This window comes from Juglans microcarpa x Juglans regia, chromosome 2D, assembly GCF_004785595.1.
Source record: "Juglans microcarpa x Juglans regia isolate MS1-56 chromosome 2D, Jm3101_v1.0, whole genome shotgun sequence".
In the NCBI taxonomy this organism is placed as follows: Eukaryota; Viridiplantae; Streptophyta; class Magnoliopsida; order Fagales; family Juglandaceae; genus Juglans; species Juglans microcarpa x Juglans regia.
In genome coordinates, this window is record NC_054596.1 from 35,669,801 (window position 1) to 35,740,246 (window position 70,446).

Below are 70,446 nucleotides of genomic sequence, written 5' to 3' on the forward strand. Positions count from 1 at the left end.
TTTAATGGGGGTGTGAGAGTTGGCAATTTTCTTGACTATAAGAAAGTGGATAAATTTTCAATAAAATAATGTGAGCAATACAATTTTATCTCAACTAACATATTCAGCCAAATATCATATTCAAGACCACATGATAATAGGAAAATCACAAATATACCAAAAAGATATCATGCCGCGATGGCATCAATATACCTCAAAGATATCATGTCATGAGGAGCATCAAACATGTCACAAAGTCATTCATATAAGCACAAGAATAAATAGCATTCTCACATTTAACTTTAAAATTTAATAAGCCACATAGCATTTCTCAAACATTTCAACCATTGTAAAATTTACACAAATCCCACAAGCAGAGCCAAAATAGCATAAGAATGTGCACAAATTCAAAGTTTACACAAGTTTGAAATATAATACCCAATTGCACCATTCCAAATAAAACCAACAGTTCTTTTATTAAAAACATATTAAAGAGTCAGTTACCTCGATTTCTAGTCAAAATAGTCACACGATATTCCTATGCCAACGGTCACTCGGAACCTATTCCAAGGCCATTATAGTCCGTCAACTTGTACACTAAAAAATAATCTCACTTAACTATAAAATTTCACACAATCTTTAATAATATGAATTTAAATTTGTTCTAAAAGATTATCCTCCAATAGTTGATAAACTCCAAATTTCTAGATTTCAAACATGTTATTGGACAGCACATATACCAGTCTATTTCCTTATTAATTCAACGTAAATAATGTCTACAGTCAATCAAATAACAGTGACATAAACATGGATTAATATTAGCAAATACCCACCACTAACACTTGAATATTAAATTCATCTTCAGTACACCCTAACATCATAATCAATTAAGTATATTCTTTACAGTTTACAACACCAAATCTTAACAAATTTCATATTCAAAATTCATTAAATATATTTTTTATGAGGGATGAGAATTTATCTAATATTGTCGTTGGTGGTGATAAAATAGCAAGATGGTTGTGGGTGGAGGTTATTACGTTGCAAGGACAATGATTGAGAGGGAAACATAATATGGATAGAAATAAATTATTAAATACACAGAGAGATAATATATAGGTACGTGAGATTAAGAGAGAGAACATATATATGTACGGAGGGTTTAGAGAGACAGAGTAAAAGCATAATATATATACTTAGGGTTAGAGATAGAGAGAGATGATGGGGTTGAGAGAGAGAATCTCGTAAAGAGAGGAGTGTGAGAGAGTGGGTCCTGGGGGGGTGGGATAAAATTTGATATATTATCTATAGAAAATAAGTTAGGGTATTTCACTTGCATTTCATCCTCTCATTCCCTGATGCTTATTGTAAAACTTGATTTCTCCAAAAAGATTTTATAAATCTTATTATTTTGGAGCGTAACACTTGCTTTTTAGAACTCACAATTTAAATCTTCTTGTAGGTAAAATTGCATCTTATCCCTTATTTGACCTCGAGAACCCTGACCCAAAATCCATTAAGTATATTATTAACAATTCACTATACCAAATCTTAACAAATCACATATTCAAAATTCATTAAATATACTATTCATGAGGGATAAAAATTTATTTAATATTGTCATTGGTGATGATAAAACAGCAAGGAGCAGTAGATGTAAGTGGAGGTTATTATGTTGCAATGACAAGAATTGAGAGGAAAACAAGAAAGTGGATAGAAATAAATTACTAAATACACAAAGAGAGAGAATATATAGGTAGAGGGTTAAGAGAGAGAGAATATCTGTGTACAAATAATAATATATATACATATATATAGTGAGGGAGTGAGAGAGAGATGATGGGAGAACTTGAGAGAGATAATCGGGGAAAGAGAGAGATGGGTGTGAGAGAGTGGGTCAGGGGGAGAAGGGGAAAGAGAAGGAGGGGGGAATGGGCCCATGGGGTGAGTGTTTATGAATGAGCTGGATTTCTTTTTCTTGGGCTTGGGTTATTACATGTTAGATATACTATTTTTCATAGTATGTTTTGTCGTTTCAATCACGATTACTACGTGACATAGTTTAAATATTGACTGTTATTTAAGTACTTGATACATAAAATCATATAAAATATGTGATTAACAAGTATGATTGAAGATGACAAAATTTAATATGAAGATCGAGTAATATATATATATATATATATATATATATATATATTAAGGATATTCATCATAGTTCACGTTTCAAAGTCATTGGAAATGGGGACCCAGATGCAATCCAGGGTTGAGTAAAAAAGGCATTTAATATAATAATTTATAGTAAATAGTTTTCGAGTCAGTCGAGGATTAAACAAATCCTGGTGAATCTTTTGAGGTTGCCTTCTTTTCCAAGATTTAGGTGGAAAAAGTAGCAGTTGCCTTCTTTTCCAAGATTTAGGTGGAAAAAGTAGCAGTTAACATCTTTTACCTAAACATGAACTGATCTTTTGTCTAACCGAATGCTGAAAAAACAAATACAATCTTTTTGCTTCAGATGTGTTTGGCTATAGATTGGTACTGATCCCATATATCTAAGCTTTTTAGGTTTGTTAGGTTCGAGAGGAATAATAGTAAATGTGTTTTAACCAAGCTGGGGCATCTAACATTGGGCTGATTCCCTGGTCCATACATGCAGTTGCAGGTTAAGACTTGTGCTCATTTGGGGTATTTTATTTTTCTGTGTTAAAAGAGAAATTAAAGATAAAAGGAGTAGGGAAGGCCCCATTACATACCAGAACTTCTTATACTTCAAAACAATTAATCAGTGTTATAATTTCCGTCTCTTAAAATTATTAGACAGGGTAGTAGTAATATAGGATCTTATTCACTATATTCATATACTCTATTAAGGGTATAACGCCTGATTTTCAAGGTTCTTTGGACTAGATAATATATAATCTGGTCTCCAAATGGGAGAATCAGGTTCGAACCCTTCCACCCATGTATCAAAAAAAAAAATTTATCAAGGGTATTATAGAAATGGTAAGGGAGATTGAATTCTTCGAGTTGTAAAGTATCACAACATAAACTATACAAATAAGACTAATGTTATTTGAATACATTTATACCACACACTATTCACATGACATGATTTGATTTGTAAGATTCAAATTTTAAAATTTATCTTTTAAATTAAATTATGTCACGTGAATTGCGTGTAGTGTAAAAACTTTCAAATAGAATTATTCTATAAATTAATTTATCTTTTACCATCAATTTCTGCTTTTTGGATAATTACTAATTTAATGTATTAGACAAGAAACCAATTTAAGCCCAAAATAACTCTGGAAGTGACTCGTGCACACTTGTCAGTATTTGACTAAATTTGGGCTCAATCTTCTCAAACAATGGGCTTTAGCATCGATCTAACCTTTGGGTTTCTTTGTGTGGCCCCTGCCTGCATTCCCAGATCGATGCAGTTCAATGTCCGACTCCTGAAATGTATTACTTTTAGCCTAAGCCCAAGCCCAAGAGATGGGACATTATTTGATCTTAAAACTGCTTGGATTTACATGGAGTTTTGTCGCGTAAGCTTTACTTTTTTATTTTATTTGATTATCCAATTCGGAATTTCGGAGGATATTTTCTGTTTTATTTTTAAAACGATTCTATTATTATATTTGGTAAAAATTGTTGTTGATTCATTTGTGTGGTGATTCAGTTCATGATTATGGTTAGGGCTATACAAGAAATCGAGAAACCGACCTAAACCGACTCAGACTAGTCTCTGGAGGTCAGAATTGGCCAAAACTGGTGGATAACTGGTTGGTGTGCAACAGAAAATAGAGAAAATCGATATCTACCGGTTCGGTGTTGGTTCAAACCTAATTCCAACTGTTGAACCGGCCGATTAAAGAAATAATTTTTCATTTTTATTTTTATTTCATATATATATTCTGTACTCAAAACGACACTGTTCAACTTAAACTTAAGTGGAACGGCATCGTTTTAAGCCTATAGTTATGTTTTAAACACAACTGAAATAACGTCGTGAGCAAAGTGAACTTGAAACGACAGCTAGGGAGAGTAGCAACAGCTCCCATAAGGCAAGTGAAAGTTCTCGTGCACGAGGTGAGCACCATAAGGAGCAACATGCTTGCCCCCTCGAAAAGCAACATTGCTCACCCCCACGATGAGCACTATGAAATCGCATGAAGGGTTTGACTAGGAGCTATGGGTGTTTCCCTAGTGGAGTGGTGAGAAAGAATGTTTGTTGTTGAAGCATCCAGCTTGGCATCCACGGCACAAGGCACACTACAAGGAATCTCCAAGTCAGCAGCCTCTCTAGAACCTTCAGGGATAACATAGGACAAGTGTGAATTTTGTTTTCTTTGTAAATCTGTTGTAACGGCCTTGGCAGAGCACTATAACAAACTCTGCCAAGCACCACCTCTTTGTTTGCACGCCTACTGCTTGTAGTAAGGCCTAGGACAGCTCACAGCAGCTCATTATTTGTGTATATATACAACACTGTTTTACAATCATAAATAATAAAAAATAGAGATAAAATATCTCCTTGTAAAGCATCTCTGTTTTCTAGTTTTCACATGGTACCAGAGCACACATTAGACTAACGTCTTCTTCCCAAATGGCCAACGATACCCTCCCTTTCAGCAAAAACTCCCCTCTTCTCGTTCAGCTCTCAAATAATTTCTCTCATGTAGTATCAGTGAAACTAAGCTCAGAAAATTATCTGCTATGGCGAGCTCAAATCATACCATATCTCCATGGTCAAGAACTCTTCCATTTTGTTGATGGTTCCACTCCACCACCCACTCCTTTCCAATCTGTCCTACCCTCCCCGTCTACCTCTCCTCTTCCAAAAACCAATCCAAAGTATCTCCTGTGGCGTCTGACTGACCAACTACTCTTGAGTACACTTCTTTCTTCTCTCACTGAAACCATCCTAGCCCAAGTCATCTCTTCTCGTACATCTCAGGACCTCTGGGTCACTCTAGAATCCATGTTTACCTCTCAATCTCAAGCAAAAAAATTTGAAATCAGACATCAACTCACTAATCTCAAAAAAGGCTCTCTCTCGGTTACCGATTACTATAAAAAAGTTCGCTTGCTTTCAGATACCATGACAGCAGCTGGAGAACCTCTCCGTGATTCCGAGGTGGTCTCCTACCTTCTCAACGAACTCAACTCTGAGTTCGATTCCTTTGTGATCTCTATCACCACAAGAGCAACTCCTATCAGCTCTGTTGAACTCTTCAATCATCTCCTAACTCTCGAAAGAAGAATCTACACTCTAGTTAGCAAGGCATCCTCCCCAATCCCTCTGTAAATTTCACCACACCTTCCTTCTCTCGTGGTGGACGTAACCCATTTCGTGGTGGAAGAAACAGTGGCCAAAATGGTCGCAACCGTGGGGGTCGATCCTTCAACTCCTACCAAAACACATCTCAGTCTTCTTTTAAGCCTACTTGTCAAGTCTGCAACAAAGTAGGACATGTTGCCTTGCAATGTCTACATCGATTTGATCAAGCATATCAACATGGACCACCTCGTTCTTTCTCAGCGCACTACACCAACTCTCAATCTCCTTCGGATCAGAATTGGTATCCCGACTCTGCGGCAACAAATCACCTCACATCCGACCTCAACAATCTTAACATCAGTGCAGACCATTATCCGGGACCTGAACAAATCAAAGTTGGTGATGGATCTAGCCTACCCATCACTCACATTGGTGATTCTCAACTCTCAACTTCCTCTACAAAATTTTTCTTACGAAATTTGCTCCATGTTCCTCAAATCACCAAAAACTTAATCTCTGTTTATAAGTTTTGCAAAGATAATCATGTCTTCTTCGAATTTCATGACTCTTTTTTTTGTGTGAAGGACAAACAAACGGGGACTCTTCTACTTCAAGGTCCAACACATAATGGGCTCTATCACTTTCCTCCAGCCATTCCCAAAAACTCCTCAGTGGCTCTTGTTGGTGAAAGGACTACGATCGGTCAATGGCATCATCGCCTTGGCCATCCTTCACTTAGGCTAGTCTCAAACATTCTGCACACCAAGTGTTTGCCCTTTGTTCCCACTAAGCCTAGTTTCTTTTGTTCTACTTGCCCACTTGCCAAATGTCGGCAACTTACTTTTTCCCATTCTATTAATCGGTCAACTGGACCATTGGAACTTATTTTTGTAGATGTTTGGGGACCTTCCCCTTATATATCACATGATGGTTTTCGTTTCTATATCTCATTTGTAGATGATTATAGTAGATATACTTGGTTTTATTCTCTATCTTGTAAAGGAGATGCAACATCTACATTTTTAATGTTCCAAAAATTCGTTGAAAGACTAATTGATACAAAAATCAAAACTGTCCAAAGCGATTGGGGGGGTGAATTCCAGCCCCTCACAAATGTTCTTAAAGCTCAAGGAATTACTCACCGACTCTCTTGCCCACATACTCACCAACAAAATAGTGTGGTTGAGCGAAAGCACCGTCATATTGTTGAGACGGGTTTAGCTCTCCTTGCCACAACATCCCTTCCATACAAATTCTGGTCTGATGCTTTTCACACTGCATCACACCTCATTAATTTCCTTCCATCACCATCCCTTCAAAACAAATCACCACATTTTTTAATCTTCAAAAAAGAACCAGATTATACTTTCCTCAAAACCTTTGGCACCGAATGTTGGCCAAATCTCCCACCATATAACAACCACAAAATCCATTTTCGCTCACTTTCATGTTTATTCCTTGGGTACAGTCCAATTCACAAAGGGTACAAATGTCTTCATGTTCAATCCAACATGATGTACATATCAAGAGATGTTATATTCAATGAAAATTCATTTCCTTATTTAAAATCTCTCAAACCGAACTTAAATCACACTCAGCCCACCCACGTCTCACTTCCCATCATCACATCTCTCTCTTTGGACCAAAACCCACCCCAAAACTTATCCAACACAAACCCAACTCTAAGCCCACCATCACATGACCCAATCTCCCCATCGCATAACCCAAGCCTCACCTCGTCTTCTCAAACCGATTCCCCCTCTTCTGCACCAACCAACTCGACAGCTTCAAACCCTAACCCTCTGCAACCTCCCAACCCACCACCGGCACCTCCAAGATCGCCCATTATCACACGCTCTAAAACAAATAACTCACGTCCCAAATCATTTTCCCATGGCCAAATACCCTACCCAACACCACGGCAGTGCCTTCTCTCGACCACTAACATTCTCGAAGACCCCCTTTCCTACACAGTTGCCTCACGCTACCCTGCTTGGTGTGATGCTATGAACAAAGAATTTCAAGCTCTTCTACAAAACAAAACTTGGTCACTTGTCCCCCTTCCCCCCTCATCAAATGTTAATGGTTGCAGGTGGATCTTTCGGACAAAATATCATGCCGACAGAAGCATAGAACGGCGCAAGGCTAGACTCGTTGCCAAGGGGTTCCACCAACAAGATGGAATCGAGTACTCAGAGACGTTCATCCCAGTGGTAAAACCCACCACTATCCGTCTTGTTCTCTCTTTAGCAGTGTCTCACGGATGGCCTCTCAGACAGTTGGACATCGATAATGCTTTTCTTCATGGGTCACTCACCGACACAGTGTACATGTCTCAACCTATTGGCTTCATTCATCCTGAATATCCAGACTATGTCTGTCAATTGCACAAGGCCATTTATGGCCTAAAGCAAGCTCCCCACGCATAGTTTGCGCAACTCAGTTCATCCCTCTGTGAGTATGGCTTCCATCCCTTCCATGCCGATCCTTCATTATTCATCTACCCTCATCAATCTGTTGTGATTTTTGTGTTGATTTTTGTGGATGATATTGTAGTAACCAGCTCACATCAAAGCCAAATTGATCATTTAATCTCATATCTTGCCTCTGTTTTTCCCTTAAAAGATCTAGGCCGATTGTCCTATTTTTTAGGCATTGAAATCACATACTTAGCAAATGGAATCCATCTCTCCCAAAAAAAAATACATCTGTGATATGCTCTCCAAAGCCAATATGCTCTCAGCCAATGGTGTCACTTCACCAATGTCTGCATCCACACGCCTCTCAATCCATGATTCTCCTAATTTCTCTGATCCCACCCTTTACCGTAGCATTGTAGGAAGCCTCCAATACATTTCTCTAACCAGACCTAACATAGATTTTTTAGTGAATAAAATCTGCCAATTCATGCACAATCCCAAACATCCACATTGGCAGGTTGTCAAACGCCTCCTAAGATACCTCAAACAAACCATAAACTTTGGTATTTATCTCCAAAAATCATCTTCACTTCAAATTCAAGCATTTTCAGATGCGGATTGGACTGGTTGCCCAGATAACCGTCGCTCCACGGGGTGCTTTTGCATTTTTCTGGGAAGCAATCTGGTTTCATGGAGTTCTCACAAGCAACGAATAGTTGCTCGCTCAAGCACTGAGGCCGAATACAAGGCCCTTGCAAACACCACAGCCGAAGTACTTTGGCTTTAGTCTCTCCTAAAAGAACTTCATATTTTTCTGCCTAAAGCTCCCATTCTATGGTGCGACAATCTTTGAGCCACATACCTTTCAGTTAACCCAATCCTTCATTCCCGCACCAAACACATGGAAATAGATTTCCACTTTGTTCGTGATAGAGTTGATGCCAAGACCATTCAAGTTGCCTTTCTTCCATCCAAAGATCAGTTAGCTGATATTTTTACTAAGCCTATTGTATCTACTCGGTTTTCATCAATGCGGACGAGCCTCACTGTTGTTGACACCCCGTTAGGCTCGTGGGGGCGTGTTGAAGCATCCAGCTTGGCATCTACGGCACAAGGCACACTGCAAGGAATCTCCAAGTCAGCAGCCTCTCTAGAACCTTTAGGAATAACGTAGGGCAAGTGTGAATTTTGTTTTCTTTGTAAATCCGTTGTAACGGCCTTGGCAGAGCACTATAACAAACTCTGCCAAGCACCACCTCTCTGTTTGCACACCTACTGCTTGTAGTAAGGCCTAGGATAGCTCACGGCAGCTCATTATTTGTGTATATATACATCACTGTTTTACAATCATAAATAATCAAAAATAGAGATAAAATATCTCCTTGCAAAGTATCTCTGTTTTCTAGTTTTCACATTTGTCTTAGGGTCCATTTAAAGTACTTGCTCTGTGTGAGAACCATGATCATCATAAGTGCCCATCACCCACTTGGCTCGAGTACTATGTTGTTATAAAAGTGCTCTCTCCCCCGAGGGCAAGTATTTCTTCCCAAGTCACGATAGCTAGCATTAGCTATTAATTAATAACTAATTCAATTTTGAAGCAAGTATGCACGGTATTCCCGAGCACTTTACGAACTCCAGACTCCAGAGTGACAAAGATCGTTCTACATGCATACACTTATTTCTGCCCGACATCTAGCAAGTTCAGTAATATCGAGTACTTTATACTGATCATCTCATATCGAGCTCATTCATCACCAAATTTTCCCGGCCTAGTCAAAGATCTCCTGATCAAAACCCCTAGTTTTCAAACATGCCAAAAAGTTATGGTTCGTTTTTTAGCAACTTCTACAACTTTCTGCAAGATACTGCTCGCGAATACCGAGCCGGAAGAATATAAGCCCTTGATTGGGAGTGTCATGTAAGGCCAATTTATAACTACGATTACCGAGAAGGAAGAGTTTGAAAGAGCTTGGAATAATTTGGTCGGAAACTATTGAGAGATTCTTGACCAGGCCGGGATAATTTGGTTATAATGGTACTCGGAATTAGATGATCGATATTAAAGTGTTCGGATTTAGAGTGTAAACTTTTTAAAGCTTTTCCAAACATCTAGTTTGACAAATAATAAATTTTTAAAATTCAAGAATCTCGCCATCGAAGTAGCTTGATCAAGTAGGGTTGCTTGGTTTTGAAGCTCTAACCCCGGATCACTTGATCGAAATGAAGTGGTCGAGCATGGAATAACTTTGCCAACATATTGCTCTGCAAAACTTCTATGACACTCTAGTTTCGAACTCCCACCTCCAGAGCTTATCTCATCTAGCAGAGAAACCAATTGGGAACGACATTTGCGCTTAGGAGGTGATTCAGAACACAGGTTTTGGTTCTGGTACTTGTCGTCGTCGTCAGTCGCTAAAGCATCTGCCACAGCTTCCCAATCATCCAAGCATCCATCATCGTCTCCTCCTTCCTCATCTTCTGTAATACACCCAGAACAACACCCACCATTGCTACTACTGCTGCTCCTATTACTGCCGTTGAGTTTGGCTACCAGCACAACGTCGATAATGATAGCAGAGAGAGAAAGAAGAGAGGTAAGAAAGAGTTTTAAGATAAAAGAGTGAGAGTTGTGGGAGCGAGAATATATGTAGAGTGGCTTAATGTTAAGGCAAGAGGCCAACTTGTCAAAATTAGAGTTAATGTGCAAACTACTTTTTAACTTGAGTATCAGTTGGTATGGCGTTAAAGCAAGAGGCCGGCGAGCTATCAAAATGGAGTTAATTTCAGACTTATTCTAAAAATCCATATATTAGTTGGTGTGAACGCTAAAATAAGAAGTACAGTTGGATTTGCTGAGTAATTTCTGACTTGATCTTAAAAGTTGAATAAAAGAAACAGAAAAGCCTACTATGTGGAAAACATTTTCGTGAGTGCACAATTACCAAAGTAACAATCAAATGAGTTGCATCCAGACTTAATTTTGGAGGATATTTTCATCCATGATCAAGTGCCAAGAAAAATGTACATGTACAAACTCTCTCTTTATTTATAGAGAATAGATAATAACACTTCTTTTCCTTTTTTTTGGAAATTACTCAATCATCTAAAATTGTATGTTCCTTATGTATATTTAAATTCGGTAAGGTGCCCCCCACATACTTCCTACTTCTTATAAAAGTTGTGCATTTATACTTTAATTTATACTAACCTAAATTAAATGATTAAGAATATGAGTAATAAACAAAATACCCTTAGGGTTTTTCATGATGGTTAGGAAACCTATATATATTGAAGTAATAAGAGGGTTAAGGATTCTCATCTACAATACAACTGTCCATCTAGTCATCAAGACACTCTTAAGTAAATTTTTTAGGATGTCCTTTTATCATTGTCACGAGATTAATCATCCAATAGATTTTAATGGAGAGACGTACCCTCTAATGTTAATGGAGAGTCTTAAATGTATAAGTCTTGTATAAGCATTTTGTAAAAATGCGGGCTCAATCAAGAAAAAGTGAAGTTTTCACACTTTTCCCTGTTGGGATCCACTTTTTTTTTTAATAAAAGGCTTGTGCAAGACTTGTGCATTTCGGGCTTATATATATATATATATCATTTTTGTTTTATTATATTCAATATAGTGGATTTATATTATGGCTCCTTGACTGTCGATTACTGCCGGCCTGTTCCACATGAAATATTCATTGTACTTTTGCCTTGCTTGGTTGATATGAAACACAATTGGATATTGAACTCATGAATTGTGGATTGGTTTGCCTCATATATATCTTTTGTTTGGAATTGTTTCATGAATTTCATATGTTCCGCCTGTACGTTTGTTTTCTTTGGTATTATCATGAGAATCTCTCATGTGGACTTTCGGCTGATTTTGAGAAGAGGTAGTTATTGCCTTGGTGATAGGCAGATGGTGGCACCGATCGAGGAGGAGATTTTCACATCCCAGCCGGCCTGAAGGGCAACTCAAAATAATAAAAATGGGGTGTTTAGTGGTGGGAGAAGCCCGAATACCCTGTCGTTGACGCATCCTTGTTGGCCGGATGTGCTTTATTAGATCCAAATGAGCTCTCAACCATAGCCTATATATGTGAACCTTACCGTACGCAAGGTTGAAAATGGACAAAATCCTCATGCCATTCATATTTATATTTATATTCAATATTGCATGTGAGCTTATTTGAGATCTAATATATATTATTAAGCTTGATACGACTTAAAATTGGATAAACAATTGTGACATACACATATTCACCCCCTCTAAGTGTGTGTAATTTAAGGCTAATTTTGTAATTTCAAAACTCAAATCTATTTATTCGTGTCATATTTATGTTGACTTCATGGATCGTGTCATATATTTCTGGCCAATCATATAGCTTATATTCACATATATTGATGTCGATGGCCAAAGTACACGAATGAATGATGTTTTATTTGTTATGAACAATAATTGCAGGTAGAAAATCTCAATCTTTCATTTTCTGATCCTGCTTGTCTTTATTCATATGTAAAGGAGATAATTTAAATATATAAGAGGCAATGTCTTATATATCTTTATTTTCTATTTCTGAAATAAATTATACCAAACCCTAGCATGAGAAGTCAATTTTCTTTCTAAAAATTTTACATCCAAGTACGTCATTATCTCTTCATGAATTTATTTCCTAAAAATTTCATATTTCAATGCACCATAAAAAAATGTTTATTTGTGATAAATTATTTATTACGAAAATGATTATTTTTTAACAAAACGAATTTATTATCGTCGCACATAGTTATTGTTATCGCAAATATTATTTTTGTAGTGACGTGACTTACGGTCTTTTTTTTTTTTAATTTTATTTTATGGCAAATAAACTGCATTCATTCATGAAAGTGAAGTTATAGTTGTGACTGATACATACAGAAAAAGTCCAGATTACAAACCAACTACTCATGGTTGAGGCTTCACCAGTACACAAATTCATTTGTGACTGGTATGGTCTTAACTTCTAAAACTCTCTACAGACAAACCGTCTGAAAGATCACACTCTCATAAAGCAGAGATTTCAAACCCTACCCTCCAAAGGAGGAGAGGACTTTCACTCTATGGAAAAAATGTCCAAGAGACTATTTCTTTTTTTATTATTAACCTAAAACAAATGAAATAACAGAAAACGTAAATGACACATGAAAAAATAGTGAAATACAGCTTGTAAAACTATAGATAAGCATTTTCAACCTTAAAGAAAATAAAAAAGGCAAACGCAGGGACTGTGGTGGTGCGTGAGGGACACGCGCCACCCTGAAAGTACAACAGATAGTCAAGCCTGAAGAAATCGATGGTCCTGGTCCCAGAAAAGCTGCGCGTGGCGGCAGTAAAGCTCCCCATGCGGTGGAGTGTGGATGTCATGCATACACTTTGGACCACGCGTGTGGTTCGCCGTTCCTTTCGAAGAGATTCTTTACCCATTTGAAGGATTAGTACCTTGTGAATCTTCAGATGAGGCGCGTGGTGGTCGCCAGGCTCCGAAAAATAATAGATCGGCATTTTGCCCTACTTAAAAATACACAGAACCAGAAAAAATTAAAAAAAAAAACTAGAGAGAAGAGGGAGGAGGGAGGAGCCGAAGCTCCAAACACCCCTCCATCCCCCGGTTTGGGTATTTTTAAGGGCTGTTACAACCCCTTCTCTTACTTTTAAGAATATGTCATCCTCATAATATTGATCATTTTTATTATTATATATATCCATTATTTGAAATCTCAATTCTCCTTATCAGACAAAAAAAAAAAATTATCATATTAGATAATTGAAAGGACCCAACCTAAAAAAATAATGAGCTAAAAATGTGTTTTTGTTTTCAATTTTGTCGGTTAAGACATTATATTATATCAATATAGAAAAGAGAAACTTCAGAGCATCCCCATCCGGATGCGTAAGGTACTGTTATCCCTAAAATTTGGAGATCAAATTTAGGGGAAGTTGAAAATGAGCCTCCCATCCCAATCCCTAAAATTGGGATTTGTTTTAAGGGATTCACAATCGTTCCCCAACCACTGTACATCCCCAATCGACCGAACCCTAAATCTGTTGCCGTTGGTCCCGCGTTCCTCTCTTCCTTTCGATTCACAGCAAAGACCAAAATCGCTCGCACCTACCTTCGTTCATAGGTAAGGATTCCGTCTGTTCATCTTTCAATATGTTATCGCAAGCAACTTTTGTATTTTTGTTTTCGCAAAAGCGGTAGCACATATCGAAGGCGGGCGGTTTTGTCAAAACCCATTGAGCTCAAAAGTTGTGCGAAATCATGAATCATTATCATCTTCAAGTAATAACCTCTTGATGTAGTTTTTCTTGTTTGGCTGAGGATTTTTAATAGGTTGATGAAACATTCTCTGAAACCCATTTCCCCATCTGGCTTTCGGTTTTTACTTTCCTTTATGTTTTTACACTGATTTCTATTTTTACTCGTTGTTTTCATGAAATTTACTTTTTCTTGTGATAAATTTTTGAAGTTTTCCTTTTGCGATTCTCTTCAGATCTGTCACTTCTTTTTGTCACTAGAGACGAGTCTTGGCTGTCTTTCTTATGATAATGCTGCCTTTCTTTTGCCACTAGAGATGAGTCTTGGCTATTCATTTGCATTTTTGGGTTGTTTTAGGTTCATTTGAGTTTGTCTTGCTCGCTTGGTTGTGTTGGGTTTTAGTTTTCAAATGGAATACTCTGTGTGCAGCGTTCTCGTATAGTTGGACGAAGCTGAAATTTTTGGGTCAAAACATCTTTTCTGTGCAACTGAGTGTTGATATCAAGATATGAGGTATTCAGATAAGAGGAAGTTAGGAATAGTATTGATGTTGCGTCTTGAGATTTTTTTTTTTTTTTTTTTTCTAAATGAGAAGTATTTTGATTCGGACTAAGAGGAAAATATGCAGAGCTTGATAAAGTACTTGAATGAAGATTAACGTATGGAGAGCTTAACTTTTCTGAGTTGGTAGATCTATATGTTGAGTTGATGATATAATGTTTATTATGAGGCCTTTTTGGCTTTGAAGCAGTAAAATAATAACGTAAGAACTTATTATCTTTTTCACAAGTGATTCAAGTCAACCAGTTTGGACTTGTTTGTGCCCTGTGTTTGCTGGTTTGAGCCAATGTGGTCTCTTTAATTATTGTTCTCATGGACTGAGCTATATTGGTTTGACAAAGTTAATTTCTGTTTTTATGTTCTTATGCATTTTGCTTACTGCTTAGTATTGGATTTTCCTTCTCTAACCCCTCGGCTGTGAATTGGTCTGTGCTATTGGGACCTTTGCAGTGTTTGGTACTAATGAATGATTATTACTTGTGGGGGAGGGAGGGGGCTACATGTCTACTGTTAGACTATGATGATGGTGTTTAGTGGGGTAATTCATAAGTGTTAGTGGGCCCATTGAGATGGCGGGGTAATCCTCACCCGAATGACCATTTTATAGTTTGTAATATTTTTCACAAAAGGCACATAGGGTTTGGGTAAGGTTTTGCAGCCATTTGATGTTGGGCTCGTGTCTCACACATGATGTAAATTTTGTAAACCATTATGAGCCATATTTAAAACACACAAGTGTTTAGGGAAGTGGATGGGAATGCTCTTATTTTCACGTTTGCAAACTAATTTTATTATTGGATTTGAGTTGTCTTAACCCTTCGGCTGTGATGATGAGAAAATCTGAAAAATGGTGATGGAACACTTTGGCACACACCTCCATGGCATGGTAACCCGGATGACCAATAAATAGTGGCAACCGGTTGTTGCAGCCATGCAAGGGAGGGTGCCAAGTGTGGTCATACATTGCCATAGGATTCCTGAGCTAGCTACCAAAATTACTTGCAAATGTAGTTCTTAATTGTCTAACATGTGTACACATTTCTATGTTTACAAATTTTTAAAGATGGACTCAGAAGAGCATGAAAATATGTTATTCACCAGCCTCTTAACTCAGGAGCCTGAACTTGACCACATTTACGTTGGTCAAGGTGAACAACATCCCGTGACTTTGGATGACTCTCCACCCCCGCCCCAAGTAGAGCCTTCCTCTCAAAGAAAATCAGCTAGGGGTGCAAACTTCACCCCCGAAGAAGACAAGTTACTTGTCTCCGCATGGCTGAATAGTAGTATTGATGTCATCCAAGGAACGGACCAAAAACATGCCCAACTTTGGGAAAAAGTTAGTCAATACTTCAATGATTATAAAGAAAGTACAAATGAGCGGAGTGTTGGGTTCTTAATACGTTGGTGGTCTGCCATTCAAAAGGCGACGAACAAATTTTGTACTAAACTCGCCCAAGTTGAAGGGCTGAATCAAAGTGGCATGACTGAGTAAGATAAGGTATAAACATCCACTTATTTATTATTGACAACACTAATTATCATTTTTATGCATAATGTTTCCTTTATCCTTAATAGGGTGGTTAATTATTTGATTTTCATTTTGAATTGCAAGTTTGACAAAGCGACGGTCATGTATCAATCGCTTGAGAAAATGGCCTTTCAGTTCGAGCATTGTTGGCAGTTATTGAAGGACCAGTTGAAATGGAATCAGCATTGTACAAAGGACGGGACAAAGCAAAGGTCGACTATGTCCCCTACATATTCGCGTACATCAGTAGTGGCAACTAATTCACCCATTGATTCAATGGGTGGTATAAAGGGCGAGAATCTAGAAACTAATGATGCCATCGAATTGGATAGGCCAATAGGGAGAAAAGCTAAGAAAGGAAAACGTAAGGCCCAAGGCAAGGCCTCAGATGAGCTTGTAGAGCTCAGCAAGAAAAAGTATACTCTCCCAGAGGAGTCACGTGCTCAGGAGAAAGAATTTTTCCGACTCAAGGCCGAGAAGATGGCATATGAACTAGAAATGGAGGGAAATAAAAGTAGACAAGAGGACGAGAGACTGAGGTTGGAGGCGGAGAAACTGGAAATCGTCTGGTAGGAGAGAGAGGAGAGCATAATGTTGCTCGATGTGAGTACGTTAAATGAAGTTCAGCAGGTATATTTCCAGCAACTTCAAAGAGAGATATTGGCGCGACGCAATGCATCCTCAGATTGAGGTATTTATTTTTTTTGTAACTAAACCTTTATTCAGTATTAAAGGTGATGTATATTATGTGCCACTCACTTGTGGCACTTTTCTGCGTTTATTGTATTATATAATTTGTACGTTTGCAAAGTTTTATTAAGAAGATAGAAAACATGTTCGTTGAATTTGAGTCTAACATGGATAGATGTTGCTTGATTACAACTCGACATTACAAATCCTTAAACTATTACAGATAATGAAAATATTACAATAACTTTTGAGCATGTTCTTGAACCAAACATGTTTTTTGGAATGGAAATTCTAGAAACTTTCATACACCGTCGTTACTAATGATAAAATAGAGAATCCAACACAACATTTTCTTCTATTATTGGGAATAGAATTGCCAATGATGTTCAATTAAATCTGCTTATAGTTGATGATGTGCCGAGCTATCTCTAATTTCATGATGGCGCTGAATGAAGTTGATAAACTCGTTTGTTGGATTGCGCGACAATTTTGGAAGATTATCATCAAGTTGATCATACTCCATGTTCAAACCTTGACTATCATCACTCTCGTCCTCAATGATCATGTTATGTAAAATAACACATGCTTTCATTATATTTATTAGGTCATTGATTTTGAATAATCGGGAAGGTCCACGAACGATTGCAAATCGTTGTTGAAGTACCCCGAAGGCACCTCGACATCTTTTCTTGCAAATTCTTGTGCTGTGGCAAAATTTTTCTTCTTATTCCCTTGGGGTGATGGAATCATCTTCATAAACGTTGAAAATACCATCGGCAAGGTAGTACCCCATAGTGTAGTCGTTGCCATTGATTGTGTAATTGACTGGTGGAGCACGCCATTGGGCAAGTTCCATGAAAATAAAATATCTCTCTAATACATTAATATCGTTATGTGAACCGGGCATACCAAAAAATACATCCCATATCCAGAGATCATATGAAGCAACTGCTTCTAAAATAATAGTTGGTTCATGAATGTGGCCAGAGTACATACCTTTCCAGGCAGCGGGACAATTTTTCCACTCCAATGCATGCAATTAATGCTTCCTAGCATTCCTAAGAATCCCCGTTGTTCACCAACCACAAGCAATTGAGCAATATCATTGGCATTTGGAAACTGTAAATATTCATATAAAAAAACAGTTACGATTGTCTTGCAAAATTTTTTGAGACTCTCCATTGCAGTGCTTTCTCCAATACATACGTATTCATCTATAAAATCTCCAATAACCCCATAGGTCAGCAGTCTAAGTGTTGCGGTTATCTTTTGTATAGAAGATAAATCGAGTCTTCTGGTATTATCTCTTCTCTGGACGAAGTAGGGCTCGTAAGCCTCTACCTCATTTAGAATACAGAGAAATAGGGGACGACTCATCCGAAATCTCATTCGAAATAGATTGGAAGGATATACTGGATTTTCAGTGAAATAGAGGAGCTCGTGCCCTTGAATATGATCACGCAGAAGAAACTTACGACGTTGGCGATTGCCACGATGTCTCGATAACTCTCCATCAACCTCGGCATTAATAACAACATCCAACTTATCATCAGATGATAAGTATGTAAGTAATTTGCGAAAGAAAAAACGAGCCATTTGATGAATGAAGTTGGAGATGAGACTTGAGTTTTTGAGAATGTGAATGCAAGAAAAATGCGTATTTATAGAGGAAAAAGTTACCGTTAGATATAAGACACAAAATGTTACCGTTTGAGAAAAGATAAAAAAAGTTACCGTTAGAAAAAATACAAAAAGAATTACCTTTGGAGAAGAGACAAAAAAAGTTACTGTTGGATAAATGACAAAGCATATGTACTAATCATGACAAATTCAAAATGTTACCGTTGTACTATTTTGCAAAATATTTTATCATCAATATGCGAAAAATGCACATATTTAAAAAAATTATTATTTTTAATATCGATATTGAATTGAAAAATAATACTATATCTAGAAAAAAAATCGCATAAATATTTATAAAATGTGATCTTTGAAAAAAAGAGAATAATACAAAAGAGTTAATAATTAAAAATGAAAATATAAGTAAGAGAAAAAAGTAGTAAAGAAATAATAAAATAATATTATTTTAATAGAATAGATAAATAATAAAAAAATAAGATGTAGAAGATTTTTTAAAAATAAGTAAAATTTAAAATAAAATTATAAGAAGTGTCATTTTTAATTAAAATTTAAGAAAAAATTTAGAAGATACTCTCAGCTGGCATCCTCCCAGAATAGCAGCCGACCAGCAAATCTTCTGCCAGTAAAAACTAAAAAAAAAATAAATAAATAAATAACCCTCAGATACTTCAACAGATTGATGACGCGGCGCAATAATAGACGTCAATTTCTAATAGCAATTACCCACCAGAAAAGTCAGAATATTAGTTTGGGCAGTGTGACTAGATGCTGTGTCAGTGGGTCCCAAAGTTTCGCTGTATAAATTAAATTGGGATGTGATATCCACGTAACGCTGACTCATACCTTTGATTTGAATCCTTGTATATTTTAGGCAAGTGGGATTTATTTATTTATTTTTTTTAAGAAAAGTTGATCTTTTGTTGCCAACTTTTTTCCTTAAACTGCCCAAATTAGGGCATGAACCTCTTCATTCTATAATTGCTGTTTTCTACCAACCCTATTTAGCAAATACACCAAAGTTTGGTTTGGTTTTGCAGTCAAAAGTTATAAATATAGATTACATTATTGGATAATTTCTGAAGAATTTTCAATACTTATCTTTTCAGTATATGCCAAATTTAAAATAATAAATGTTTGAATTAATTCCATATTAATATTGTGATATAGTTCCTATCTTCGAGTTTAAAAACAACGGTTGGAATTTAAAAAAAAAATTATAAATAAATTATCTAAATTATCTTAATATATCCATCAATCTGAAGAATTTAACTTGAATTAATGATGGTTGAGATTGAAATAAACGTGCACCATTTATGGAATACCCATACTGGGAATTTGTAAGATTTTTATCGGAAAAATTATAAAAATTACATAAAATTATAATTTGAAGAGTACCTCGTTTGTTTTTACAATTCTTCTTAACTCATCTCATCTCATCATTACAACTATCTCAAATTTCTACACAAAATAAAATAAATAATTTATTTTTTTCAAATTTCAAAATAAAAATAATATTAAAAAAATATATTTTTATAATATTTTATTTAACTTTTAATTTTAATTTCAACTCATCAAATATCATCTCATCTTATCTATCAAAACAAACGGGACAACTCATTAGACTATAATTAGCGTGGCAACAGATCATCATGAGATAAGAATTTGAATGGAAGTGAGTTACACGCGCAGGAAGCCATGCCAACATTCACATTTATATATGGATTCTTTTGAACGTTTCTAATTCTGGACTTATTTGGATAAAATAGTGGGCAAACTTCGATTTTTTTCAGTTCAGGACTTCAGTTCAGGACTCGAAGGCTTCGAATTTAGCAGACAAGGACCTTTTTTATTTGACTATAAATACCTCTCCCTTACCAACTTGCCTAGCCACAGCCATTTTTCAGCTTTTCATTGATTAGTATCTTGTCTGATCAATTTCATTTCTTTTTGAGTTTCATTGCTCCAAATTTTGAGGCACAATGACTATTATCATTGAGCAGCCACAGCTTGGTATATACCATTCTTTTCATTTTTTATTTTTTATTTTCCGTGCTTCCTCTTTTCTTGATCTTTGGGTCTCATTGCATTTGCATATGCATACAAACACACATATATAATACATATATATAGGCTCTGAATTTATAATGATCTTGTGTTTCTAATTACCCTTTTATCAGAAATGTCACAAGTGAATCAGGACAAGAAGATTTCTTCTGAAACAAAGGATTTGGTGTTGGATGGTGGATTTGTGGTGCCTAAAACTGTACCAAACAATACTGGATTAGCAGCAGAAGATCTTGTTTCAAACAATGACTTCTTGGCTCCAGAAATCAATTCATTTGGCCGCTCATTCAGGTCCTCTAAAAAAAGGATTTACATATGTTTTATTAACTTTTAGCTCTTTTTAGTTTCTGGGTTGGCCTCCATTGAATGAATTCTGGCATGGAATAGTACTGATGGGTAATGCATGCGTCTATATTACAGAGATTATGATGCAGAAAGTGAAAGGCAAAAGGGTGTGGAGGAATTCTATCGCCTGCAACACATCAACCAAACATATGATTATGTAAGCAAAATTCCATGAAACAAAAGGTCTAAACTTACAAAAACTGTATAGGGTGCCGAAGAAAAAGCCTAGAAACTCAAGCAGATACAGATAATGGCCGGGTGACATATCTTTTGGATGATGGGATTGCAGGTGAAGAGAATGAGAGAGGAGTATGGGAAATTGAACAGAGTGGAGATGACCATATGGGAATGTTGTGAACTCCTGAACGAGGTCGTGGACGACAGTGATCCAGACTTGGATGAACCTCAAATCATGCACTTGCTACAGTCGGCTGAGGCAATCAGAAAAGATTATCCCGATGAAGATTGGTTGCACTTGACTGCCCTCATTCATGGTATATATATTTTTTTTTTAAATTCTTGTCTCTTTTGAATATTATAACGGTGAAAACATAATTTTGGTTACATGTTAACGAGGTTCTGAGGTGACATGTCGTGTAAATCAAGCATTTTTATGATATTATGATTTTATGCTAACTTTGAGGGACCTACTCACTTATTATAAACTAGGAATTGAATAGGCCATGTTTGACCCTTCATGAAGTGCGTGCATGGGCCCCACCAATATAAAAAAAATATATCTTGTGTGGTTTCAGATCTTGGAAAGGTTCTCCTTCTTCCTAGCTTTGGAGGGCTTCCTCAATGGGCTGTTGTTGGTAAGTGACAAGTCAACTCTTTCAATATTATATTAAAATGCTAGTGATTTCGAGCAAATAGAATTGAGGGTTTAATTTCAATATCATTGCAGGAGACACATTTCCTCTTGGTTGCGCTTTTGATGAAGCCAATGTTCATTACAAGGTCTTCATCAAAAACTTAAATCTGTTGTAGGGTGATTTAATCAGATGTTTTTTTTAATCAACTTATTGTTAAGACAAATTTCTTTTATATTGTAGTATTTCAAGGAAAATCCTGATTACAACAATCCTGCTTACACTACCAAGAATGGAATTTACACTGAAGGATGCGGATTCGACAATGTGATGATTTCGTGGGGCCATGATGACTACATGTACTTGGTATGTCTTCAGCTTCATCTTCCAGTTTTCAGAACTTATTTTCTTCTGCAACTGCGAAAATATCAATAAAAAACAATCGTTTTTTGAACCTATATTTGGAAACTTGATGCAGGTGGCCAAGGAAAATGGAACAACCCTTCCTCCAGCTGCATTATTCATTATCCGATACCATTCTTTTTATCGTAAGAATAACCTTCACACTTCACAAATTAAGTATGCAAATTCTCAACAACCCTCCAGTCAATCTGATTAATCTTACCAATTTTTTGATGCATTATTCTGTAGCTTTGCATACTGGGGGAGCGTACAAACACCTAATGAATGAGGAGGACGCTAAGAATTTGAAGTGGCTGAAAGTATTCAAGTAAGCTCTTCATTTCATCACATGTATATACCATTATATACATATATATATATATGTATATATCATGTTCTGTTGATTGTATCAAACCAAACTGATTATGCTTAACTTAATTACAAATGCAGCAAGTATGATCTTTACAGCAAGAGCAAAGAGAAAATAGATGTGGAAAAGGTCAAGCCGTACTATCTTTCTCTCATTGAAAAGGTGAGATTTTCATTCTGCAGTATCTTAGTTGGGACATTAGAAGCTTTTTTACATTGATTTTCTAAACTGGGATGTTTTGTTAATGCAGTATTTTCCAGCAAAGCTCAGGTGGTGAACCTTGGAGTTTTGTTGCTACCGGATGATCATCAATTTAAGGAAATGGCTGCTTGGCGTGATGAGTGATGAGTGATGTTTTACTACAAGAGGAAATTCAAAAAGCTGTCTTTCGGCCTTCTGTTGTTAAAGCTGTATACGTTGCCTGTGATTTTATGCATTCCTTGTCATTTGCTCCAAATTTCTTTCTGCTTCTATCTGATAATCAATTCGTTATGATATTCATCTTGGTTTATCCAACTTCTTCCAAGTTCTAAGCTTTAAATTCATATGAAACATGAAGAACTATCAGATATGATATGGTAATGAGAGGGACTTTAAATGCCAGTGACATGCAAAGCACAAAAAGTGGATTACTAATTTGCAGAAACAACTCACGTGATTCTATGAATATGAATATAATGCAATTAGCTTAACAAAACGGGAGAAAATGAAAACATTAAGCCAAGTTTATAGTCAGACCATGAAAGTACGCGAATAGATAGACATGGCTGGCCTGCACTTGAAAAAGGAAGAACGCGGTACAAAAGTCTGGATTGACCACATGTATATACCTTTTAGCTCAGCAGCGGCTGGTCCAGATCGAGGCTTTTCAGTTTTTGCCAAGTAGTTATAAGTAGATCAGGAAATGGGGATGTGGATTAAGCTGCCGTGTCCATCCTAAAGATGTGCTCTGAGTCTTAAATATATCTGTTTTGAGATAGGCTTAGGAGGAGTTTGCTTGTAAGTTACATCTTTCTCTCCTCTCTGACTTGTAATCATTTATCATTCGGGTTTTCGAAGACATTTGCACGTAACCATCCCCCTAGTTTCTTGTCACCCTGTCTCAGCTCTACAACTTTTCTCTGTAAACCCATCATCCGGCTGCTCCCTCCACTCTACCATTTTCCTTCCCTTCGCAAGGCTTAAGACTCTAAGAGCATCATTTTTGTAGATTTTCTTTTGTATTTTTCCCCATGCATGCATGATGGAAATTATGATAGATCTATAGCCTTTTAGCCATCTCCTAGCAAGCACATGCCACACCGCCAATCATTGGAGAGGGGAAGTTTCATGAAATCAGTTTACTCAATGGATCTAGGCCTTTTAGATAGTTCTCCTTCTATATATAAGAGTTGTTAATAGCACACGATCTCCTATATATATATATATGTGTGTGTGTGTGTGTGTGTGTGTGTAAGGTTGTGAAGAAGGATACCTGATCTCTCAACCGCTACAATTCATACAGAATCGATGCAATCGATATATGATCATCTATTGCAACTCACTCACAGCTGGAGCTAGCTAGTAGATAGCTCGAGCATTCCTTAATATTTAGGATCAAGACTACTTTGTTAGTCTCAACTTTCTTTGATCTTCTATTTCCTTCTCACAATTTTTTTAATTTGTTTGCGTCTGGTTGAGGTAATTGAAGGTGTCTCCAATCCCACCTTTTGTATCTTGAAGCACATGATTATATATATTAAGCTTATTGCGTAGAAAAAAAAAGCTTTACCTACTCAATAAATATATAGTTAAGATTAGAAAGTCTCCATAGATAATGTTAAAGAAAGATGATTGGTCTTTCAAATTTATACATATCTTGAAATAACACGTTAGATCTATTTTATAATTATAATCAACTCCTAACCTAATAAGAAATTCTACAAAATTAGGTGGATTGTGTCATCCATTTCAGCTAATTGGTCTAAAAGTTTATCCAACTACTTAGTGCTAATGTCTTTGACCGTGGGGCTTTTGTGAAGATAATTAAGCGTTGAGGTTGACAATATACATATATAATATTGTACATTGAGGATGGCTGGATAATTTAATAATACATATAGTTGATGTTTTAATTAAGGGTATGTTTGGATAATACCAAATTTTTTAATCATAATTTCATTTACAAACATCACTTAAACACAAAATACTTTTCTATTTCAAATTTTAAATTTTTCATCTACTCATAATTTCCTAATCATTATTCAAACACAAAAATCAATACAACTTTTACAAATTTTAAAACAAAAATAATATTAAAAAGTTATATTCAAGCCATTTTTTAACTTTATTTATTCATTTTCATAAACTACAATACAATGCTTACTTTAAAAAATATTTTTATTCAACTTTTTCTCTTTTATTTCTTAAAACTAATCTCAAATAAATTCTCACAATTCTTGAACATTCTCAAACATTATTGGTATCCAAACATGGCTAAGTCTAGCTGATTTCATCTGATTAACCACCCATTTTATTTAATTATTAATTTTTGTATTGATATATATTAGGGGTGGCAATATGTGATGCAACCCGTTAACCCAACACGAACACGACACGATAATAACGGGTTTGAGTTTAGTTTTAACGGGTTTGGGTCAAAACGGATTGACCAGTTAAAACACGAATGTTTAACAAGTTGATAACGGGTCAACCTATTATGACCCGTTAAGAAAATTAAAGTTACAATTATACCCTTATACCTAAAAGTAAAGTTCAATTAGGATTTTTATTTCGATATTATTATTGTTTGGATTGTAATTTTGGACTTGTAGTTAGTTTTATATATTTTTTTTTATAAATATTGTGATTTTAATATTTATATAAAATTATGCTAAATTTAATCAGGTCAAACGGGTTAATTTCGGGTATGTTCAACCCATTTACATAAACGGGTTGAAACGGATCGGGTCGGGTCGTGTTACCTTATTTTATAGTATTTCACTAACGGGTCAAAACAGGCGAGTGTCATTACAGCAAGTGCCTCTGAAATATCATCAATTGTAAGGCATGGTTAAAACGATGCCAACACTTCAACGCGTTGTGCCCCCTTTTATTGCAAATTTGACACACTTCATGCCGACTAGACTCATGGGGATTAAACTGACAACTTAGAGGTTTTGAGAAGGACCTCCCTAGTAGTGTTGTTGAGACAGACATAGTGGCTAGCTTGTGTAAAGCCACGACCTTTGGACTAGGAGTTGCCATGGATGGAGTGGCGTGTCCCTTTGGTGGAGCTGTCACCTATCTTTTGACCATAAAAGGAAAGCTATGGGTTAGTCATAAAATCATGAAGTTGGGTGTGCATTTCATACCCTTGTAGAAGTGGAACAAGCTAGGCATAGGTTGTTATGGGTGGTTTGAGCATGGAGATTGTGAAGGGCTCATATTTGGAGCCAAGACTATTCAAGAGGGAGAATACCTTCAACTTGTCATTGGTCGAACACCCAATAGCAATAAGGTTGTTGCACAACTCCTTGAATTGACATAGATGGTCTGTGAAAGAGGTTGTTGCTTCCTTCCTCAAGTAATTGATTTGTCATTATAATTAGAATTTTCCATTCTTTGGAATCATGTGTAGAGGCTTCTTGTAGTGCCCGCCAAACATGATGAGAAGACTCAAGACTGACGATAAGGCCAAGAGCTTCTACCAAAAGTGTCCCAATTGTCCACCCACTGAGAAGACGAAGACGATCTGCCTTGTACCAATGTTGGTGATCTTCACATAATTCTATTTTTGTAGTTGTATCAACATTACTCGAGATGGGTGTGTATTATGGTGGTGCCATCGTGTCCCCAATGAGGTGACCAACGAGGTCTTGGCTCTTAGTCAAGGCCATTATATGTTCTCTCCATAATGGACGGTGTCTTGCTTGAGACGGAGAGTGACGAGATTGTTGACATTAAGGGAGATAAAAACCATGGAGGAAGACTCTCTTAGGCTTCGTTTGGAAACTCATCTCATCTCATTCTCAAAAATCACTCAAATACAAATACTTCTCAATTTTAAATATTCAACTTTTTCATCTAATAATTACTTAATTATTACAATTTTTTCGAAATTTCAAACGAAATACAAAAAATAATTCAATTTTTTCAAATTTCAAAATAAGCATAATATTAAAAAATTATATTTTAACAATTTTTTTTTATTTTTTAATATTTTTATTCAAAATTTTCTCTCATTTTTCAAAGTCCAATAAAACATCTTAACTCAAATCACTTTACTACTATTCATAAATCATTTCACTACTATTCATAAATTTTTAATCTCATCTCATTCTCCAAGTGAGGCCTCTCACAATGGTTATGGTACTATGAAAACAATATAAGTGAGGTGTTTGTCAAAAAGCCTCTTCACCGTGAGCAGTAAAGAGGCTTGTATTGATATTTTTCTTTATAAGAAAGCAAATTATCATTGATAAAAGAACATTACAGACACTTATCAAGCTATATAGCTTGAGAAATAAAGTCTGGAATACAATCCCACCATATTTCTAAACTTTCAACATTCCAAGCTAATCGGGCAAACCTATGTGCTGCCACATTTCATGTTCTATTGACATGTTGAACTTGACATTCACCAAACAATAGTATAACTTTTTTCGTTTCAATCAATAGGTTTCCCAGCATTGCTAGAGATTCTGCTTCCTCTTGAAATTCTTTCACTATCAACAAACAATACTTTCAATTATTAGCTTCTGGATACCCCATGTTAACACAGAGTTGTAAACCTCTAAATATTGCTAGTAACTCAATAGATTCTGGATCAACACTTTCGTTTTCAACCTTACTAGCAGCCGTAACAATATCTCGTTTGTCATCTTTGAGAATAGCACCAACTCCTGCTCTATGTAGATCACAAAATATTGCTTTATCCACATTTAGTTTCAAGTATCATGGAGGGGGAGGTTTCCAGCAGTAGTAATCATTTGTCTTGGTGTTTGGCAAATATTTGATGTCTGTAAACATCCTATGTAATGATAAGGCATATTCGATTACCTATCTTGGTTCAATGCAAGTTTTGTCATGCATAATCTTATTTCTTCTAAACCAAAAGCCTCACATAATTAAAAAGAAAATTGTCTGGTCTCCTGCTCTGCCAGCTTCTTTCACTTTTATTGCTATATCCATTACATTCATATCCCTTCCCATATTTTCCATAATAGGCACATATCTATCCCAATAATCTCTAATTTTAAGACAATGGAATAATGCATGTGGTAAATCTTCTAACTTTTCACTACAGAAGCATCATGTCCCTTCAGTAAATACATTCTTCTTTCCCAAATTATGTTGAGTAGGTAGCCTTTCTTTGCAAGCTCTCCAAGCAAACACTTTCACTTTATTAGGAACTTTCATCTTCCATAGAGCCTTCCATAGCGCATGTTGTCTGCTAGCATTACAAAACTCACTTGAGCAGCTATTGAATTTCCCTTTGATTAATTTGTAGGCACTCTTAACATTGAATTTTCCACTTTTTTCTGATATTTATATCTCCTTATAGGCTGCTCTCTAAGGCAAATTATGATATTTTTAATTTGTTGTCTTGTATGTTGTCTTGTATTGATATTTTAATAATGTTGAAGCCACCGATAAAATGTCTCAAGGATGGTCATCGATTTTTTTTTTTTTTTTTTTACTGACTGATTAAGGAAATATTTTTTAATGATGTGATTTAAAAAAGAAAATGTTTAAGAGTATAAAAAAATGTATGAAAAAAATGATGAAAAAAGGTCACTTAGCCTTACATCTCACGTGCTACGCCCTCGGGTGTACAACTCTTGATATTTATATTAAACGTTTCCAGGACATATACAAGGTATATGACCGTTTGATGCAAGGTTGTACAAGAAAAGAAATCAGAACATAAAGTAGAGAATATGAACTCAATGAGCGTTGTTGTCAAGGGGCTGCCATATGTGGTTTTGATGTATCCGTTGTTATAATATATGTGATGCCTCATTATTAGATTTAGTTGTTACGTGAATATTGGGTGGATTTACAGCGTTACCAAATCTTGATCTTCAGGATTATTGCTATTAGTATCCAAGTAATGCAAATCAAAGGTTGGAATTAAAAAAAAAAAAAAAAACCTTGTAATAGATATTACACATAAGTGGTAAATTGTTGCAGTTCTACTAGTGCTCTATAAGTTTAAAACCTATTTTTAATATCACTCTATATCAATTGGAGTACATGCAACAATAAAAGTTGCTCCACTATCGTAGCAAATCCAATGATTTTAACTATTTTAACTTTTAAAGTTTTATTTTTTAGGAAGCAAATGATTGAAAAAATAATGATAAATTTGTGAAATTACTATTTGTCTCAAAAGATTAAGTCGATAAAAAGATATAGATTTAAGAGTAATGCTACTATACCCGTAATCTATATCACTCACTCTGTCCCCTTGACATGGGGCCAAAATGTTGTGCCATGTGGCTATTATAAAAATTAAAAATACAAACATAAAATAGTAGATGAAATCTAGAGTTTTAGTCTTATTCATTTTTATATTTTCGGGTGCTATTTTATTTTGAATATATACTTTTTTAGTTTTTTTATAAGTCACATAGTACTACATTATAGTGTCACGTCAAAGGAAATAAAATGAGTGATATAAATTATAGTAACATTATTTAAGATTTAATCATTTATATTTTGTCTTTAACAAAACTCAATATTCCTATATGAAGCGTGAGGTATTTTCATCCATCAAAGTATTGAAAGATACTGTTGAAGCCAAGGTTTCAAACTTCATATAATTATATAAATCTACACATGAATTTTGATGATAACAAATGATTCAAGTATAAATGAGTCTCAAGTTCAAGTTATCTATATAATGGAGCCAATAATGAGTAAGAAATGGAATAACCTCACAAATAAAGCTTTTAAAGTAACTTGATAAAATTTGAAATTGGATTAAAACTCAAAATTAATCTTGTCATATAAAGCATCAAATTGCATTTCTATATGTGCATGATATATTTGAAAATTAAAATTTTGAATTTTTGAAAGATGATTGATTGTCATCTTTTACATGTGTATGGTATAATTAAAAGTTTAATTTTTGAAAATTTGAAACATGATTGATTGTCATATTCGCATGTGCATGTTTTTTTTTTTAAATTTTGAAAAATGATAGATACTCTTTTTGACATATATAAAAGGTAGATAATTTTGTTTAAAAATTTTAAAAAGTCAATAATGCTCATTTTGTCATATGTGAAAAGTAAAATATTAGGTTTAAAAATTTTGAAAAGTGAATGATGTTATTTTTGACAATTGCAAAAATGTGAAATTTTTATTTGAAAATTTTGAAAAGTGAGTGGTGCTCCTTTTTGACATATAAATTTTTTTAAAATTTGAAAATAAAGTCTCATATGCCTATAAATAACTCAATTGAGATCTTTAAATTTATAACAAGAGCATACACACATCAATTACAAGTTTTACAATATTTATTCAAAACTTTCAATCTCTCTTCTAGAAGCATTGAACCTTAACTTTTGTTCATTTTGAGAGATATATAGTTTGTGCTATATTGTTCTTATTTCACTCATTGATTAGTATTTTCTGATAACCTACCCACTATCGGCTCTTGTATTAGTAAAATGATGTATATAACCCTTGTGCGTGTAAAATGTGTTGTACATAGAAAATAGTTGAATCACTACGTGTAAGGTGATTGCAAATATAGAGGGTGTTCTATACGGATTCTTTGTATTGGTACTGCTCAAATGTGTAATAAGTTTCTATCTCCACCTAAAGAAGGTTGAACAGTGAATTCGAAAATTTTTAAGGAGTAGTTAGAGACGAAGACGTAGGCAGTGAGGTTGAACCTCATTAAAATACTGAGTTTACTTCTTTTTTACCCTTACTCTTTATATTTCATACTGCTTCGTATTTCGTTCATATTTTATATTGTGTATTTAGTTTATAATTGTTAATTTTTAAATATAACACAATTCACATCCTTTTGTATTAGTCATCTATGCAACAAAAATTCTATCTTTCTTGGTAGAGAATATATTTCCCTTCATTTTTTGTTTCTTTTTCTTATTTTCCATGCCGATGGAACGAAGTAGCTCCAGAAGCTAAATTGGGTGGGTGTGGCGCTTGGTTTGATCTCCTTGTTGAATCGATAGGTCAGTTTCTAATTATTTTAATTTATGTATTTTTTTTAATGAAAAATGATATTTATAGTCGTAGAATGCGTAAGCGCTGTGCAATCTTTATAAAAAAAGTGAGTAAATAACCTACATGAAAAAAACTAATTTTTTATAATAGACGTTACTCTTTTTCAAAATAATCGCACGATGCTTACACACTTTTTTAAAATAATCGCACGATGTTTATACACTCTATGACTATGTGCAACAATACTCTTTAATTTCCTTAATTAGTGTGCAGTGGTATTTTAACTCTGAAAAAAGTTTCAAAGATATTGATTATTGTAATTTATTGTTTGTATCTTACAAAATCAAAAAGTTAATTGTAATACTTACATAAATAGAAATAATGTTATCAAATTAATTATTTGGAAGAAAAATTGACTATTAGAACATGTAGAGTAACTAACTCATAAAATGAATTAAAAGATAATAAAGAAAGACTAAAAAAAGTAAAAAAATATTTAAATGACATGTATAGAAAGTAAAATAATAGCTAATTTCCTGATTTTAAATTGAAAATCAAGAAAAATCTACTATGATCACTTTACTTTAAGTAGGTTTGATTCTAAGGTGAAGTTTGGAATAAGAGTTGAGAAGCTTTTCATGAATAGTGAAAAAATAAAGTTGGAATGAAAATTTTATAGATTTTTGTGGGAGTATTAGGTTCTACCCTTGAATTAGATATTAAAATAATATGCTTTTCATACATTTGTTAAAGTGCAAGATGAAAGTGTGGGTCTAACCTTAAATTGATTTCTTTTTATTAAAATAACATTTTTAATGAAAAAGTAAAAAAATATTGAGACGAGGAATTTTGTATATTTGAAAAGAAGTTTTGATTGTAGATGACAAACTACTCCAATTGTAATCGAATATTACTCATATCCAAACATGTCCGATCACATTTCTTAGAATAGAATCAAATAAAATAAAGATTAGATATGCTCTATACTTTTGATAACATCTTTATTTATTGGTGAGTTTTTGAAAAGGATTTAGACGAGTTCGTAAATAGATCATAAAACAAAAATTGATGTGGGAGAATGACATAAATTCTCTAAAAAACAAATAGGGAGAATATGGACATTCTAAGGGCGGAATTAGGATTTAGTATCTGGAGGGTGATCGATAAAGCGTGCGGTATGTGCATGTTAGCATAAGTAATATGTACTTTTTGCACGTGACTATATAAAAATAATAATTATATGTCATAAAATTATATAATTGTTCTCAGCTTACTTATATTTTTTTAAACTTTAAGAAAAAATTATAGATCAAGAACAAACTTGAAAAGGTATTTAATAATATAAAAGTTGTTAGATTTTTATTGTCTAAGTATATTACTATTAATAAGTGAACACGACAAAGCATGTGAATTACTAATAAGTTATTCACAAAAGAAAATAAATTCTTCACATACTCTCTCTATCTCTCTAGAAACGTCTCATCAATCATCTAGTTGGATAAATATGCTGTCTCTCCATATACAATAATTTTTTAGATTTGTTTTAACTAATAGATAAACTCTCTTGAAACTTCTAGCTAATTAATTGATTAATATGTGGTTATAAACATCTCAAAGGTTGCAAATGAAGATTATGTTCAGGAGATAGACAAGAAACTCAATGAAATCGAGAATGACCCAAATGAGAAAAAGTAAAAATAAAAAAATCATGTAATTATATAAGCTTAGAAAGACAAGAAAAACTTATATAATATCATTGATATGAAACTAAACAAACTGTATAATGCACACCAAATGCAAATAAAGAGAGATAGATATGTCAAATCAAGACTATTATATTAATGGACTTAAAGATATTTCAGTGATATACTGTGTGTTTGAGTGTTGGGGGTAATCTTAAATATTTTAAGAATATTTACATTTAAAATTGTAATTATAAAATATAGAAGACTAATATTGCCCCCCAATCTACAACATAGATCCGCCCCTGTCGCAATCCTATTAACGTAATAATGTCATTATGTTAATGGATAAGAATAATTAATATAAATCTAATTTCACATGTATTAATATTATTTGGTGATTTAAATTCATGATTTCTCATTAATTATTTCACAAGTAATACGTAGTTCTCTATCCCTTATTTAATATTTGTAAATATTAGGCTTTGCTTATATGTTGAGTTGAATTGAGATAAATTGAGTTATTTATAAATAATAGTAAGTTGAGATGGTATAGTGAGTTTTGTGAAACTTACTTAAAATGTATTTAGATGAGTTTAGATATATTTATGAGAAGTTAAAAAATGTTGCGGATCCCGCGTATAAAAATGTGTTAAATTGAAAAAGGTTGTGGGTCCTGCGTATAAATAAATTTTAAGTTGAGATAAATTTAATGATTTAAGAATGAATATTTAGATGTAAACTTAATTTAAAATTAGACTAAAGTGAATTAATCTCTCAATTCAGTCTAAGTTCCCAACAGGCCTTAATATTCTTTTATTGTTTTGAAAAAAAACAGGATAAAAAGTATAATGAAATCAAAGGCCAAGAATTTGAAATGTAACAAAAAAAAAAAAAAAACAAAAAAACCAAAGCTGAGGCACGTGTAGCACGTAACAGTAGCAGCCTTAAAGAAGTAGCACACGTGCCGCACACACGCGCATTTCTGTGCGTAGCTGTACTCTTCTCCTTTGCGTTTCTCTGTCATACCCATTCCTCTCTGTTTCTTTCCCTCATCCCAAAGGAAATTTCCCAAACACGGCCTCTCAGCTAAAGCTTCTTCACGTATTTTTCTAAAATTCTGCCCTAATTTCACTCCCAAAACGCCTTTGAATTCATTCAATTCAATCTCCTCCTCCTCCTCCTCAACATGCAAGTTACCTAAACCCCCTTCCCTACAGAATCTCTCAAACTCCTCTTTCTGAATTAGGGTTTACCTGTCTTGCTTTTACATTAGCCCCAACTCCAACCCCCCTTCCTCAATCACTCACATTTTTTCTTTTTTGGGGTTTATTCGCTTCTGTAATGACTGTCGCCTCCTCCAATGGCCCGCGCTTCCTCCTCACCCACCTTCCATTTCTTCCTTCTTAGCTTCCTCACTCTCTGCGCCATCAACGCTTGCCTCTCCGAAGGTTCGGATGATGCTTTCTCGATCATCGGGTACGACTTTGACGCATTTCAGGGCGATTACACGCCGCCGTCGCCGCCGGCTCCTCCTCCACCACCTCACCCTCCGTCGCTCACGTGCGAGGACGATCTTTACGGGATTGGGTCCCTCAACACCTCGTGCGTACTCAACTCTAGCTTAATTTTTGTAGATGATGTATATATAGAAGGAAATGGAAGCTTATATATACTTCCTGGTGTGAGTTTGAGCTGTACGGCATTGGGTTGCTCAATTACGGTTAACTTGAGCGGGGAATTTTGTTTGGGTAGTAATTCGGCTATAGTTGCCGGGTCGGTGAGGGTGAATGCTTGGAATGCGAGTTTGTTTGAGGGGTCAAAGATCAATGTGACTGCGTTGGCGGGTGCACCCCCGCGCAGACTAGTGGCAGCCCCGATGGGGTTGAGGGTGCAGGCGGAGGGCATGGTGGGAGGGGTGCTAGCTGTGTTTCCGATAACAAGAAGCTCCCGGAAGATATCTGGGGCGGGGACGCCTACTCGTGGTCGTCTTTGGATGTGCCCGGGAGTTATGGAAGCAGGGGTGGGACAACTGTTAAAGAAGTGAATTATGGTGGGGAAGGAGGTGGGAGGATTTGGATTGAGGTGAATACTACACTTCAGGTTAGCGGGAATCTATTCGCGGATGGGGGCGATGGCGGTGTTAAGGGTGGAGGAGGCTCTGGTGGCAGCATTTTCGTTAACGCTCAAAGAATGTAACTCTCTCTCTCTCTCTCTCTCTCTCTCTGCCTCCCTCCCTTTACGTATCGCAGATTTTCTATGAAACTATATAATCAACTAATGCTTATGCAAATTGTTTGTGCAATCGATTATGAATTGTTAGCTATTGGTTTATCTCCTCGTATTCTTCTTGTCATTTTTCCCCCCTACTGTGTCACGCGATTCCATACGTTTTGCTCAAGAATTGCTTTTTCTGCGTGTAAAACCACACTTAACCTGCATCTCAATATAAAGAAAGACGAGTTCTAATACTGCACGATCCAGGAACGAGTTTTCAGCTTTATATTATACTCTTTACTCCAGATTATATGAGAATGTTTTAATTACCATATATAGTTTAGAATTTTAACCTTTGTCATGAACATCCAATAGACTCCATGTTGACCCTCACACTCCATCTTTTGTGGACCGTAAAGTGAACTGTACAGAGATACTTTCCAGTAAATTATTTTCCATAAGTGGCTTAGAAACATAATCGGCTAATGGTATCCTGTGGAGAACAGGATTGGAAATGGCAGGATAAGCGCCACTGGTGGAAATGGTTTTGCTGGAGGTGGGGGTGGAAGAGTCTCCATCCATGTTTTCAGCAGGCATGATGATACACAAATCTTTGTTCATGGTGAGACTCAGATTATTTATCTTGGTATTTAGTTTTTTATTCTTAAAAGAATGAGCTTTGTCTTTTCTGGGTCAGTCAGGGGTATATTTGTACCAATCTTTGTATGCTTTCTAATTGAAGTATCACCAGAGGTATATATGCCCTGATTTAATTTTTTTTGACAAATTAGTTTTAGTGAAAACTGTCAATTGCTATATTTATAGTAGTTTGTTAAAATGATGATAATGATTATAGAAGGAGAGAGGAGGAAGAATGGTTTATTTGTAAGTTTAATTTTTTTTTTTTTTTTTTTTGTCATGGGTGGTGGGCAGTTGTTACACATGATGATTTAATGATTTAATTTGTTATGCATGTGTTTTATAAATAGAAAAAGGTAAAGAGTATGCACAAAATGTATGGTTTTCTTTAACTTGAACTTCTTCTTCTTTTTTTCTTTTTCTTTCTTTCTTTCTTTCTTTTTGATAAGTAAAAATGTATTTATATCATAGGCGTAACCAAGTACACTGGGTGTATATAAGAGAAAACACCTAGTCCATAATAGAGAGCCCCTAATGAACATCTCCCAAGAGGGAGAAATTAGAAATCTATCCAATATACGCCTAGCCTGATTGGGACAAAACACGCCTCCCCAAAGCAAAGCAAATCACTGTAACTACCACAACCCCTTGTTTCCCACAAGACTAAAACTCCATCCAAATGATCCTACGAGGACGGAAAGGGCTTCATACTCCTGCCCTCCCTCTAGTCCTCCCTCGACTTGTACTACCTCCCTTTGCTTCGTAGTTGATTGCCCAAATAAGGTGCTTTAACTCTCTGCTCTTCTTAAATCTTGATTTTGTTTCAAACGAGTGACCTGCCTCAATTGCAGTGAATAGCGCTGTGAATTGGTCGTCAAATCCTCCACATGTAATCCCTACACACTGCGGTATCTCGTTAACCTTTTGCAAAACTCAATCTGATGGTGAACCAGCTATATTGTTTATCGGAGGAAGAGATACCAGGGGGACAACATCTTCCCCAGACACAACTCCCAACTGTAGACTAGGCCCCAAACATTCCTCCTCGCAAGGCACCAATGGCAAACCCATATTTTCCCCCCCACCATCTCATGCATTCAAATCTCGTACCTCCTCAAAAGTTCCATTGTTGCTGTCACAAGATGTCTGAATTGATACCAACAAATTGGTATCTTGCGGCATTGGAGGTTGTGGGTTGGCGGCAAGTTCTTTAACTTGAACTTCTAGTGCACGATAAACTTTGCCTCATAAAGCTTTAGACTACATGATTACTAGGAGGGGCAGTTTGAAGTAGAAAATCATAGTAATGAACATAAGACACATGAATCAAATATTCTGTTCGAATGAAAAGGGTAAAGAATGTAAAATCTATTTCTAAGAAACAATATGGTTAGTATATACTTCAAGTTTAAAACTTTAAAAGAAATAAGGCAGTCTTCTTGTTATCTCGTATAAGAGTTTTATATAAACCACCTAGAGAAGCAATTGGAAAGTGTGCTTTCGCTTTAGGAAGCACCTGAAGATTTCACCTTAGTGAAAAGATTGAAGAATCGTAATTTTTTCTTTTTTCTAATTCAAATTTCATATTATTTTAAAGAAAGATAATTTGTAGTTTCATGCCTTTTGAAAGAATACTATTGTGTGGATGGTGGATATTCCTTTTTCTTAACTTGATACTTTTGGTTCTTATAATTAGTTGCTGTTTTGAGTGTTTGATACTGCAGATTATGAAGTGAATAGGTTTCAATCTGGAGTGCTTGGTCAGGGGTGCATTAGCCTTCTTTTTGTTTTTGATAAGTAAAGTGCATTAGCCTTCTGATACATCTATTTCGTATAGGTCTATATTTTCTTCAAACTAAAATGAATTTACAGCTCAGAACTTTTTCATGCACCAACTGGCATGGTTTTTGCCTATTAGAAAAAGAAAAAGAAAAAAATAAAATTTGGTCCAGTTTTGAATGTTATGTTCAAAATATTTGCGGTTGTTCCATTGCTTGTGGTAAGTTAATAGGCATTTCTGTCTTTTTCCTCCATGCTTAGAGGAGCTCTATCACCACAGGCTGTGATAATCCAGCATTTGCTAGAATAATAGCCACATCTATTTTATCACATGCTTGTAATTTTGTTTGCAGGAGGGAGTAGTTTAGGCTGTCCTGAAAACTCAGGTGCTGCTGGGACATATTATGATGCTGTGCCTCGGATTCTTCTTGTGAGCAATCACAATAGGTCCACGACGACGGACACACTTCTGTTAGAGTTTCCTAAACAGCCACTTTGGACAAATGTTTACATTGAAAATCATGCTAAGGCCTTGGTTCCTTTGTTCTGGAGTCGTGTACAGGTAAAGTGTGTGGATTAGGTAGAGAAAATTTAATTCAAACTAATGTGGGGTAGGAATTTTGGGAAGACTTTATTAATAAGATTTGGGGTACCGTCCTCTTCCCTTTTTTATATATTTTTTGTTTTTAAAGGAGGTTTGGAAAGAGTTTATAGGAGTCAATTGCAGGACAGCATTTCTAACCAAACTTTGAAAGCTTTAGGCCTTGTTTATGTAACAAGGTATTCTCAGATATTCTTAGATATTCTCAAATATTTCCTTCCAAACATCACTTAAACACAAAATGCATTTCAATTTCAAATTTTCTATTTTTTCATCTAATCATTACCTAATTATTATCCAAACACAAAACCCAACACAACTTTCCCAAGCTTCCAAATAAAATACAAAAAACAATACAACTTTTTCAAATTTCAAAACAAAAAATAATATTAAAAAAGTATATTCAAGCAAGTTTTTAACTTTTAATATTTTTTATTTAACTTCTTCTGTCGTTTCCCAAAACCCAATAAAACATCTTAACTGAAACCATTTGACTACTATTCACAAATAATTTGACTACTATTCACAAATATTTTTAGATATTCTAAGTATCCAAGGGAGCCCTTAATTTTGTCACTTCTTGAGGTAAGTAGTCATTTTTTGTTTGTTGGGTTTATGACTACTTACCTCAAGAAGTGACAAAACTAAAACTTTCAAAGTTTGGTTAGAAATGCTGTCCTGCAATTGACTCCTAAAGACTAAACCCAAGAATGCTTAGAAAATGACAATGCATTTTGTTTACTAAAAATGACAATGCATTTAACAGGTTCGAGGGCAAATTCACTTAACGTGTGGTGCAGTTTTGACCTTTGGGCTTGCACATGTTGCTACATCAGAATTTGAGTTAATGGCAGAAGAGCTTTTAATGAGTGACTCAGTTGTAAAGGCAAGTGAGAAGCACGTTTCTTTGCTTGCTTTTTAATTTTGGGTTTAGATTCAGCATTTTTGTTTAGTGGTGATGTTTTTTCCTATGTATATTAAAAGATTTCACTCTTTCTGTGTTGGCACCATTTATCTACCTTCTGAATGATATAACCTTACTAAGGCAATATTATCTCTCCATAATCTTTGTAACACCACATCTTTTTCCATATGTAACTCAATCTTTTTGCATATGCTCGTTTTTGTGAAATATTTTTGATGGATTATTAGTAATATACCTTCTTCTTTTGTTAAGTTCTTATCATGGATTATGAATAAGATACCTGACATTTTTGTTACTTACAATTATATATAGATATATGGGGCTCTACGAATGTCTGTCAAGATGCATCTGATGTTGAATTCCAAAATGCTTATTGATGGTGGTGTTGATTCACTTGTGGCAACGTCTTTGCTTGAGGCCAGCAATTTAGTAGTTCTCAAGGTAGTAAAATCTCCAATATTTGGCTTTATGTTGCTTTCACGCGAGGAATGATGTTTGCATATTTGGTTGTCAGGGATCCTCTGTGATACATTCTAATGCAAATTTGGGAGTTCATGGACAAGGTTATTTGAATTTGTCTGGACCAGGAAATCTGATTGAAGCACAACGGCTGATTCTATCATTATTTTATAGTGTCAATGTAAGCTGAAGGTTCTTGTGTAGTTTTGAATTCTTTCTTTGGAACTGTATGAAAGGTTTATGAGAAACATTTGTCAGTTAGCTTCACTAGCCAGTTTAATTTAGGAGATGATTACTGCAAAAGCATTTAAGATATCTAGACACTTTGGCATCTTTGAGACGATTTTTGGCGTTACTCCCTCCCTCCCCTTTTTGTGGTGCATACATGCCCATTTTATATATGTTTTTCAACTTCATTCTTTCTCCAGTATGTTCTTAAGCTGCTTTTTGTTGTGATTTCGGAATGCTGGTATTTTGCAACTATAACTGCACAACAATTAAAATTTTTTATTTAGCTTTACCATGTGCTCAGTACTCTCTTTATAACATGAAGGTTGGACCTGGATCTGTTCTGCAAGGTCCCTTGGACAATGGCAGTTTTAACGATATGTAAGTGATATTTTATAGTTCTCAATGCTGTCATTACTTATTCAGTCTAATATTCATTCTTTTGAATTTGATAGGACGCCACAGCTCTACTGTGAACTCCCAGATTGCCCTGGGGAACTACTTCATCCACCCGAAGACTGTAATGTGAACTCTACGTTGCCCTTCACTCTTCAGGTGTTCCATTAGCGAGATTGAGCACTAAGTACTTATCTTATTCAGATGAGTGAATGGCTCATGCGTTGTGAATAAGAGTGTTGCCTTTGCATCTCTGATAAATGATTGGCTTGGCTTACTGCTGCAGATCTGTAGGGTTGAAGATATTATTCTTGAAGGCATTATAAGAGGATCTGTTGTTCATTTTCACTGGGTCAGAACTGTGGTTGTCCAATCTTCTGGAGCAATTAGTGCATCTGGGCTGGGTATTACTTTTGCCCCTTTTGTTAAAAACTTTAATACAGTGAATGACCAGCTAGTTTGTGCCTAAACAGAATATTCCTTGGAAATCTTTTTTTCTAGTTCTGGAGTTTATTATATCATCTGAACTGAACTATGCGTTCTCAGTTGCATCATGTTCTATGGATTCTTTACTGCCTTTTTTATAAGTAATAAGAATTTCATTAAAAATCGCGAAGGCGTTATTTATGTACACAAGATTTATACAAAAAAGATACCTATCTAGAAAGTGAAAATTTTGCAAGAAATTATTGACGTAATGGACTCCGTGCAGGCTGTACTGGTGGCGTGGGTAAAGGAAGAATTTTTGAAAACGGTCTAGGTGGCGGTGGTGGACATGGTGGCAAAGGTGGTGATGGATATTATAATGGCAGTTTCATTGATGGTGGTGGTGCATATGGAGATGCTGATTTACCTTGTGAGCTTGGTAGTGGCAGTGGAAATGATAGCCTTGCTGGTGCAACTACAGGTGGTGGTATAATTGGTAAGTTGTCGAATGTCTTGAGTTAGTAATATTTTTTTTTCCTATTGTTGCTTTTGTAACTTGTGGTCTGGATAAGATTGTTGCAATGTGGTATTGGGTGCCATGCTAACCATATGGAGTTGAGGCCTGTGCTAAGGTCTTATTTGCTTTTCACTTACGCATCATGCTTCCTCAGGAGTCGGGCTTGAATTTCTACAGGATCACTTGTTTAAGTGACACTCGCGAGTTATAGTTTTCATGTTGCAAAGTTTGCCATATATCTGAAACTAGCTGGAGACACACGTAATCCTATGTTAACAGTCTTGAAACCAATAAAAAACCTATAAACAAGAGCTTAACAATTATAGAAAGCTCCAATAATTTGAATGTTGAATAGGAGGAGCCGTATTGGAAGTTAAAACATTTGAATATAGTATTTTATATAATTGTGAGCTCGGTGTAAAGGGGAATGCTGCTTCTCAATGAAATGAGGACAGCGTAATGGTTTCTAGTATCTGCAATATCTCGTGATTTTTCTGTTAGAAATATATGCCCTGCTCGTTTATTCTTTCTTTGACTTGTAAAAGAATATGCCATTCTCTTACTTAGAGAGAGAGCAAGAGAGTTGGGAAAAAGGCTATTTATCAGGTTCTATTTTTTTTGGTGGATATTCTATGATGATTATTAGTGTAGTTCTTCTTGAAAGAAGGGAAAAATGGCTATGTACACTCCAAATTGTGAGTGACACAGAGACTCTAGTTAATGCTTTAGTATGAGAACTTATGGAAAATAAATGGCTGAGATTTTTAGCTGTGTCCACATTCTGACAGTAGATAGAAATTCCTGGAATTAATTTTTCTAGTACCTTTTATAACACCCTGGATTGAGCCCACAAGAACTTCTCCTTCTGGGCAATTTGGGATCCATTCACTAACCTTCTACACTCAATCTGGATTATTACACCTTTAAGCCTAATGAGCTCATTTTTTGCCCATACGTTAACGCTCATGGCCAAATTAGATGTTGGTTAATTTTTTTTTTGGATGGGTACTCATCAATATATCAGTTTTTTTTTTTTTTTTGTAAACAGTGATGGGTTCGATAGAGCACTCATTATCAAGTTTGTATCTCAATGGTTCACTTAGAGCCGATGGAGAAAGCTGTGGAGATGCTGGAAAGCAAGGTAGTAGGAGCATCGGACCTGGTGGTGGATCCGGTGGAACTGTTCTTTTGTTTGTTCATTCCTTGGCACTAGGTGATTCTTCTATTATATCAACTGTCGGAGGGCATGGTAGTCACAATGGTGGAGGTGGTGGTGGTGGTGGAAGAGTTCACTTTCATTGGTCAGATATACCAGTCGGGGATGCATATCTACCCATAGCAAGTGTGAAGGGAACTATTTATACTGTGTATGTATTTAATCTTTGTTAGTAATATGTAGTGTCTGATGAATGATCAGGTTGTCCAAACCAATTGTCATCATGGCCTAAAATACCTTTACTTAGTAACATTCTCTTCAGTGATTTTCCATTGCACTTGCTTTGTTTTATTTATTTATTTATTTATTTTTATAGGTAAAAATACTAATCCTGCTTAACATATATGTTCTTGGAATGGATCTTCACCATGCTGGGTAGTTAGATTATGATTAGGTTACAACTCATGGAAGTGAATACCAATGATTTCTTGGTCTCCCATAACTAAATCCTCAAGCATTGTGATGGTCTGGTTTTTTCTTCAGTAATTTCTGTTCTGAGCTTTTTCTTCCTTTTTCTCCCTAATTGTAGGGGAGGATTTGGTAGAGGTCACGGCCGTGCTGGGGAAAACGGGACTGTCACTGGGAAGGCCTGCCCCAAAGGGCTTCATGGCATCTTCTGTGAGGTAGATTTTCCATCAACATATCATGTATTTTTTTTTAGACTTCTTTTTACATCTATAGGGTATTACTAATTGTATAATGTCTATCGTGGGATAGTTGTATAATTGAGTAGTTGTGGTATCTTCAAAGCTGTAATTGACTCCCAAGTTTATTTGATTGCTTTGAATTATTTGAGGCATAACTTCTAAACTGTAGCTAGATCCATATCTGTCGGTTTGTTGATGGAATAGTTCACTTCATCTTTTATATTTTCTTTTCACTGATATTTTGATTAAACTTTTATTTTTTTCTCTTTCTTAGTCTGGGTTTTTTGTTATGTCATTTTTGTTTTGACTTTACACGTGATGAGCAAATTGTGCTGCAGGAATGCCCTGTTGGCACATATAAGAATGTCAGTGGGTCTGATAGAGCCCTATGTCATGAGTGCCCATCGAATGAGCTTCCACATCGTGCCAGATATCTTACCGTTCGAGGTATCACTAAGTTACATCTGTTCGCTTCTGTGGGCAAAAGGATGACTTTATTTTTGCTTTAAGCTTTACTTTAAGCAGCTCTATCAGAAAATTTCTTTCTGAGATTTTTGAAAGTGTTGTTTGAGTGTGCTTAAATGTCTTTTTCCTTTTTTTTTTTTAATTTTTTTCCTCTATATTCTACCTTTGATGTCATAGTTTTATCATGTAAATAAATCCTGTGTGTGTGTGTGTGTGTGTGTAAATTGGTGCTTAATTATCATTCCAATCCTTTCAACAGGTGGTGTTACTGAGGCTCCTTGTCCATACAAGTGCATATCTGACAGATTTCACATGCCACATTGTTATACAGCACTTGAAGAGCTGATATACACTTTTGGTGGACCATGGTTATTTGGTCTTATTCTCTTGGGTATCCTAATTCTTTTGGCTCTAGTGCTTAGTGTTGCACGAATGAAATATGTTGGTGGAGATGAATTACCAGCCCTTGTTCCTGCTCAACCTGTCTCTCGAATAGATCACTCCTTCCCTTTCCTAGAGTCATTAAATGAGGTCTACCTCCAATTTCTTCCTTTTCTGTTCATACTTTCTCACACTTTATGATGATCTAATATACATCACTTATGAAGCCTGTTGCAGTTTTATAACCCTTTTAAAGGCTATAAGTTGGCTTTCAGGTTTTGGAAACAAATAGAACAGAGGAATCTCAGACTCATGTGCATAGAATGTACTTCATGGGACCAAATACTTTCAAGGAACCTTGGCATCTACCTCACTCCCCTCCTGAACAAGTAGAAGACATTGTGTAAGCTCTCTTTCTCTCTCGGCTGCATAATTAATTGGTGGTTAGTTTCTGCTGCACCAATGGTGATACCTTGAATTTTGTTATGATTAAATTTACGTTTAGTAAAGTCCTCGAGTTTTTCTTCATAGCTTCATATCTTGCAGTCACTTAATTCATAATAATGTTAGTTTATTGTTTCATTTTCATGGCAGTTACGAGGATGCATTCAATAGATTTGTGGATGGGATTAATGGTTTAGCTGCTTATCAGTGGTGGGAAGGATCAGTTTACAGCATTCTCTCTCTGCTTGCTTATCCGCTTGCATGGTCATGGCTACAGCGGTGTCGAAAGAAGAAATTACAGCAACTGCGTGACTTTGTTCGATCAGAATATGATCATTCTTGCCTGCGTTCTTGCCGTTCACGTGCTCTATATGAAGGGCTAAAGGTCAATTTCTTCAGAACATGTTCTTCAAAAAATTTCCCTACATTTATGATGTCTTTCCTTGGACTTGTTAGTTCTTAGGATATTAAGGATGTTAATATCTTACATTTGGATAACCTTCTTATCATGTGCAGCATTATTTCTACTCTCCAGGTTTTCTACCTTGAAGTTATGATTACATTGTGTTGGTTTTTTAACTTTTGATGGTTGATAAAAAGGCTTATTGATCTTGCTTCAACGGAAACCTCTCTTCTTCTCAATAGATTAAAGAATTTTATTGAGAAAATATATGTAGGATTAGTATTCTTGAACATAATTATCTTTCAAGACCTAGACTTCGTCTAGAAGTTAATGAGTTAACAGAAGTCAAACCCTTCCTATTTTGTGAACTAAACAAAGATTTCAGCTATCGCATTGGAGCTCAAAAACTTGAAGATTTTTATACTTGAAGATTTTTATTTTTTTTTATGGAGCTCAAAAACTTATAACTGTTAATGCTCTTGATTGCTAGGATTTAAAGTCTTATGGTGCTGATTGCTCTCGCCAGCGATCACTTGTTTACCTGATAGAGTGCTTGTTGTTTTATTTGATCTTAATGGATCTATGATTCTCACGTTAATGTTTACCATCTTATGTTGCAGGTAGCTGCAACTTCTGATCTGATGCTTGCTTATGTGGACTTTTTCCTTGGTGGGGATGAAAAGAGATCTGATCTTCCTCCTCGTCTTCATCAAAGATTTCCCATGTCTCTAGTTTTTGGAGGAGATGGAAGTTACATGGCTCCTTTTTGCCTACAAAGTGATAATATTCTTACTTGCCTTATGAGTCAGGTTTGTGGCCCATAATGTTTTAAGCTTGTCCTTTATTCAGTTTTTGCACTCGTATATAGCATATTGATATAGTTCATACAAGGAAATTTTGTTGATATTTATACTTGACCACCTTTCAGTCTATTCCACCTACCATATGGTATCGACTTGTGGCGGGTCTAAATGCTCAATTACGCTTAGTTCGCCGTGGGCACCTGAAGATATCTTTTGGTCATGTTATAAGCTGGCTTGAAACCCATGCAAACCCTACTTTAAGTACATATGGTGTACGTGTTGATCTAGCTTGGTTTCAGCCTACAGCTTCTGGATATTGCCACTTTGGACTTCTCACATGTGCTATTGAAAATGAAAGTGCGCAGCCATCAATTGGTAGTCAAGATATATCATTGCTACCGGAGCAACAGTCATGGTAATAGTTTGCTTGGTTTACTGTTACTATTTAAAATAGAGCCATGCCTGATTTTCTTTTCTTTTATATGTAGTTTGCACAGAATTCATAGGGAAAGTCCACAAGACCATTTGAGAGTTTGTGAGCATTCAGTGACGTGCAGGAGGAATTTTGGAGGGATTCTGCATGGCAAGAGCTTACGGATGCTTAAACAGAACAAGGCTATATGTTATCCCTTCTCTTTCGTAGTTTATAATACCAAACCTGTTGGCCATCAGGTAGTTAAGATGCTTGCAGTGTAGACTGAATGTGCTAATACTTTCCTTATTATAAAAATCTGGTTGCATCTTCCAGATGCTATTCTCACACATTCAATTTTTTACAGGATCTTGTTGGTTTGTTCATCTCTATACTACTCCTAGGTGATTTTAGTTTAGTCCTGCTTACTTTACTACAGATGTACTCTATTTCGCTGTTGGACTTCCTTTTAGTTCTGTTTGTCCTTCCTCTTGGTGTATTGTTTCCGTTCCCAGCCGGAATCAGTGCTTTGTTTAGTCATGGACCTAGGCGCTCAGCAGGTCTTGCCCGTGTATATGCTTTGTGGAATATCACATCCTTGATCAATGTTGTAAGTTGTTCTCAACCATGTCTTCCATATTCAAGAAAGATTATTAGAAAGTAACTAGTTATTCCAGAAATATGCCAGTCGTTGCTACTAATTGGAATACTTTTCATTTCAATTTTCAGAAAGCATTTAATTTTACTAATTCAATAGTTATCTCTAAGGAAGCGGCAATATTAACAATTTGGGTTATATTTGAATAAGCGGTTTATGAGATTGTATGAGAATGCTTGTAATGCTCAAATGGTAGTATTCTGACTGCTGTCAATGTACTGTTTTCACGTCTGACAAATTGGGACCGTCTATAACTTACCCACGTTGTACCTTATCATTGCACAAAGACTTTGCCACTAATATGGCTTGTAAACTAGTAACAGATAGACTGCTGAAACGGCATGCACTCTAAATTGTTTCTGATTGCTTTTGGCTAATTTAGCGTGCTACCAAGAAGAGACGTTTGATGTTCATTTTTATGATTCTAATGTTCTCGAAAATACTCTCTCGTAACAGGTGGTTGCCTTCATTTGCGGTATACTTCATTATACTACCCACTCAAGTAAAAAGCATCTAAACTTTCAGTCCTGGAATTTTAGCGTGTAAGTAACTTGTACCGGCTGACATTGCAATTATTGATTCTATTGTTCTCAGTTATAAAGTGAATGCTCCAAGTCAACAACTGATCTGGAACTCCTGTGTTTGCCATCCGTTTTTTTTTGTGATGGGAAATGCAGGGATGAAAGTGAATGGTGGATGCTTCCATGTGGATTAGTGCTGTGTAAAATTATCCAAGCACGACTCATTGATTGCCACGTGGCTAACCAGGAAATTCAAGACTTCTCATTGTATAGCAGTGACCCGGAGGTGTTCTGGCAGTCATGAGGAATTGGTTGTACAGGCCCAAGTTATATACATCTGCCCCCTTTTTTTGTGGCCCTAATCAATTTTTTTTTTTCCTTTACATGAAGCATGAGATAGCATCAGGTAAAGTGGCACGTAGGAATTATATATGTTGAGAGGACAGGTAAGGTAATTAAGTGGTGTATACGAGAGACTAGAGAGAGAGAGAGAGAGAGAGAGAGAGCGAGAGAGAGTGATAGAGTAACATCAGATCCTTTTAGCCCTTGTCAATGTTTAGAAGTTGTGTCCAATATATTGAAATTGGGATGTGTCTATTGGCTACTGAACCTACTGAACTTCTGCAGTTTGCAAGGTTCATTGTCAATATTCAGTCTACCATATTCTCTCTTTGGTTCTCAACTTTGATGCTTTTTATTTTCTCTTTAGCCCTCAATTTCAATGCATTATTTATTTATTTATTTTCATGAAAGATCCCATAGTTGTAATTCAAATTATGTAACGTGGTCGGTGTTGTGGTATAAAGGCCTTCAAAATTCAAATTCAAAATTTTTATTGTAAAAGTCGTTTGCCAGGAATTGCTTTACAACCCAAATGACTCTTTACAGTATATATATCAGCAAGCAAGAAAAATCCGAACTGCAACTTCTTTAAGAAAATTTGAAGTATGAAACGTGTAAAAGTTTGTAGTTTCAAGCGTTCCTTTCTCATTCTTTATTCCGTGACAAACTTTGGCAACTAAACCATTAAGCTGGCCTTCTTTCCGCAGTGCTATAAAGATTATTTGTCCATTCATTCACTTTTAACACGTGACTTATTTTGATTATTTTAATTAGAGTATTTGATGCTTCTAATATAAGTCTATACAAAAAAAAATTATAATATTTCATATTGACAGATTTTATTTTTGATAAAATTTAATTTAAAACTTCTTTTATAACACAATTCAAACTTGTAAATATAAATTTTCTTTTAATAACGGCATTTTGCACTTTTGAATTTCTTTTTCTTTTATTTTCTCTAAGAAAGAGTAATGATGCATGCAGTCGTGGAGTGCGCAAACGCTGTGTAATTGTTTTGAAAAAGAGTGGGATTTATTATTGAAAAATGATAGTTGTTTTTTGTATGGGTTCAAAGATTTCAACTTTCTATGCAATAAATAAGTGTCATCTAATGTATGATGCGAAGGGCTTCTTCTAATTGAAAATATTTAAATAAATGCTTATTATTAATTTATTCGAATGCGTTTTTATTTAAAAGAAAAAAATAAAAAAGAATCTGATCCTATCCTTATTGTTCTAACGGAATGGAATCTTCAATATTCTCAGTCCATAATTACTGTGAAATGAGAGAAGGGGAAAAGAAGAGAGACGAAGATAACAACGTCATGGCTAACGATATTTGTCTCTAGATTTCTGATTCTACAATGTAAAATAAAATTCCGCTGACCATGTTGGGCAATAAAATGAAATGTCCCTGCTCAAGCTTTAAGAAGCCAAGTTAGACACTTAAAAATAATAATACGCCACGTAGATGCAAATTCGGTCAAAAAGAAATAAATAATAATAATAATAACAACAGAAGTTGGTCACATTAGTTATTGCTTTTAACCGAATGGAGTAAAAGTATTTTGATTGGTTAATCAGAAAAATGGTTTAACCGCAAGATATTTATGAAAATAAATTTATTAATTAATATAATTTGATGCGATACATTAGATTGTAAAATTATATTTTAAAAAAAAGTAAAATTTACGATTAAAAAATTAATTTTTTTAAATAAATCTTATATTTTATTTATTTTTTTTAAAATAATTATGTGATTGTTGCACAAATCACGGTCGTGAATTACTCATTTCTAATAATAATGTGCAGATGCAAAACCAGACAGCCGTCACAGCCCACGTGGCTGCAACTAATTGCTTCTCGTACCCACAGTGACAAAGCCAATTACACTCTGAATTTGGCCTCGAACCTGACCAAATACTACCGTATTTCATCCCTGAGGCCTTTCGCACTAGTATAAAGGAAAAATAAAACAACTGTATACTGGAGAAGGACATTTATATATATATATGTATATATATATATATATATATATGCATGTGTCTCGATTGTTTTTTTTATAAACAACGACAAATTCTTCCAGCGCTTCTGACATTCCACCTACCTACCTGTTCTCTTTCTGTATACCCGAGAGCTAGAGTGATGGGGAATCAAGACATGGAAGCTCCACTTCTGGGCAATCATGGATTTGTCAATTATAAAAAGAAGAGTTGGGGCAAGGCTATGTTCTTCCTTCTTGCATTTATAACCATTACAAGTCAGTTTCTCTTCTCCTTTCTACTGGGCTTATCTATTTTCTTTAGTTCTGGTTTTGTCACAAACCCTCAATCTGAAAGAGTTTCATGTTCAATATACATGAGAACTCCGACACTTTTTTTTTTTTTCGAAAAAAAAGCTACTGTTATTGGCCCCTGAACCAGTGGCTTTACTTTTGAGCACCATGTTTTTCAGGGGTGGTCACGGCTCAAGAGAAACAATTTGATCTTCGAATCATGGCCTGAATTTGGAATTTCGGATGATTTTAGTTTTGCTCAAAACCTGGACTTACCACCAATCAGTTAATCACCAGACTCTGGCTAAATTTGAATTTTGGAGCAACCCAAATATATAATTCCAGTCTCATAAATTTGCTCCTTTTATTTTTCTCTCCTTCCATTTCGGGGTTGAGCCCAAGCCTGGAATTTATGTATAGGCCACCTCAGGAGTAGTTTCATAAGGAAACATCTTATCTGTTATCATGACTGACCAGATAATCGACAAAAACAATCAGATTACCATATATGGTTCATGATAATTATATATTCGGATCTATGATTCACATTTAATGGTGGCTGTCCTGTTCCATACGCTATCCTCTCTGGAATAATCTTTTCTTTGCTTTTGGCAATTTATGGCCACAGGGAGTGAGCTAGATTTAACTGTATGCGGATACTGTTCGTATTTCAGTTGTAGGCCTTGTTCTCAGTGGCGGCGACTTAAAATCTTGGAAACAAAGAGGAGGAAACAGATATGATAAGAGAATTGGAGTAGCTGATGATGACATTGTTGAGTCAGATCAGGGTGTTGTTGCTGCTGATGATGGCCGATGCTCGGAAATTGGTGCAGCCATGCTTCGACAGGGTGGGCATGCTGTTGATGCTGCAGTGGCAACTGCACTGTGCCTTGGTGTTGTTCATCCGATGGCCAGTGGGATAGGAGGTGGAGCTTTCATGATTGTCCGGTCTTCCTCTACTTCAAAAACCCAAGCTTTTGACATGAGGGAAACTGCCCCATTAGCAGCTTCACAGGTTCACAATTCTCTCCTTCAGCTAAAATTATGGACCCCCAAGATTAAACAAGTCTAATCTATAAAAGATGTTTGCATCATTTAAGTCGGATTGATCAAACAGTTTCACATCAACCTAGTGCATCCATCACAGATCTTTTAGATTGGACTCATTGCATGGTAGGGATGTGTTCAAATTTGACTATTGTCTCCCATAAAGTTTGACATCAATTTGTCTTTTGCTTATTGTACAAACATGTGAATGCAAAAAAACAGAACATGTATGAGAATAATCCCAAATCCAAAGTTGCTGGTGCACTCGCAATGGGAGTTCCCGGCGAGATAGCTGGCCTTCACAAAGCTTGGTTACAATATGGGCGTTTGGCTTGGAGGACATTATTCCAACCCGCCATCGAACTTGCAAAAGATGGATTTGTGATTTCTCCTTATCTCAGACAACACATGACTAAGGTTGCAAAGGTGATCATGAACGATCCAGGTTTACGACAGGTATTTGCACCAAACGGAAAGCTGTTGCAGGCAGGGGATGCATGCTACAATATAGAACTTGGCCGCAGCTTAGAGGCAGTGGCAGAGCAGGGGCCACAAGTTTTCTACAATGGAACCGTTGGTGAGAAGTTAGTAAAGGATGTGAGAGAGGTAGGTGGGATTTTGACAATGGAGGATTTAAGGAGTTATAAAGTGGATGTAACAGATGCAATGGCGGCGGATGTTTTGGGCTACACCATAGTTGGAATGCCGCCACCTTCAAGTGGAACAGTCGGCCTTTCTTTGGTGAGTAATTTGCTTTTCCTCCTGTTCTTATCTAAGTTTTTCACTACGAAATTGGATGCTTTACTGAAACAAGGGCTCGTTTGTTTTCAGAAATGAGATGAGATGAGATGAGATTAAAGTTAAAAAATTGAATAAAATATTGTTAGAATATATTTTTTAGTATTATTTTTATTTTGGAATTTGAAAAAGTTGAATTGTTTATTTTATTTTGTATAGGAATTTGGAAAAATTGTAATGATGAGATAGGATGAGATGAGATATTTTCTGAAAACGAACGAGGCCTTAACCACTCTGGTGTCGTGAATAACTAAAGAAATGAAAGATCCATTGAGGTCTTGACCTTTACCTTCATAATTATAGTACTCTAGTACCAGGATTCTAGGTCATTGGTAGATTGAACTGTTCAAGAAGCTACTTTTGAAAGAGAAATGTTGTGTTTCACTATATAGAATTATAGATATGGATTTTTGCATATGCATGGTAAATATAAAATCTTAGGTAAAAACAGGTTCTGAACATCTTGGACAGCTATGGAAATTCAAATGCTGTAAGAGGAAGCCTCGGTCTACATCGCCTGGTCGAGGCACTGAAACACATGTTGGCTATCCGAATGAACCTGGGTGACCCAAACTTTGTTGATGTAAGTAAATATGTATCTGAAATGCTCTCGCCATCTTTTGCAAAGGAAATTCAGCAAAAGATATTTGACAACACCACTTTCCCTCCAGAATATTATATGAGCAGGTTTAATACATTTGCCTCACTGGTCGACAATACTGCTAATATTGAGTTCTCTATAATCATTATTCTCGAGTTTTATACCATAAATTGCAGGTGGAGTCAGCTGAGAGATCACGGCACCAGTCATTTTTGCATTGTAGATGCAGATAGAAATGCAGTATCAATGACCACCACAGTAAATTATCCTTTTGGAGCTGGGGTGATCTCCCCTGCTACTGGGATTCTGTTGAATAATGAGATGGATGACTTCTCATTGCCCACCGAGATCACACCGGACAAACTTCCTCCTGCTCCAACAAATTATATCGAACCGAATAAGAGACCCTTATCATCGATGACTCCGATCATTGTTGTCAAGGTAAATAAATAAAATAGCTCAAAAGGTTGTTTCCCTCGAAGCTTTTTTTTTTTTTTTTTTTTTTTTTTCTGAAACTGATTGCAACTCAGTACTCCACTCTGAATATTCTAATTGTCTGCCCTCTCATGACTGATCCCATGCCAAAAGTGTCATGAAGAAGACAATTTTTTTCTACATTAGATTGTATATTTTGCACTTATCTTTGTATCTTATCCTGGCAGGATAACCAGCTGGCAGGGGTCATTGGTGGTAGTGGTGGAATATACATAATTCCGGCAGTAATCCAGGTTTTTCTCAACCATTTTATCTTGGGAATGGAACCCTTAGCTGCAGTTCAGAACCCAAGAATCTACCACAAGGTTTCATCCTGACATGTTTCAATACATAAGTAAAACTTGTATAATTCAACAAACAATAATCTGATTCATTCTTCATCCTATGCAGCTAGTACCAAATGTGATTTTGTATGAAAACTGGACTGTGATTGATGGGGATCACATTGAGCTTCCAGATGAAAGAAAGAGTTACTTGGAAGAGAGGGGTCATCAACTGAACGCCATAGCCGGGGGAGCCATCGTCCAGTTGGTTGTTCAAACTCTCCAAAACCCCATCAACAACATGGGTGGTAGGAAACATGGAGGAGATTCTATTGCCAACATATTCCGTGGTATCCTCACTGCTGTAAGTGACCCTAGAAAGAATGGGAGGCCCGCCGCCATTTAGTCATCACTGCTGTTTCGGGTTGAATTATTCTGAGAGCAACAAAAAAGCAGCCCTTCCACTCAGAATATTGGAAATTGAAACTATTACAAATTTTTTTTTGTTTCATAAATGTCAATATCAGTTGGATCTCCTGTACAACCATTATGGCTCTGTCTTGACCAACTAGAAGAAAACTAAAAAGATCAGATCAAGATGAATCAATCAATAGTGGTCTAATACATCGATTTATCGGCCAGGCTCAATCTTAAAATAAGAAACAATTTGGATCAACTCAGATACAGATTTAAAAAATAAATAAATAAAAATGATATTTAAAATCACAAGTTTTTATAAATGCCTGAAGCCATTGACACCATAATCATTAAGCAGCAGGGACATTGGCAACTGACACTTAGCCCTCCGGTGCAATGATTCTTGAGCGCAATAGGGAACGACACCCATCTCAAAGTCCTAGTTTACGTAGTAGTAAATAGAATGAAAAAGGCTTGGAGACCCTTCTAAATTGATCCAGCAACTAGAATGTGGTCAGTACAAGAAAATGATGACAAACACTAGAACTAAGAAGCTTGGTTTACGTTGGATTTTTGCAATCCTTTCATAGGCAACAACACAAGTAGGAAATCTTTAGCGCCTAACCCAATAAATTTTCATCATGCTTTCTCCATCAGCTGTATTGGTGTCAGAATGCTTGACTTGTTTGTCTCAACAATACACCCGTTCATGACCATTTCCTCCAGCATAAAATGTGCATTCTCTAAATGGAACATAATGTCTAGCTCACATTGCAAAATTGTGTGGGAAGTAGGAAAAATCAAATCAACTTCTTAGAAGGTAAATATGGAAAACTGAGGCCAGGACATGGGAAATAATAAAAAAAAAAAATATTGGTCAGATATTACTGAACTCAGACTTACCGCATTTCCAAAATGTCGGTCCATTGTTTCAACCAAAAGATGGATGAACTCCAAAATTGCAAGTTCATTCTACAACATGCATAACGTAAAGGGGAATGACTATCAAGAAATACATCCTTGCAGACATCTAAGCAAAAGTTTAAAATCAGAAAATTTCCTAATGATGTATTTGACAAAGTTTTTAGTTGAATTTGAACACATAAAGGACTTTTAAGTGGGCTAACTTCACAATCAACTCATCTATCTCCACCAAGACCTATCATAACAATGAACTTTCTCTCTCTCCCCTCCCTCCACATGGAGTTGAAAGTTCTATATCCAATCAAAGCATGCCAGTAACATTGACATTGCATATAAACTAACACTCTTGAGCTTGAGAGGCACATCACATTAGAAGTACAATGCAAAATGTTCTTGAACTGAAAATTTGTAGGCAAAGAGAAATGTCCCGAGGAAAATCCATATTCTTTGATTGGCATGGTTCACATAAAATTTCATTTTGTGACCACAAAACTTTCATAATGCATGTAGATTAAACAGAGAAACTTACTAAATCATTGTCAACTCCAACCAGGAAAAATAATGATTCATAGCGCCTGTAAACAATTTTGTAGTTCCGATGCTCAACAAAAGAACATTGTCATCATAAAAGAAAATTGATAAGCAACCGCAACAAGAAATGTCTGGTTGTGTTAACATTGTCCAGACGCAGATTCTGGGTTGAATCGAACCTAAAGAAGAGCTAATAGAATTAGTATACAAGACAGACGTAATCAAGATAAAACATGATCAGAAGAAAGCAGAAAGCCAGAAAGTGATTAATTGGGCAAAAAACCTAGACATGATATTTTAACTAACCCATACTCCTAGGCATGGTTATTTTAGGAATGGTATGAAATTTGTACAGAGCACAAGAAAAATCACTACAAAATTGCTAATGTCTAACAAGACCTGTCCTACGAAATTCCAACAAATTTTTCCAGCAATCATGCATCAAGCACTAACATTAGTCATTAGCCCTTTTTGGATGGACAACTGCTTTGGGTAAAATCATTGTGAATAGATGTTGTGTATGTAAAAATTGTTGTGAGATGTTGGACCATCCTTATATTCCATTGAGCAAGAGAATTATGATCATTGGCTTTATCTTGCCTTGGACTGTGATAGAAGAGTTTAAAAGTTGAGAAATGACACTCATTACTCACGAGAAAGGTGAGACTTGGAGTGCAGACCCTATTGGAATATGTCGACAAATTGGCAGGAGAGAAAAAAATGTACTTTCAACAATTTCAGGTGAACTGGGAAATCACTTAAAATCATTTTCTAAAGATTATTATTTGACTGGATATGCTCTATGAGTGGTATACATTGTGATTCTTTCTTGAATTCCATTGATATTTTGAACTTTCGATTGTAATTTGTTGGGGGCAGTGTCATATAATCATCTTGTGGCCTGTGCATTTATTTATTTTATAACTATCAACAAACAAATCAAATCAAATTCAAGACCAAAAGAACACGAAACAGTTTCGTCGCCAGGATTTGGGAATTGGAACTCTATAACATTCAAGGAATCAAGTTCTTCATGCACCCTTGGAAACTTTAAACCCTTGTTCGTCATTGACAAGGAAGCAATTCCAAATAGATCAGTTGATTGTCATAAGCCTAATTTCAACCTCGAATTTAGCCATTCTCAATCAATTGCCTTGCAATTTTCCTTTTATCCAAACTACAATCTGTATGAGTGTTACATTAATATAACAACCATGCAGCTAATATACACGAAATTGAATTCCCAACGTAGGCCGATAACAAAGAGATTAATTCAAAAAGTTAGCAATTCAGTACGATCTAGGAATTGATCTGGGGCCCACTAAATTCCATCTACCTCATAGATTGAGCAAAAAAAAAAATCTTAAAAGATCAAACTAGGTAAATTGAATTGAAAGAGATATAGGGAGACCTATTGCTCGGTACGAGCGAGACATTTGTGAACGATTTCGTCCTCGAGAGCGCGTCGTTCTTCGAGAGTGAGGTACTCATAGTATTGGGCAAGACGGGTCTGTCCCTGCTTGTTCACCATCAGTATGAATCTATTCCCATTTTCTTCGTCACCACCCCAAAAACACGGGGAGAGAGAGAGAGAGAGAGAGATTATCGCAGTGGAAAGAAAATGAAAATGAGGGTGTGTTTGGTACCGTTGTCATGATAAATGAAAAAACGCCATGTACAACAGGCTTTCTCAAAACTCTCTCATGCCAACTCCCTTGGCTCCAGACTTTGTTCGAAAGTATGTTTCCATCTACAAAGACAAAAGGACGACCTTGAGTTGTTATTTTTACTTTTCTTTTCTTTTTCTTTTTTTTTTTTTAAAAAATCTAATTATGTATTAAATTAGTCCATTTGGTATTTCACCTTCCACAAATTTACACTACCTTTAATTTAATATTTATCTTATTAAAAAAAATGAAAAAAGAACTAATAACTTATGTAGACACATAGAGAGGACAAATTAAGAAGGAATAGAAAACCAAGAAATATCATACGGATTTAGGGCTGCTATCCGCATGGTGCGGTGCGGTGCAGTGTGGGGGAGGGGGGCACACCGCCCCACACCATGCGGGCAAGAGGGGGTTTTTCCCCCGCCCCCCGCCCTGGTGCCGAGGGAAAAAATCTCATTCGTCCTGCATCTTACCTAAGCCAACACATTAGGTCTAAAAAATTATTTTTGTTTTTGGACCCAAATTATAATATAATTTAAATTATAAATTAAAATTTATAAATACAAAAAGAACTTAAACTCATTAGAGTTATATTTTAGATTATCTAGGCCTCCTAGGCCAACCTTTATATAAGAGGCTAATGTAATACAATAGTCATACTTAAGCAATGTGAGACTTACTACAGCCCACATTGCTGGGGTCATCCTGCCTCTCGCCCCCGTTAGGCTTTCTCCATGCAGGAAGGGGTGGACGGGGTTCGGGTAGCAGGATATGGGGCCTCGCTGCCTACCCTACACGGATTAGATGTGTAATTTTTTTTTTAAAAAAAAAAAAAATACTATTCCTTGTGCGTTTGGCTTACATCTTGTTAAAATTTTATTTGATGCATCATATTTGAAAAATAAATAGACAATTTTTTTAAGTGAAAAAATAAGTTGACTTTTCTATCAATCTTCCAATCTTGTCCATTCACTTTTAAACGGGATGTATTGTGATTAGGAACTAAGAAGATGAGTTGATGGGTGCTGTTTGTATGCCTGAGAGATTTGTGAAAATCCTTTACAGGCTGAGATTGTGGCACTGGAGAGAGCAACAGAGTTTTGTATTGAAATAGAGATATAGGGAATACTATTTTTGAAGGGGATGCCCTTGCAGTGATTAAATCAGTCAAGAGGAATGAAGATGATTGTTCATGTTATGGTCAGATTATAGAAGATATAAAGGCTACTTTTCATGGCAAGGGGATGTGGAGAATTCAACATGTTAAAAGAGATGGTAATCAAGCTGCACATCAACTATCAAAGTTAGCTTTATCTTGTGAACAAGAGTGTGCAGATTGAAGAGGGTCCTGAGGTTATTAACTTATTATGAAATGTATGAATTTTGAAAACAGTGTAATGCTTAAGGTATGAATGAAAATGTCTCTAATTTCTTAAGGTATGTAAGAGACAATGTACTAAAAATTTAATTTAATTATTAATTTTTTATTTTTATGGCCGAGTACCAACAACACTACACTACACTACACTGGCGCATATATGACAAAAGAGCGGTGCTACTTTGCCACCTGAGTAGCACCGCTCATTTTGACCGCTAGGCTAGAATTCTGTTATTATTTTTTTTCAATTTCTTATTCATATTTTTTTATCATTTTAAAACATTTTTAAAAAATATCAATACACTAATAGTCTTTATATTAAGTAAAAAAAAAAAATAAAATATATGAGGTGTCAAAATGAAGAGACAAATTGAGTGGGCAAATTAGCATTTTTCATAACAAAATAGATGAAAATAGAAACCTCTATACAATCAAATTTGATTGGATATGACTAGTCCTGGACCTTAGACCTGCTTCAGAGAGCCTCTTTGCAAAACATAAATTGGCCTGCTTTTTAAGATTTCCTTTGAGCTGTTCCTGTTAGACAAGTATGATTTATTAGATTGAGCTTTCTTAGTATCACTGGAAGGACTGCACCAGACATATACCAACCAAGCTTTTGTTTTGTTTTATCTTTTCATAGAAACCTCTGGATTGATGTTGCCCAGATAATATTAATGATCTATAGTGCACCCCAGAATCCCAAAATAAAAATAAAATGCTTTCAGGATCACTTTCATAATGACACAAAAACGTCAGAAAATCACTAGTTTTACAAAAATTAAGGAAAAAAAGCAAAAGAAAAAGGTTGCAAGGATGGGATTTTAATTGAAAATGTCAACATCTTCAGCAGACAGACAAAACTCCATTGTGCTAGTGCTTTCCAAGGTGGGAAAAGGTTGTGACTGTGATGCCATAAATCATCTCGCATATGCGATTCCTTAAGATCCATATTATCTATCAGCAAACAAAACTTATACCCAAGTGGGATAACTTTTTCCAAATGCTTCTCATGGCATTGGAAAACCATGAATTTAAGCTTCAATATCACTTACAGAAGAACAAGACTGGGTAGGAATTAGACTACAGCAATGACAGTATCCTCAAAGAAAGGATTATGAGTACTGACTCATAAAGCATGGCTGAAATCTTTGTTCACCATATTGTTGTCATCGGAATATTGCTCATCATCCAACATCTGGGTGGGTAGTTCATCCTCTCTTTTGTCTTCAATGACATCTTTAGCACTCAAGAAGCTTGGCTGATTCGTTGAAGACAGAAGCCTAGCCCACATTCTATCAGTAATCACAACATTGTTCTGTCTCTCAATAATCCTCTGCAGAGCAACCGCCCAACAAATAACCCAGTGTTAGAAGAAATAAAACACGAAAAAAAAAATCATCGGACACATTTTAAGCAGGGGGCAGACTCACATAGAATGGTATGTAAGCATGTCTTCCATTGACCGGCCCAACCGTAAATCCCGTATAACCTGCCATTGCTCCATGAACCGCACTATGAGCAAGAAGCGTGCAGTATACATTGTCAGAGGCATTGCTTGGAACAGCTCGAATCATATAAGTAGGATCTGCCAAACAAGCAATGGTAAATTACATTTAACCTATGCAAGTATAAGCAAAGCCAGCCAGGCCACCATTCATTAGAACGTATTACTAACCTATATATTTGAGGTTCATGACCATCTTAGTTTGATTGGAAAAATGATCCTGCACAAACAGTAATTACTAAGCACAGTGCCAACAAAAGCTTAGAACAAAAATTATTCATGACATTTAAGGCAAGACAATTTCACTTTGGCTCCCACACCTTAATTTTCTGTGATATCCACAGCCCAACATCCTGGAGAAGCTTGTTTCCAGAAGCATCCTGCTTACCCATAGACTGAATGCTCTCAGAAAGCAGGTCCTGTCCCGCGCCTTCAGCTATCACAAGAACCATGTGCCCATTTTCTCTGAGTCGTTTCTCTATGTATTCGAAAAGACCGCCTGGACCTTCAAGATAAAATGGTGACTCAGGAATCAAGCAACAGTCCACATCTCGGCTTGCAAGAGTAGCATACATTGCAATAAACCCTGCAACATAGCAATGTAAAATTAGGAGAGTCACGTGACAATGGAAAACCACTATGTAATTCGACCAATAAAGAGAACTACACACATAAAGTCCACCAAGGAAAGATAAACAATTGGTGAATCAAGTAAGAGAAAAACTAAGAATTGACCAAAGGGAAGAGTGAATAAGAGGCCAAGAGACATCTTCCTTTGTGCTCGTAAAGTGTTAGAAATCCTGCGATTTTCCATCTAAAACAAGGGGTATAAAAAATTAAACAAATGTATACCCACAAATGCAATGAACTTTAGCAATTTAAATATGAATAATAGACAAATAGTAACCAAATTGATTACTCAACCCAAAAAATGTGGCGATCTATTGCTTAATAGACTGGTGGACATGAAGACTACTCTACTTTTGCAGATAAAAAGTAGATGACAAGATATACAAACAAGAAACTTACCGCTGTAGCGACCCATTAGCTTCACAACACCAATACCGTTCTCAACACTTTCAGCTTCTACATGTGCTGCATGAATAGCACGCTGAGCCTCCTCAACAGCAGTGTCAAAGCCGAAGGACCTGTCAATAACCTGTATAACCAAGCAATAGCGTGTAGTCAAACCAACAATTCTGAAAGCTAATAGGATTAAAATAACCAAGGATCATATTTGACATAGTGATATTCCATCAGGAGGGCACCAAAGAAATATACCGGGATGTCGTTATCAATGGTTTTGGGGATTCCAGCCACTGCAACTTTGAGACCACGCCTTCTAATTTCCTGTTTAAGTTAACACAATTTGCATGAGGTAATGGTAATTGGTTACCCATATTTCAACAGATAAAATGCACCTCGGCCAACTGTTCCCATTCTTTTTGGGTTTTTTGTTTCTTTCAATGGTATGGTTAAGAAATTTAGTAATATATTAGCTATCCTAAAAAGGTAAAAATTACCTCAAATATGACAGACGCCCCTCTTTGAGTTCCGTCTCCTCCAATTATGTAAACCTGAGATCCAGAGAACTATGAATCTAGTGCCCATACACTGATGATCACCATAAATCTATACAACAAAACTTAACCCGAACAAATTGTACTACAAAAGTGATGCATACCTGGTTTATCCCTCGATCTTGAATGCTATCAACTATTTTATTGGTATCATGGCCACCTCGTGATGTTCCAAGGGTGGTTCCACCACGTTTATGGATATCATTCACAACCTTAGGAGTCAAAGTAATTGTATTTCGAGCATAGAAGCCCCTGTATCCTCCCTAAAGATCACAGAAGCTTCCCTAATTATTAAAGCCGCCAAATTATGTAGTATGAAAGATATTGATATGTAATTTGAATGCTTCAAAACTTACACGCTCAATGCCAGAGGCAAAATGAAAAGAAGGGAAAAAGTAAAAGAACTAGCAACTGAAAAAATGAATTCTTAAATTCACACAAAAGGCATAAAGTCAAGTGGGCAAGAACTAGGCCACCACATTTTCATTTCTTTCAATGTTTCTATCTTGTTTAGAAAAAGCAGCAGATTACACAACTGGAAATGCTACAGCATAGCACTGCAACTGGTCATGAATGCCCCTGGTTCAGGAACTGTCCTGGTTCCTGTCGAGCTTCTAGATATCACATGCTTATGAGGGTTCCATGATTGATCATATTATGATACAGTGTAAACAGCCATCACATGCATTAGGAGAAAACAATATATACTTCGTCTTAGTAGTTCCGTCACCATTGGCTAGCCTAAATGCAGTTTTGGAAATGAAAAAAGGAAAGCCCTACACATTCTTAGTGAAATGAAAAAAGGAGGACATATGGGTCTAGCAGGGAAAAAAAAATAATAATACAGCTCAATTTTTAATCATGGAAAGCATGCCCAAAATTTGAGCCAAATCCGAAATCCTAGAATATAAGAGAAACACTGAAGAAGAGATTGTAATAATCACTTACATCAATCCCCAGAACTTTCTTCACGCCATACATATGGTACAGGCCACATACTATTTCTCTGATCACTGTGTTGAGCCCAGGACAGAGACCCCCGCATGTCACAATACAAGCGTGAACATCATCTGGCTCGAAGTACACCTGGAAAACAGATAACAGCATGCGTAAATGGTAAGCATTTGATTTTCCATTTATTTGATCCATTCATAAAGCACATCAAAACAAACCTTTTGACGGGGTCCAGCACGTCGAAAATGTGTGCCTCTTGGACTATCTTTGTGAACTACAATCTACAAAAGCAAATGAGAGAAGCAAAAATTGCATGAAGATTAAAATGTAGACTTTTTATAGTTCATTAAAAAGAATGTTGTAATTGAAGATGCATCCTACAACAATTGCCTTCCCATGCATTTGTATCAGAGGGAATCCACACCTGGTCTTGGAGATGCATGCATCTACTTAATGAGAATATGTCCATCCAGGCATGTCCTATTCAGCTCATTTTTATTCTTAACTCAGACACTATGAAGTTAAGACATAATAAATCGAATTATGCCTCCTCCTTGTTAATCAGAAGCTTATACAAGTGACGTTTATTTTTCTCGGAAATATGGCGTAAGTTTGCATAGAACACTAACCTTCTGAGCAACAGAGTCATCGGCATTGACAAAATACTGCCTGAAAATTTCAAAGAAAAGTCTTAATGAATCACTAATTCCAACCAATATTACAAAAGGCCGAATTTCATTGATAAAGAATCAAAAATCAAATAAGCGCATACTCACTTCACGACTGAGTACGAAGGATTGTCTTGCAACGGATTTTGACAGGTCTGCCATGAAAAAAAAAAAAAAACATAAATAATTTATTTTGGAAAGTAAGCTTAACGCTATAATGGGAACATTTGATATTACCAATAGAGCCCAAAAACAAAAAAAACAAAACACTTCGAAACAGAACAGTTTATAGAAGCAAATTCAAGATAAAACGCTTGTCGGATTCAAAACTAACAGAGGCGTCAGCCTTGTGTACAAGAAAGTTGGAAAAGTTTGACTTTTCCAATAATTTAATAAAAGCATTAATGAACGTCGTCAGAAACGAAAACTTGATATTAATAAGCAGTTGTAAATTAAACGATTCTGGCATGTTTGTGGTAATACAGAAACAGGTAATTGTACAACATGGCTTATCTAGTGCTAGACTCTTGGAACTCCAAAGCTACTTGTTTACTTTCTTTTCCGCTTTCTCAGTAGCCAAACGGAGACTCAAATGATAATATAAGATATTAATAAATCAACTGAGTGAATGTGATAAATTAAACTCAGCCAAAAATAGAAAAAGAGACAGAGATGGGGGGAAAGACAACGTACAGGAAGATCACGAATATAATCAGTCAAATGGGGCACGTCCTCGAGGACATAACCAGCCGCTCCGGTCACGCTATTGGGCTCATAACTGTCGGAGGTTCCCATCAGGGCCCACGAAAAACGATTTCTCGAAGCTGGACTGGAACGGAGACTCACGCAGCGACAACCAGAACTTGACGTGGAAGAAGAAGAAGAAGAAGAAGGAGTCGAGGAAGAAGAATAACGAGGTGGAAGGCTTAGGGGAGAAGGAATTGAAGAAGCTCGGACAAAGTCGATACAATCGCAACGGTTTCAATTTCTGAGCGATCAACGAAGAAGAGATGACCAATATATAAGTAAGGAAACACACCCGAGTTGACCAAACGGTGACATTCCAAAAATTCGTAGACGTCAAAGGTAGAAACCACAAACAACTGCCGAATGTACGTTCTGGTTTTCAGAGGTTGTTTTTAGAAGTAGAAGGTAGGAGGGGGTGGCTGTACTTTTCTTCTGTCACTTTTTGTTAAAAAGCCAATAAATACCAATCAGATAAAAAAAAATCCGAAAAAATAATAAAAGTTGAAGCTCACAGGCTTTCCATTACTGGGGACTTGGAGAAGAAAGTAGACTTTTTGGGAACAGCGTGGGTGACAAGATCACAATTTTTGTTGAAAATAATATGAAAACTGCGGAGGCGGTTGTTTCTTGACATCCAGTCTTCTATTATTTTTAGTTTTGTGTCAGATATTTATTTGGGTTGTAATATCTTTACCTTTTTTTTTTTAATTTTTTTATTATTCAATAATTTTTCCCTTTTTATTCTTTGAATTTAAATTAAAAATCTTATAATATAATCTCTTTACACAGTCTAAAAGAGAATAAATTTAATTAATTAACATAATCATATAATTTAATTAAAAATAAATTTAACTTTATAAAACTTGACCTTCTTTTACTTTTTGAATTTCAAAAATACTGTCATAAAGAAAAATACCTCTTTTTTTATAACACTTAAGTGTGATATATATATATATATATATATATTGTAAATTACATGATACATCAGTTAATTAAATTTATTTTCTTTTAAATTATTATAAAAAAGTTATGTTCTGAAAATTTTAATCCAAATTCAAAAAACAAAAAGAAAAAAAAATAGATAGTAAAATAATAATTAAAAAAATGTAAAGATATCATTACCTATTCTATTTACGAACGGATTTGAAGAACACGTTATTCAAACCTCACATGTACATTGCTCAACCGTACTTTGGCTATATTATGCCGAGCTGAATTAGATTTTTTCGGTGTTCTCTTTGAAATGTCTGGAGAATACTTTTTAAGAAAATATACTTGCAATCGAAAACATACAACTTTCATACATTCCTTTAAAAAAAAAAAAAAAAGATAAATATAAGATCCTCATAAATAATTATTTTGGACTTTCCTTTTATTAAAAAGAGTTTACAAAACTTGTATATCCTAAAACTATATCTAGCATTATTCTTATTTTTAGAGAGATTGATCCGAAGCTCGAGTAAAATAACATTGTGAGCATAAATTGTAAGAGAAAATATTTGTACAAATTTTAAATAAACAAATTTTACACAAGCCTTTATAAAAAAAAAAAAGACTTTACTTTGGAAAAATGCATTAAAAAAAACTATTTATTTTTAGTGAGATCTACTTTTTTATAAAGGGCCTACACGAAATTTATTTATTTGAAATTTGTATCTAGCATTATCAAATTAAAGTGCAAATCTAAATATTAAAATTAACTAATTAATAATTAATAGTTATTTATAAATAAAAACGAGATCGATAAATAAAATAAGTTCTACCGTTGATTGCCGGTGATTGAATTGAAATGGAGAAACCTGGAATATTCTTTTATAAGAGTTTTACTATACAACCAAAAAAAAATTAGAGAGTCAGAGGGATAACGTGAAGCATGGAAATAGAAAAGAAGAAAATAGTTGTAAAAGACACGAGTTTCGTGGAAGCTAGGAGAACTGGACCATGATGTAGGAGACAAAGTGGACTTTACTGCCGTCTTGATTCTAGATTACTTTTTTTTTTTTTTTTTTTTTTTTCACAGCCCATTTTAAGGCTCCGTTTAATTCTTAAATTTAGCTGAGTTTAGTTTGATTTTAATCTGAATCTAATATCTAAATAACTAACTCTCAAATTATTAAATTCATTTCAACTCAAAACTTTCTTATAGGTGGAACTTACAATATTTTTTAATTTAAAACATCTTTATACATAGATCCACAATCTTTTTCAATTTCTCATAAAAAATATTAAATTCATCTTAATATTTAAATACACTTTAAACTCAGTTTAGATAGGTCTCATATAACTCCCTCTACTACTCAACTCAATACTATTTATAAAGAACTCAACTTAGCTCAATTCAGTTAAGCTCACATCCAAATGCAGCCCTTCGATTTAGAGATGAGATGAAATAATTTTAAGTGAAAGTTGAAAGTTAAAAAAATACTGTTAGAATTTTATTTTTTATTATTATTATTATTATTTTAAGATTTAAAAAAGTTGAATTAGAATTTAAAAAAATTAAAATATTTATTATATTTTATGTAAAAATTAAAAAAAATTATAATGATGAGATCAAATGAAATATTTTTATAATCTAAACAGGATTTAAATGTTAAGTAAATAATATTTATATAATCTGTTGACAATTAATAAATAATAATAATAATAATAAGACATCTCTCCCTTCTATACGTCTATTTAAAAAAAAAAAAAAAATCGGTTCCAATGAGATTCCTACTTGGATCCGTGTCCCACAAAACAAATTACTAAATATTTAAATAATTTAAATACAGCACTTTTTTCAATCGTTTTTATTTTTATTTTTTTGTCACTGATATTCTCAACGAAAATAAGGAACATGTCTGTTTGTTTTTGTTTGACATGTAATATGCGTAAACGTCATGTCACATCATTTTCCCTTTTCCTTTTAGCCCCTAGCTAGTCTTAAAGCAAAGCACGTTTTGTAGGCATTGCATTAATTTCTTGTGTCGAAGTTTCTCAACGTTGGAGTCAAATGAATCGTTGTTGAGTTTTCTTGTCTTCAACAAAGGAGGATCAAACTCAAAGACATAATATCAATTACGTGAAAACATCTAGAACCCCTTTGATCAACACGGTTCAAGGAATCGTTGTCTTTCTAAAACCACTGCCGATAAAAAGGCTGTGTTTGAACATTGTATTAATATATATATATATATATATAATTATAATATTAATAGTGTTTGGAAGCATCGTTATTGTTAAGGTAGTAAAGGTAAGACAATTTGCCGTCCAATTTGGAGGCCAGTTGATGTGCTGTGAAACCTCTGTACCCATCTTCATATGCTGCAATGCCTATGTCTATCACTTTCTTTGTCATGTGGTCCTCTTCGTAAAATGGCTGTCCTATTACTTCGTCGATTGGCATCCACTGATGAAACACAAAGCACCCAACATCACCATTCAATTCAAACAACTCCGGATTATAAAGAAGAATATAAAAAGGAAAATACTTGTCCCATCGAGAGTGGGTACTAATAAGAATATTTATTCTCATTATCTACTATTCACTATCCCACACCTCATACCTTCTAACAAAATAAAAAGCAGTCCGGTGTAAAATGTAGGGTTGAATAATGACTGATGTAGAGCAAAACTCATACTGATAAAAGGTATTGATTGTGTGTTTTTTTATTACTTAATATATGATTAAGAAAGTTTTTCTAATGTGTTTGTGATTTTTATTTTTTCTAAATATTTAAAATGGTTTAAAAGACAATTGAAAAAAAATTACACGATCGATGGTTTTTCTCCGTAGATCTAACATACGATCCATATAGAAAAGGGTTACAATGAGGTCAAGAAAAAACTATTTGCAAGTGTTTTTTTTAATGGCACAAGGTATATCGATCACGAAGCTTAGTATATCAGTTATCATTACAAAAAAAAAAAAAAAAAACGTTTATGTTTTAATGTTGGATTAATTGCAAAATATCAATTAATCCACGAACCTACCTGCATGGCATCAATATGCCACATCAGCCAATCAAAGACTTACGTGTGGCATATTAATGCCATATGGTTGGCTTCCATTAATTTTCTAACAAGAGATTATAAACAAAAAGTAATTAATTGTAAATCCACACTTAATTTGAAGTTTTATATTACCTTGGCAGCTTGTATTTCCTTCTCATCGATTGTGATTACATGGGACAGTGGCTTAAGCATGCAAACGAAGAGCAAATCCGACTTCTCAAAAGCCAAAAGGTGGGCATGTCTTTCAGGTTGCATCCAAAGTAAAATTTATATTAGACAGACATGAAGAGCAACAAGCAGCCATTTCCAGGAAAATTTATAGTGCCAGATCATAAAAACTTTACCTGAAAGCAACCATTTCCAGGAAAATTGTGTCAACCTGTATATAGAAAGGATGTCGACCCATATCAGCAATAAACCATATGTATATCTGTAACATCGATAACGATAATATTCAGAAATTTGAATGTATAATTACCCCAGTTTCTTCTTTCACTTCCCTCATAACTCCATCGAATATGTCTTCAGACTGTGCAGACAAACCAAAATAGCATTCATTATTATTTCAACTACAGATTAACTTCAAACAAGCATGGAGGATAGACATTCAAGTTTTTTTTTATAGCATTCGACATGGCATCCAACAGAACTGTTTTTAGAGCAGTCATAAGAGTGCATGGTATCATGTACAGAATCCAACAGAAATATTTTGGAAAATGGAAGACAGCATTGCTTAATTTCACCTTGTTGATATAACCAGTAGGCAACTTCCAGACGCCCGAGCAACTGCAGGGACATTTTTCTTTCACCACAAGAACCTATATATATGCATTAAAATCATATTAGAAGAATTAAGATTGAAAAAGTTTTAGAAAAATGATAGTTACAGTTGTGAATGTCCAAGTGCCGCGCAATCACTTTGAAAAAGTGAATATATATGGGATCTACATGAAAAAAAAAATTATTTTTTAACAGTGGACCACACTCTTTTTCAAAGCGACTTTACAGCACTTGCACACTCGAAAATTGCATATAGCATTACTCATAATTATGAGTACCTGTTTTTTGTCATTAATCACAAATCCTGCAACGCCTATTTGATGTGAAGGGCTAGCAGGAAGCGTGCAGGGTTCATTTGGAATCCAATATACTAACATAACATATCCTGATTCAGCATGGTGGTAATCGAATCCCTCCTGAAAAGTGAAAACCAAGAAATTGAATCATTTCCTGCACTGTACCTACAAATCAATTTCCCTCCCCACCTTAACAAATTATCAGAGAAAATTAACATGGGAAAGAAAGTAGTCATAATGGGGTATTGGAAAATTACCTGAATTGCAATTGGAACAAGATCAGCTTGCCCTTGTAGTATTTTGAGCCATACCCCCCTTTTCCCCTGCATTGCACAGTATGCATGTGAAAAGCAACTTCAGCTGCAATGAATTCTCTCATCTAAGATGCTAAAGTTGTGAATTAGGCAAGTATACACAAGATTAATTTACCTATTCTCATCCGCTTAAACTTTTAGGATATATAGTGATTTAATATGGTATTAGAATAGATATTTTGAGTTCGGACTCTACTCCACACTTCACCCCATTATAAATTAAATATTTTGTGTTGGGCTTACTTATTAATGGGGAGTTCAGTTTTTAGGATAAGTGATAATTCGAAGGGTGCAAATAATGTCAAGTTAAGTAACATGCTAATCTTCCAAGAACAGTAAATCTATACTTTTTCAGCTCTACTAGTGGTCTTTAGGTTAACAAATATCCCACCTTCAACTTCCAGTTGGACAAAGAGGCTCGAAGAGCGCATGCAAAGGCATTTGCGCTCAGAGGTAAGCTCTCTGGATTAATAACAACCCCATCATATTCATCGTCCCAAGCATCAATTAACTCCACTACCGTACTTGTTGCTGATGATATATTGGGAGATAAAACATGAAAACCCCTTTTTTGTGCACATAGCTGCCCCCATGAAAGGACAAGGGAGAGGACTTGAGTTGAGAACTTGAGCTATTTATAAGCATGGACTTCCTCAAGAAACCTGGTACAAAAATGAAGAAAATGTTGACACTATTTCGTTCTTAATTTCTATCTTAGAAACTCATTTTCCACAACTCAGACAAGTTATAATCACCCTTTAATGGCCATTGGAAGCTCCAATCTTTTGCCTTGGTGCTTCTAGGCCCCTTTATGAGGTGCTGAAAGTTAAAGTATGACTGTCGACAGGCATCCATTGCTGCTGCCATCATCACCTCCCTTGCAAAGTATTGTGACTGCAGTTTCTACTGCCCTTATGGATTTATAGCTGTTGCAGAGATATGCACTTGTGTCAGCAGGATAACAAAAGTAAAAAGAATATTAGGGGGAATATCATCCGGTAGACAAGTAGGAGGAAAGAGATGACAATACAATTTGGTATAGAAAATTAGCAATACTGCATGACTTAGTCCTTCTTACTGCATAGCAACTCACATATGCAAGCCAAAAGTGCAGCCTGTGTTTATTTTTGTTATCAGTAATAGAAATAATAATCAATCACTTCGATGCTGTAGTAGCCACTACATCTTCCACTAGCTCTACTTGTATATGGTTTAGTGTCCTCTTCTTATGCAAAAAGGAAACAACCAGATGCCGTGCTTATGTCTTGTTGTTGGGCATATGTCTTGCAACAGCATGAGTGTTTTTACATACAAACCCACGTGTAAAGTCATCACTTGTCGTGAGACCCATTACGGATTTTATAAAAAGTCAAAACACCAACACTCTTTTATGCTAGCTGATATAGAAGGTTTCTATGTTACTGGTCTGTTAAGTATGTTGATCTTTCAAATAGATTTTTTCTAACAGCATTAGACTGCATGCTATTTAATAAACTTCAAAAGATGCATACAAGCCATAACGTTCTCTACTCACCTATATTCGGTAGCCAGAAAGGATGAGAATAATTCCCTCCATTTCAGCAATTTATGGACTTGTTCTGCATCCCACTGTGTGCAAAATCCATTGGCAACCTTTCTGTTTCTTGAAGAATACTGATCATTTTGTGACACCAAATTTCTCTCGAACACATCATGATTCTGTTATAATTAGAGGCTTACAAATTTTCACTAGTCGCATCATATATATATGGAACTGTGTTCTTATTCCTTCCTCCGATCCCTCAATGACAAATTGTAGCAATTAATTGCCATTGTAGCAAATTGTTGTTCTCTACCTCTGGCTCTGGCTTAACTTTCTGGGAATCAGAATCAGCTTCATTCGATCAAAGCTGAGAAGATCGGATAGAACTTGTATTATTCCTGAAGAAGCAGAAAAGGAATAATGCCGGTCAATATCCAAGCAGAACCATTTGAACAAGCTGGTATCCATGCATGTCTCATTCTATATCAGCAGCAACTGCATGCATTGGCTAAAAGGAACCAAGTAAAAAGTATATTTTTCTTTATTCAATTAATAATGAGAAATTTTAGAACTCTTTTGGCTAAAGGAGTTTTTTTTTAATGTAATTTTTATATAAAAAAAATCATGAAGTAATTAATCTTTGAATTCATATTGATGACAAGGTTTTCTTTCTTTCTTTCTTTATTTCAGAGAGACACATGTATATTCAGTAATTGAATTTTTTTATAGTTTTTGAGAATTTTTTAAAAACCTTTATCAAACAAAAATTGAAATTATACCGCCCTTGATTAAATTGTAAATTTGAACAATTGAATGAAATTGATCTCTCTCATTTTTACCCCAGAGTTATATTGGCTTGAAAAATCGAAATCGGGTAAATACTGATTCAATTAATCGAGCTATTTAATAAATTAAATTGGGTGATTCGTAATAA

The 70,446-nt window shown here is 35.4% G+C and overlaps 7 protein-coding genes and 1 pseudogene across 9 annotated transcripts; 4 read left to right on the forward strand and 4 right to left on the reverse strand.

Annotated features, from left to right (window-relative positions):
• Window positions 1–5,083: 5,083 nt before the first annotated feature.
• Window positions 5,084–8,470, forward strand: LOC121249467. Its single transcript, XM_041148178.1, has 3 exons — window positions 5,084–5,286; window positions 7,356–7,638; window positions 8,201–8,470. The coding sequence occupies exons 1-3, from the start codon at window positions 5,084–5,086 to the stop codon at window positions 8,468–8,470; spliced, it is 756 nt and encodes a 251-aa protein (XP_041004112.1).
• An 8,700-nt stretch (window positions 8,471–17,170) lies between these two features.
• LOC121249468 lies at window positions 17,171–18,366 on the reverse strand (annotated as a pseudogene).
• Window positions 18,367–20,188: 1,822 nt separating this feature from the next.
• LOC121251032 (inositol oxygenase 4-like) lies at window positions 20,189–22,903 on the forward strand. Its single transcript, XM_041150326.1, has 11 exons — window positions 20,189–20,421; window positions 20,589–20,766; window positions 20,896–20,977; window positions 21,110–21,314; window positions 21,576–21,635; window positions 21,728–21,780; window positions 21,876–21,998; window positions 22,111–22,180; window positions 22,284–22,362; window positions 22,485–22,566; window positions 22,655–22,903. The coding sequence occupies exons 1-11, from the start codon at window positions 20,391–20,393 to the stop codon at window positions 22,679–22,681; spliced, it is 990 nt and encodes a 329-aa protein (XP_041006260.1). The 5' UTR covers window positions 20,189–20,390; the 3' UTR covers window positions 22,682–22,903.
• Window positions 22,904–33,280: 10,377 nt separating this feature from the next.
• LOC121251033 lies at window positions 33,281–47,077 on the forward strand. Its single transcript, XM_041150327.1, is given in 23 exon segments — window positions 33,281–34,126; window positions 34,129–34,465; window positions 34,994–35,109; window positions 37,259–37,467; window positions 38,273–38,392; window positions 38,744–38,872; window positions 38,946–39,071; window positions 39,444–39,499; window positions 39,574–39,673; window positions 39,801–39,918; window positions 40,227–40,436; window positions 41,506–41,824; window positions 42,203–42,296; window positions 42,659–42,767; window positions 43,045–43,316; window positions 43,442–43,569; window positions 43,761–43,995; window positions 44,634–44,822; window positions 44,942–45,231; window positions 45,305–45,488; window positions 45,596–45,838; window positions 46,343–46,428; window positions 46,564–47,077. Coding segments are annotated over 23 exon segments (4,311 nt in total). The 5' UTR covers window positions 33,281–33,633; the 3' UTR covers window positions 46,712–47,077.
• A 1,710-nt stretch (window positions 47,078–48,787) lies between these two features.
• On the forward strand, window positions 48,788–52,819 carry LOC121251034 (glutathione hydrolase 3-like). The gene is made up of 7 exons (XM_041150328.1): window positions 48,788–49,009; window positions 49,699–50,039; window positions 50,294–50,812; window positions 51,321–51,556; window positions 51,647–51,911; window positions 52,133–52,270; window positions 52,356–52,819. Exons 1-7 carry the CDS (start codon window positions 48,790–48,792, stop codon window positions 52,632–52,634), a joined length of 1,998 nt encoding a protein of 665 aa, XP_041006262.1. The 5' UTR covers window positions 48,788–48,789; the 3' UTR covers window positions 52,635–52,819.
• Window positions 52,820–53,284: 465 nt separating this feature from the next.
• On the reverse strand, window positions 53,285–55,775 carry LOC121249469 (AP-4 complex subunit sigma-like). The gene is made up of 5 exons (XM_041148180.1): window positions 55,771–55,775; window positions 55,516–55,641; window positions 54,099–54,189; window positions 53,550–53,617; window positions 53,285–53,417 (listed from the first exon to the last, which is right to left on the reverse strand). The coding sequence occupies exons 1-5, from the start codon at window positions 55,773–55,775 to the stop codon at window positions 53,285–53,287; spliced, it is 423 nt and encodes a 140-aa protein (XP_041004114.1).
• A 1,774-nt stretch (window positions 55,776–57,549) lies between these two features.
• Window positions 57,550–62,829, reverse strand: LOC121251035 (ATP-dependent 6-phosphofructokinase 3-like). 3 transcript variants are annotated; one of them, XM_041150331.1, is made up of 14 exons: window positions 62,551–62,798; window positions 61,966–62,012; window positions 61,819–61,858; window positions 61,408–61,470; window positions 61,184–61,321; window positions 60,340–60,498; window positions 60,179–60,232; window positions 59,937–60,005; window positions 59,685–59,814; window positions 58,976–59,241; window positions 58,827–58,875; window positions 58,582–58,736; window positions 58,278–58,484; window positions 57,550–57,685 (listed from the first exon to the last, which is right to left on the reverse strand). In XM_041150331.1, the coding sequence occupies exons 1-13, from the start codon at window positions 62,650–62,652 to the stop codon at window positions 58,278–58,280; spliced, it is 1,479 nt and encodes a 492-aa protein (XP_041006265.1). In that variant the 5' UTR covers window positions 62,653–62,798; the 3' UTR covers window positions 57,550–57,685. The 3 variants fall into 3 exon arrangements, with proteins under 3 accessions (XP_041006265.1, XP_041006264.1, XP_041006266.1); XM_041150330.1 differs by lacking the exon at window positions 57,550–57,685 and having other exon boundaries at window positions 57,971–58,484; window positions 62,551–62,829; XM_041150332.1 differs by lacking the exons at window positions 57,550–57,685; window positions 61,819–61,858; window positions 61,966–62,012; window positions 62,551–62,798 and adding an exon at window positions 61,571–61,740 and having other exon boundaries at window positions 57,971–58,484.
• A 2,835-nt stretch (window positions 62,830–65,664) lies between these two features.
• LOC121249470 (nudix hydrolase 8-like) lies at window positions 65,665–69,980 on the reverse strand. The gene is made up of 10 exons (XM_041148181.1): window positions 69,826–69,980; window positions 68,829–68,916; window positions 68,382–68,621; window positions 67,934–67,999; window positions 67,659–67,796; window positions 67,344–67,418; window positions 67,079–67,129; window positions 66,945–66,979; window positions 66,733–66,841; window positions 65,665–65,995 (listed from the first exon to the last, which is right to left on the reverse strand). The coding sequence occupies exons 1-10, from the start codon at window positions 69,978–69,980 to the stop codon at window positions 65,798–65,800; spliced, it is 1,155 nt and encodes a 384-aa protein (XP_041004115.1). The 3' UTR covers window positions 65,665–65,797.
• Between the last annotated feature and the right edge of the window lie 466 nt (window positions 69,981–70,446).

Excerpts from the sequence above, each read along its gene's own strand:
- LOC121249467 (XM_041148178.1), top strand. The coding sequence starts at position 5,084 with ATGACAGCAGCTGGAGAACCTCTCCGTGATTCCGAGGTGGTCTCCTAC. Across the intron at positions 5,287-7,355 it reads GCATCCTCCCCAATCCCTCT|GTGGATCTTTCGGACAAAAT; the intron begins GTAAATTTCACC and ends TAATGGTTGCAG. Across the intron at positions 7,639-8,200 it reads ATCCTGAATATCCAGACTAT|GTTGTCAAACGCCTCCTAAG; the intron begins GTCTGTCAATTG and ends CCACATTGGCAG.
- LOC121251032 (XM_041150326.1), top strand. The coding sequence starts at position 20,391 with ATGACTATTATCATTGAGCAGCCACAGCTTG. Across the intron at positions 21,999-22,110 it reads ATGATGACTACATGTACTTG|GTGGCCAAGGAAAATGGAAC; the intron begins GTATGTCTTCAG and ends AACTTGATGCAG. Across the intron at positions 22,567-22,654 it reads ATCTTTCTCTCATTGAAAAG|TATTTTCCAGCAAAGCTCAG; the intron begins GTGAGATTTTCA and ends TTGTTAATGCAG.
- LOC121251034 (XM_041150328.1), top strand. The coding sequence starts at position 48,790 with ATGTGTCTCGATTGTTTTTTTTATAAACAACGACAAATTCTTCCAGCG. Across the intron at positions 49,010-49,698 it reads TGCATTTATAACCATTACAA|TTGTAGGCCTTGTTCTCAGT; the intron begins GTCAGTTTCTCT and ends TTCGTATTTCAG. Across the intron at positions 52,271-52,355 it reads ACCCAAGAATCTACCACAAG|CTAGTACCAAATGTGATTTT; the intron begins GTTTCATCCTGA and ends CATCCTATGCAG.
- LOC121249469 (XM_041148180.1), bottom strand. Across the intron at positions 54,190-55,515 it reads TGTCTCGCTCGTACCGAGCA|ACAATGTTCTTTTGTTGAGC; the intron begins ATAGGTCTCCCT and ends TCTTTTATGATG. Across the intron at positions 53,418-53,549 it reads GACCGACATTTTGGAAATGC|ATGTGAGCTAGACATTATGT; the intron begins GGTAAGTCTGAG and ends CACAATTTTGCA.
- LOC121251035 (XM_041150331.1), bottom strand. The coding sequence starts at position 62,652 with ATGGGAACCTCCGACAGTTATGAGCCCAATAGCGTGACCGGAGCGGCT. Across the intron at positions 59,815-59,936 it reads CCATTGATAACGACATCCCG|GTTATTGACAGGTCCTTCGG; the intron begins GTATATTTCTTT and ends TTGGTTATACAG. Across the intron at positions 58,737-58,826 it reads CATGAACCTCAAATATATAG|ATCCTACTTATATGATTCGA; the intron begins GTTAGTAATACG and ends CTTGTTTGGCAG.
- LOC121249470 (XM_041148181.1), bottom strand. The coding sequence starts at position 69,980 with ATGGATACCAGCTTGTTCAAATGGTTCTGCTTGGATATTGACCGGCAT. Across the intron at positions 68,917-69,825 it reads AAGTTAAGCCAGAGCCAGAG|CTATAAATCCATAAGGGCAG; the intron begins GTAGAGAACAAC and ends TCTCTGCAACAG. Across the intron at positions 66,842-66,944 it reads CTGGAAATGGTTGCTTTCAG|ACATGCCCACCTTTTGGCTT; the intron begins GTAAAGTTTTTA and ends GCAACCTGAAAG.